The 71,540-nt window shown below is 41.1% G+C and overlaps 2 protein-coding genes and 1 pseudogene across 3 annotated transcripts; 1 reads left to right on the forward strand and 2 right to left on the reverse strand.

Annotated features, from left to right (window-relative positions):
• Positions 1-43,519: 43,519 nt before the first annotated feature.
• On the reverse strand, positions 43,520-45,056 carry LOC306792342 (volume-regulated anion channel subunit LRRC8A-like; annotated as a pseudogene). Its single transcript has 2 exons — positions 45,039-45,056; positions 43,520-44,975 (listed from the first exon to the last, which is right to left on the reverse strand). The product of its transcript is annotated as a volume-regulated anion channel subunit LRRC8A-like (transcript).
• An 8,341-nt stretch (positions 45,057-53,397) lies between these two features.
• LOC306792343 (volume-regulated anion channel subunit LRRC8A-like) lies at positions 53,398-54,955 on the reverse strand (the record flags this gene model as incomplete). Its single annotated transcript, XM_079289414.1, has 2 exons — positions 53,398-54,853; positions 54,941-54,955. The coding sequence occupies 2 exons, from the start codon at positions 54,953-54,955 to the stop codon at positions 53,405-53,407; spliced, it is 1,464 nt and encodes a 487-aa protein (XP_079145540.1). The 3' UTR covers positions 53,398-53,404.
• LOC306792344 (volume-regulated anion channel subunit LRRC8A-like) lies at positions 54,914-56,949 on the forward strand (the record flags this gene model as incomplete). The annotated part of the gene is made up of 2 exons (XM_079289415.1): positions 54,914-55,342; positions 56,674-56,949. Exons 1-2 carry the CDS (start codon positions 55,175-55,177, stop codon positions 56,947-56,949), a joined length of 444 nt encoding a protein of 147 aa, XP_079145541.1. The 5' UTR covers positions 54,914-55,174.
• Positions 56,950-71,540: the final 14,591 nt, after the last annotated feature.

A 71,540-nucleotide genomic window follows, 5' to 3' on the forward strand; every position in this document is an offset into this window, starting at 1 on the left:
AGTTCCTCACTTGCAGGATGAATTATTTCTAGTCTATCCATGGAGATTGTTTCAACCTCCTGAGAGATTTCCTTTTTTGCCAGATCACACTTAACACCTGTCATTTCAATGATCTTAATCATTAGATCCTTCATTTTCTCAACGATAAAGTCAATATGTTCAACCTTCCATACCATGCGTGGTGTGGCCGAACATTTGTTGAAAATATCTCCAAAGATGTCCATTTTAAACCCTGGATGGTCTGGAAAGTGTACATTTAACTGTGGCTTAAAAGATAATTCAGGTATTTCTTTCAGACCTAGAGAGGTCTTGTAATATTTGTAAACATGTTCAAACTCAGCTACATGACCCTCGAGATATTTAAAATACTCACTGAGCATTTCAAGTTCCTCACTTGCAGGATGAATTATTTCTAGTCTATCCATGGTTTCGTTCAAATCTTCAATGCAGTAAAGTTTTCACTGAAGGTATCTGCTCTGAGTGTAGAAAACTATTCTGGCTGTAGGGTAACTATTCAATGTCTAGATAAAGACATCAATCACGTGACACAACAAAGGCTTCTGTTTCGAACCGTTGTGCGTCATAGGGTTCTGTTTCGAACCGTTGTGACGTCAGAGGGTTCTGTTTCGAGCCGTTGTGACGTCACATGGGCTGCAAATTCCTGCTTCACGAGGCTTGACAGGATTCTTCTTCGTGGGTATTCTTCTTCTTCTTATTCTTCTTCTGCTTTTCATTTCCTGGTAGCTTGGATGCCGTGAGACACGATGCTGCCCCCTATAGTTCAGTGTTGTTGTACTGCAATCCCACTGATGTAAACATGTCAAAATGTTGTAAAAATTGAAAAGAAACTTCAGTCTTCAAAAGACTCACGAAGAAGAATCCTGTCAAGCCTCGTGAAGCGGGAATTTGCAGCCCACCATCATGGACTGGTAAACTATATTTGAAACATGAACCGTTAGCTTGGTATTTAGCCCGCTAGTGCTGCTACTTTGCTGTGGTGGCTATGAACGAAACCGTTCATAATCAATGCTGATGCTAATCAGGCTAAATGCTGATTTGTGTACTGTTGACATGTTTTAACCAGCGACAAACACGTGGTTCTCGGTCAGTTATTGGGGATAATATATATATGTATTATATGTTATTGATTAAACAAAGTTTAAATTAAATTATCGCCGTTGAATAAACTAATAACAAACAGCTGTTTCTTGTTGTTAGTACAGTTGGTATTACTGTCTCTATCAGTGAGTACTTTCAGCTGTTAATAGTTATGGTATGTCAGCTGTTAATAGTTATGTTATATATTAGTGACGTTACTTAAGTGCATTTACTGTTGTACAATTTTGAGGTACTTGTACTTCCATTTTCTGCTACTGTATGCTTCTAACGTTTCTCCACTACTCTTCAAAGGGAAATATCGTAGTTTTTTACAGATTATTCATTAAAAAATATAAATTAACAAATACATTATGATGTGTTATTATAGTTTAAGATACTCAGCAGTATTCTTTAAAAGTAGCTCCACCTTTAGCTGCAACATTAAAGTGATGAACACATTATTGCATTAAAATAACTACTTCTTTGGCGAGTCGAGTATCCCCAAATGATTTCAAGCAGGACATTTTCACTAAAACATATTGTTGTCAGAAGTATTTTGCACAGGATGTTCAGATTTGGGTTGTTTTGTCAAATAACACTTGTTAGATTGGATTAATAAACTCTTGTTTGTCTCCTAAACGTGTTCAGGACGTCACCGCTGGGTGATCTACACCACAGAGATGAACGGAAAGAACACCATGTAGCAGGTGGACGGCAGCATGGCTCTAGCTGATGTTACGAGCAGTTTGGTATAGAATCAGTACGACAATGACCATTTGGGCTAAAACGCGATCTACCTTAGACGTATTTGTAGTCGACTGTACTGTCTTGACAAGTGGATTAAACATTATTTAATAAACTACTGCTGCTTCCTCTCTTACTTGTGAGGGTTTTATTGTGAAAACAGATTCATGAAAAGCATGCAGACCTTAAAACAACATGTCTGTGATGTGAAGGGATTATTTTATTCTATTTATCGACACTTCTAGTAAAAAAAATCCCTTATAATAAAAACACAAATATATAGTTTCCTTCTTTAAAAAAGGCTCAGTTCCTTCAAAAAAAACTGGTCGATTTAGTTCTTGTCAAACACACTTCATGTTTTGTATTGATGAGCTTCATGCAGATCCAAACGTTAAAGTGCTTCAACATTGACTCTGAGATCCTGTAGCTGCCGACTCATACATGTAACCACAGGCGTCCTCAGTGTTAGCCAATTCATCAACAAACAAACCAAAATACTACATATACTAAACAATAACATAATTAAACTAAACAAATAACTGACAAAAAAAGCTATTGAGGTGTGTAATGTTTCTGTAGTGTAGTTATGCGCCAGATGAACAACGACTTGATGTACTGCAACAGGCTTTTTACATACAGCCAGAGAAAGTAAAGACAGGTGTTACTGCTGCTTCCAGGAGAGGCACACAGGCCAAGATGAGGGATTACAGGCAGAAATCCCATCACAGCAACGTGAGACATGATGAGACTGGCTGTCATGGCAACATTTGAGGAGGAGGAAGTTACACAGGCAGGACATGTGGGAATGCAGCTAAATCTCCTGTGCAGACGTCTTGTCCTCGGTAACGCTTGTACGGGGGACGTTCCTTTAATGTCCTCACCTGATGGTTGAAGACGATGCATTAGCTTCTGAGCACGAGAGCATTGTTTTTGCTTCGTGACATCAATGTATTGGTCTCATGTTCCCCACATTTTACTTTGGAGCCCCAGTGGCCTAATGGATAAGGCACTGGCCTAAGTCAGGGATTGTGGGTTCGAGTCCCATCTGGGGTGATTTGAAGCAGAGTGATGCAGGGAAAGTGTGCTGGACCCATGACGACCCTCCTCTGCTAACTGTGTTTTAACGTCTCTTTCACTGCATTCTGACTGACACAGTCTTGGACATTAAACCAACAACTGTAGTCACTCTGAATAGATAAAAGAAATGATCCACCCAAAGGCAATGATCTAAAATCAATGTGCGGCTTCTTGACAACATTGCTTCCTGACATCAATTCATGTACCCCATATTTTCATATTTTCAGCGCTTTTGCCTTGTTTGATCCTTGATGTCTGTTCTGTTCATTGTTTCTAAAGGCACTGCCCCCCACAACAGACTGTAGGTAGAGATACAGACACTAACGGGGTCAGTACACCCCCGTATGTACTGTCTATATTAATATGTAAACACTATAGAGAGTGAGACACATAGGGGGGGGTGTACTGTCTATATTAATATGTAAACACTACAGAGGGTGAGACACATTGGTGGATACTTTCTCTGTAGTGACTAGTGTCACTACAGACGCTTAAGCATGATGGGGAAATATATTAGTTCCTTGGCATCAACACAAAATAAAAGAAACCTTCAAAGGTCGAAAGTTTGATCAATTCAGTATTAAGGGACATTATAGGTGGCGCTCTTGCCCTGCAGGATTCCAACCGCAATTGATCCCCAAAGCCACCAGGTTAGATGCTCCTACCTGTGTGAGCACCATCAGGATGCTGAGCAGCAGCAGGCAGAGGGGCAGGTCATGGTGAGGTCGACCCAGGTCTGTCAGCACTGCACAGGAAATGGCCACCAAGCCCACCAGGATATCCGCCACTGACAATAATACCTACACAGAGTAAAACACACTTTTGGTCCTTTAGATATCTGCTCGTAGTTTTCCTCAAACCACAGGTTCGTATGTCATGATAAGACATTTTAGATGGGGTCGAAACAGGTTTCCTCACCAGGAAGTAATTGGTGACAGTGCGGAGTGTTTTGTTGCTGCTGACGGCCAGACAGACCAGGAAGTTGCCGATGATGGCCAGCTCTGCGATGACGAGCTCGTGGCGATGTAAAGCCCCCTCATGCGGGGTTGGTATCCGTACGGCATCTCTGCCGTACAGCTGCCCAGAGTCACGTTCAAGAGAGACAGAGACTCCAGTCATGGAAACCTGGAGATAAGGAAAGAAAAGGAAACAAAACTTGAAAAAATAAGCGTGTTAACTATTTGTAAAGAAAATCGAATGCAAGAAGAGTACAACTCTCCCACTTCCTTTATGTATTATTTGTTTCCATAGTGATTACACAGACTGAGGAGGAGAAGAAAACACATGAATGGAGAGAGGAACAGTGGTTGTTATTAAGCGCAGCATGTGGCCTTTGTGCTGACCAACTGACCGGTGAAATTTGTTCCTGGAAAGGGACAAAAACAATGACACACACACACACACTCGCAGACCCAAAGTGTTCACTATTTACACACACTGATAGGGATTCAAACCTGCTGCTCGTTGCCGTGCCCACATGTTAATAGATGGATTGTAAATGAACGGCAACAGTTTCAAATCAGCCATACGTAACTTATTAGAGACTTTACACAAATGATTGCTGTGCTTATGTTATGGTTATTATTGTTTTGTTTGAATCAGATTTTGCCTTCCATCACAGTAGAAGTACTTCGATTATTACATCTGATATCTTCTACTAGCACAGTAGAAGTTATCAGACGTTGCCTACTATCACAGTAGAAGGTATTCGATTATTACATCTGATAACTTCTACTAGCACAGTAGAAGTTATCAGACGTTGCCTACTATCACAGTAGAAGGTATTCGATTATTACATCTGATAACTTCTACTAGCACAGTAGAAGTTATCAGACGTTGCCTACTATCACAGTAGAAGGTATTCGATTATTACATCTGATAAGATAAGATAAGATACTTTATTGTCCCGAAGGAAATTTGTCTTGGAAACATACATACAGTGTACAGTGTCTGCTGTTAAAAAACAATACAATACAAATAACATATTGCATACATAACTTCTACGAGCACAGTAGAAGGTATTAGATTATTACATCTGATAACTTCTACTATCACAGTAGAAGTTATCAGACATTGCCTAGTATCACAGTAGAAGGTATTAGATTATTACATCTGATAACTTCTACTAGCACAGTAGAAGTTATCAGACATTGCCTAGTATCACAATAGAAGGTATTCGATTATTACATCTGATAACTTCTACTAGCACAGTAGAAGTTATTAGACGTTGGCTACTATCACAGTAGAAGGTATTCGATTATTACATCTGATAAGATAAGATAAGATACTTTATTGTCCCGAAGGTAATTTGTCTTGGAAACATACATACAGTGTACAGTGTCTGCTGTTAAAAAACAATACAATACAAATAACATATTGCATACATAACTTCTACGAGCACAGTAGAAGGTATTAGATTATTACATCTGATAACTTCTACTAGCACAGTAGAAGTTATCAGACATTGCCTAGTATCACAATAGAAGGTATTAGATTATTACATCTGATAACTTCTACTAGCACAGTAGAAGTTATCAGACATTGCCTAGTATCACAATAGAAGGTATTAGATTATTACATCTGATAACTTCTACTAGCACAGTAGAAGTTATCAGACATTGCCTAGTATCACAATAGAAGGTATTAGATTATTACATCTGATAACTTCTACTAGCACAGTAGAAGTTATCAGACATTGCCTAGTATCACAATAGAAGGTATTAGATTATTACATCTGATAACTTCTACTAGCACAGTAGAAGTTATCAGACATTGCCTAGTATCACAATAGAAGGTATTAGATTATTACATCTGATAACTTCTACTAGCACAGTAGAAGTTATCAGACATTGCCTAGTATCACAGTAGAAGGTATTAGATTATTACATCTGATAACTTCTACTCGCACAGTAGAAGTTATCAGATGGTGCCTAGTATCACAGTAGAAGGTATTAGATTATTACATCTGATAACTTCTACTAGCACAGTAGAAGTTATCAGACATTGCCTAGTATCACAGTAGAAGGTATTAGATTATTACATCTGATAACTTCTACTCGCACAGTAGAAGTTATCAGATGGTGCCTAGTATCACAGTAGAAGGTATTAGATTATTACATCTGATAACTTCTACTCGCACAGTAGAAGTTATCAGATGGTGCCTAGTATCACAGTAGAAGGTATTAGATTATTACATCTGATAACTTCTACTAGCACAGTAGAAGTTATCAGATGGTGCCTAGTATCACAATAGAAGGTATTAGATTATTACATCTATACATCTGATAACTTCTACTCGCACAGTAGAAGTTATCAGATGGTGCCTAGTATCACAGTAGAAGGTATTAGATTATTACATCTGATAACTTCTACTAGCACAGTAGAAGTTATCAGATGGTGCCTACTATCACAGTAGACATCACACAGACTCAAGCCTTCTAGCTGTGAGGTCTCACTTTGGACCTCTGAGGTGGCCCTGAGAGGACCGGAGCTCTTTATTGCGTTCATCCTGGATGAAAATACAACCACCAAGCGTCCCAATATCCTGGCTCTTCACTTCGAGCGATGCCTGGATTAATTACAGGCTCTTCACTTGGAGCCATGCCCGGACTAATTACAGGCTCTTCACTTGCAGCGATGCCTGGATTAATTACAGGCTCTTCACTTGCAGCGATGCCCGGATTAATTCCAGGCTCTTCACTTGGAGCGATAACGGAGAGGGCAGAGTTGACACATGGGGCTGCAACCTCTTTATGGATGAAGTCTTCCCGAACCTCTGAAAAGCTCTGTGTGTCATCCGGACTGGACTTCATCTGGTTCTCATTTCTTCCCCTGAGAGGGCTGGCAGCACATCTGTCCGTCTCCTCTGTCTGTGATGTGTCTGGTCTATCCATGGAGATTGTTTCCCGAACCTTCTTTCCACATCTGAATAAATTGCAGATGGTGTCCCATATTTTGGGTCGTGTCAGGTGATATTTGACAGAGGAGGCAATGTAGTTCCCAAGTTCTCGTTCCTCTAATTCCATGGACAACCGCACCTTTTTTGAACCTCCAAACTTCTTACACAGTTTCTTGAAAATGACCTTGTCCAGTTTTTCTAATGTTTTGAGATCAAAATCGTCATCCTGGACTTCGATCCACATTCTTTCAAACAGACGCATCGTGATGGCCCCAAACAGAGGCAGAGTGATGGGTTCTGCAGTGGTACAGTTGTGATTTGGTTTTTTGAAAATCCGCGAAACCAGCGCCATCACGAATGAATGAAATGACCTTTTCTTTAGTGCTTCCTGTGTTGTTGCACCTGGCCAAGGTTCAGCATATGTGTCCCAAAATGCTGAGCTAGTTGTTGAATCAGAACCTTCGTTCTTTAGTTCCTCCTGTGCTGTGGCACCTGGACAAGGTTTAGAAAGTGTGTCCTCATGTACTGAGCCAGCTATTGAAGGTTCGCTAGGGCTGACAGCACATCTGTTCATCCCCTCTGACTGTGATGTGTCTGGTCTATCCATGGAGATTGTTTCAACCTCCTGAGAGATTTCCTTTTTTGCCAGATCACACTTAACACCTGTCATTTCAATGATCTTAATCATTAGATCCTTCATTTTCTCAACGATAAAGTCAATATGTTCAACCTTCCATGCCATGGGTGGTGTGGGCAAATATTTGACGAAAATATCTCCAAAGACGTCCAGTTTAAACCCTGGACGGTCTGGAAAGTGTACATTGAACTGTGGCTTAAAAGAGAAGTCAGTTATTTCTTTCAGACCTAGAGCTCTCTTGCAATATTTGTAAACATGTTCAAACTCAGCTACATGACCCTCGAGATATTTAAAATAGTCACTGAGCATTTCAAGTTCCTCACTTGCAGGATGAATTATTTCTAGTCTATCCATGGAGATTGTTTCAACCTCCTGAGAGATTTCCTTTTTTGCCAGATCACACTCAACACCGTTCATTTCAATGATCTTAATCATTAGATCCTTCATTTTCTCAACGATAAAGTCAATATGTTCAACCTTCCATACCATGCGTGGTGTGGCCAAACATTTGTTGAAAATATCTCCAAAGATGTCCATTTTAAACCCTGGATGGTCTGGAAAGTGTACATTTAACTGTGGCTTAAAAGATAATTCAGTTATTTCTTTCAGACCTAGAGAGGTCTTGTAATATTTGTAAACATGTTCAAACTCAGCTACATGACCCTCGAGATATTTAAAATAGTCACTGAGCATTTCAAGTTCCTCACTTGCAGGATGAATTATTTCTAGTCTATCCATGGAGATTGTTTCAACCTCCTGAGAGATTTCCTTTTTTGCCAGATCACACTTAACACCTGTCATTTCAATGATCTTAATCATTAGATCCTTCATTTTCTCAACGATAAAGTCAATATGTTCAACCTTCCATACCATGCGTGGTGTGGCCGAACATTTGTTGAAAATATCTCCAAAGATGTCCATTTTAAACCCTGGATGGTCTGGAAAGTGTACATTTAACTGTGGCTTAAAAGATAATTCAGGTATTTCTTTCAGACCTAGAGAGGTCTTGTAATATTTGTAAACATGTTCAAACTCAGCTACATGACCCTCGAGATATTTAAAATACTCACTGAGCATTTCAAGTTCCTCACTTGCAGGATGAATTATTTCTAGTCTATCCATGGTTTCGTTCAAATCTTCAATGCAGTAAAGTTTTCACTGAAGGTATCTGCTCTGAGTGTAGAAAACTATTCTGGCTGTAGGGTAACTATTCAATGTCTAGATAAAGACATCAATCACGTGACACAACAAAGGCTTCTGTTTCGAACCGTTGTGCGTCATAGGGTTCTGTTTCGAACCGTTGTGACGTCAGAGGGTTCTGTTTCGAGCCGTTGTGACGTCACATGGGCTGCAAATTCCTGCTTCACGAGGCTTGACAGGATTCTTCTTCGTGGGTATTCTTCTTCTTCTTATTCTTCTTCTGCTTTTCATTTCCTGGTAGCTTGGATGCCGTGAGACACGATGCTGCCCCCTATAGTTCAGTGTTGTTGTACTGCAATCCCACTGATGTAAACATGTCAAAATGTTGTAAAAATTGAAAAGAAACTTCAGTCTTCAAAAGACTCACGAAGAAGAATCCTGTCAAGCCTCGTGAAGCGGGAATTTGCAGCCCACCATCATGGACTGGTAAACTATATTTGAAACATGAACCGTTAGCTTGGTATTTAGCCCGCTAGTGCTGCTACTTTGCTGTGGTGGCTATGAACGAAACCGTTCATAATCAATGCTGATGCTAATCAGGCTAAATGCTGATTTGTGTACTGTTGACATGTTTTAACCAGCGACAAACACGTGGTTCTCGGTCAGTTATTGGGGATAATATATATATGTATTATATGTTATTGATTAAACAAAGTTTAAATTAAATTATCGCCGTTGAATAAACTAATAACAAACAGCTGTTTCTTGTTGTTAGTACAGTTGGTATTACTGTCTCTATCAGTGAGTACTTTCAGCTGTTAATAGTTATGGTATGTCAGCTGTTAATAGTTATGTTATATATTAGTGACGTTACTTAAGTGCATTTACTGTTGTACAATTTTGAGGTACTTGTACTTCCATTTTCTGCTACTGTATGCTTCTAACGTTTCTCCACTACTCTTCAAAGGGAAATATCGTAGTTTTTTACAGATTATTCATTAAAAAATATAAATTAACAAATACATTATGATGTGTTATTATAGTTTAAGATACTCAGCAGTATTCTTTAAAAGTAGCTCCACCTTTAGCTGCAACATTAAAGTGATGAACACATTATTGCATTAAAATAACTACTTCTTTGGCGAGTCGAGTATCCCCAAATGATTTCAAGCAGGACATTTTCACTAAAACATATTGTTGTCAGAAGTATTTTGCACAGGATGTTCAGATTTGGGTTGTTTTGTCAAATAACACTTGTTAGATTGGATTAATAAACTCTTGTTTGTCTCCTAAACGTGTTCAGGACGTCACCGCTGGGTGATCTACACCACAGAGATGAACGGAAAGAACACCATGTAGCAGGTGGACGGCAGCATGGCTCTAGCTGATGTTACGAGCAGTTTGGTATAGAATCAGTACGACAATGACCATTTGGGCTAAAACGCGATCTACCTTAGACGTATTTGTAGTCGACTGTACTGTCTTGACAAGTGGATTAAACATTATTTAATAAACTACTGCTGCTTCCTCTCTTACTTGTGAGGGTTTTATTGTGAAAACAGATTCATGAAAAGCATGCAGACCTTAAAACAACATGTCTGTGATGTGAAGGGATTATTTTATTCTATTTATCGACACTTCTAGTAAAAAAAATCCCTTATAATAAAAACACAAATATATAGTTTCCTTCTTTAAAAAAGGCTCAGTTCCTTCAAAAAAAACTGGTCGATTTAGTTCTTGTCAAACACACTTCATGTTTTGTATTGATGAGCTTCATGCAGATCCAAACGTTAAAGTGCTTCAACATTGACTCTGAGATCCTGTAGCTGCCGACTCATACATGTAACCACAGGCGTCCTCAGTGTTAGCCAATTCATCAACAAACAAACCAAAATACTACATATACTAAACAACAACATAATTAAACTAAACAAATAACTGACAAAAAAAGCTATTGAGGTGTGTAATGTTTCTGTAGTGTAGTTATGCGCCAGATGAACAACGACTTGATGTACTGCAACAGGCTTTTTACATACAGCCAGAGAAAGTAAAGACAGGTGTTACTGCTGCTTCCAGGAGAGGCACACAGGCCAAGATGAGGGATTACAGGCAGAAATCCCATCACAGCAACGTGAGACATGATGAGACTGGCTGTCATGGCAACATTTGAGGAGGAGGAAGTTACACAGGCAGGACATGTGGGAATGCAGCTAAATCTCCTGTGCAGACGTCTTGTCCTCGGTAACGCTTGTACGGGGGACGTTCCTTTAATGTCCTCACCTGATGGTTGAAGACGATGCATTAGCTTCTGAGCACGAGAGCATTGTTTTTGCTTCGTGACATCAATGTATTGGTCTCATGTTCCCCACATTTTACTTTGGAGCCCCAGTGGCCTAATGGATAAGGCACTGGCCTAAGTCAGGGATTGTGGGTTCGAGTCCCATCTGGGGTGATTTGAAGCAGAGTGATGCAGGGAAAGTGTGCTGGACCCATGACGACCCTCCTCTGCTAACTGTGTTTTAACGTCTCTTTCACTGCATTCTGACTGACACAGTCTTGGACATTAAACCAACAACTGTAGTCACTCTGAATAGATAAAAGAAATGATCCACCCAAAGGCAATGATCTAAAATCAATGTGCGGCTTCTTGACAACATTGCTTCCTGACATCAATTCATGTACCCCATATTTTCATATTTTCAGCGCTTTTGCCTTGTTTGATCCTTGATGTCTGTTCTGTTCATTGTTTCTAAAGGCACTGCCCCCCACAACAGACTGTAGGTAGAGATACAGACACTAACGGGGTCAGTACACCCCCGTATGTACTGTCTATATTAATATGTAAACACTATAGAGAGTGAGACACATAGGGGGGGGGGTGTACTGTCTATATTAATATGTAAACACTACAGAGGGTGAGACACATTGGTGGATACTTTCTCTGTAGTGACTAGTGTCACTACAGACGCTTAAGCATGATGGGGAAATATATTAGTTCCTTGGCATCAACACAAAATAAAAGAAACCTTCAAAGGTCGAAAGTTTGATCAATTCAGTATTAAGGGACATTATAGGTGGCGCTCTTGCCCTGCAGGATTCCAACCGCAATTGATCCCCAAAGCCACCAGGTTAGATGCTCCTACCTGTGTGAGCACCATCAGGATGCTGAGCAGCAGCAGGCAGAGGGGCAGGTCATGGTGAGGTCGACCCAGGTCTGTCAGCACTGCGCAGGAAATGGCCACCAAGCCCACCAGGATATCCGCCACTGACAATAATACCTACACAGAGTAAAACACACTTTTGGTCCTTTAGATATCTGCTCGTAGTTTTCCTCAAACCACAGGTTCGTATGTCATGATAAGACATTTTAGATGGGGTCGAAACAGGTTTCCTCACCAGGAAGTAATTGGTGACAGTGCGGAGTGTTTTGTTGCTGCTGACGGCCAGACAGACCAGGAAGTTGCCGATGATGGCCAGCTCTGCGATGACGAGCTCGTGGCGATGTAAAGCCCCCTCATGCGGGGTTGGTATCCGTACGGCATCTCTGCCGTACAGCTGCCCAGAGTCACGTTCAAGAGAGACAGAGACTCCAGTCATGGAAACCTGGAGATAAGGAAAGAAAAGGAAACAAAACTTGAAAAAATAAGCGTGTTAACTATTTGTAAAGAAAATCGAATGCAAGAAGAGTACAACTCTCCCACTTCCTTTATGTATTATTTGTTTCCATAGTGATTACACAGACTGAGGAGGAGAAGAAAACACATGAATGGAGAGAGGAACAGTGGTTGTTATTAAGCGCAGCATGTGGCCTTTGTGCTGACCAACTGACCGGTGAAATTTGTTCCTGGAAAGGGACAAAAACAATGACACACACACACACACTCGCAGACCCAAAGTGTTCACTATTTACACACACTGATAGGGATTCAAACCTGCTGCTCGTTGCCGTGCCCACATGTTAATAGATGGATTGTAAATGAACGGCAACAGTTTCAAATCAGCCATACGTAACTTATTAGAGACTTTACACAAATGATTGCTGTGCTTATGTTATGGTTATTATTGTTTTGTTTGAATCAGATGTTGCCTTCCATCACAGTAGAAGTACTTCGATTATTACATCTGATATCTTCTACTAGCACAGTAGAAGTTATCAGACGTTGCCTACTATCACAGTAGAAGGTATTCGATTATTACATCTGATAACTTCTACTAGCACAGTAGAAGTTATCAGACGTTGCCTACTATCACAGTAGAAGGTATTCGATTATTACATCTGATAAGATAAGATAAGATACTTTATTGTCCCGAAGGAAATTTGTCTTGGAAACATACATACAGTGTACAGTGTCTGCTGTTAAAAAACAATACAATACAAATAACATATTGCATACATAACTTCTACGAGCACAGTAGAAGGTATTAGATTATTACATCTGATAACTTCTACTATCACAGTAGAAGTTATCAGACATTGCCTAGTATCACAGTAGAAGGTATTAGATTATTACATCTGATAACTTCTACTAGCACAGTAGAAGTTATCAGACATTGCCTAGTATCACAATAGAAGGTATTCGATTATTACATCTGATAACTTCTACTAGCACAGTAGAAGTTATTAGACGTTGGCTACTATCACAGTAGAAGGTATTCGATTATTACATCTGATAAGATAAGATAAGATACTTTATTGTCCCGAAGGTAATTTGTCTTGGAAACATACATACAGTGTACAGTGTCTGCTGTTAAAAAACAATACAATACAAATAACATATTGCATACATAACTTCTACGAGCACAGTAGAAGGTATTAGATTATTACATCTGATAACTTCTACTAGCACAGTAGAAGTTATCAGACATTGCCTAGTATCACAGTAGAAGGTATTAGATTATTACATCTGATAACTTCTACTAGCACAGTAGAAGTTATCAGACATTGCCTAGTATCACAATAGAAGGTATTAGATTATTACATCTGATAACTTCTACTAGCACAGTAGAAGTTATCAGACATTGCCTAGTATCACAATAGAAGGTATTAGATTATTACATCTGATAACTTCTACTAGCACAGTAGAAGTTATCAGATGGTGCCTACTATCACAGTAGACATCACACAGACTCAAGCCTTCTAGTTGTGAGGTCTCACTTTGGACCTCTGAGGTGGCCCTGAGAGGACCGGAGCTCTTTATTGCGTTCATCCTGAAGGAAAATACAACCACCAAGCGTCCCAATATCCTGGCTCTTCACTTCGAGCGATGCCCGGATTAATTACAGGCTCTTCACTTGCAGCGATGCCTGGATTAATTACAGGCTCTTCACTTGGAGCCATGCCCGGACTAATTACAGGCTCTTCACTTGCAGCGATGCCTGGATTAATTACAGGCTCTTCACTTGCAGCGATGCCCGGATTAATTACAGGCTCTTCACACATGGCAGAGTTGACACATGGGGCTGCAACCTCTTTATGGATGAAGTCTTCCCGAACCTCTGAAAAGCTCTGTGTGTCATCCGGACTGGACTTCATCTGGTTCTCATTTCTTCCCCTGAGAGGGCTGGCAGCACATCTGTCCGTCTCCTCTGTCTGTGATGTGTCTGGTCTATCCATGGAGATTGTTTCCCGAACCTTCTTTCCACATCTGAATAAATTGCAGATGGTGTCCCATATTTTGGGTCGTGTCAGGTGATATTTGACAGAGGAGGCAATGTAGTTCCCAAGTTCTCGTTCCTCTAATTCCATGGACAACCGCACCTTTTTTGAACCTCCAAACTTCTTACACAGTTTCTTGAAAATGACCTTGTCCAGTTTTTCTAATGTTTTGAGATCAAAATCGTCATCCTGGACTTCGATCCACATTCTTTCAAACAGACGCATCGTGATGGCCCCAAACAGAGGCAGAGTGATGGGTTCTGCAGTGGTACAGTTGTGATTTGGTTTTTTGAAAATCCGCGAAACCAGCGCCATCACGAATGAATGAAATGACCTTTTCTTTAGTGCTTCCTGTGTTGTTGCACCTGGCCAAGGTTCAGCATATGTGTCCCAAAATGCTGAGCTAGTTGTTGAATCAGAACCTTCGTTCTTTAGTTCCTCCTGTGCTGTGGCACCTGGACAAGGTTTAGAAAGTGTGTCCTCATGTACTGAGCCAGCTATTGAAGGTTCGCTAGGGCTGACAGCACATCTGTTCATCCCCTCTGACTGTGATGTGTCTGGTCTATCCATGGAGATTGTTTCAACCTCCTGAGAGATTTCCTTTTTTGCCAGATCACACTTAACACCTGTCATTTCAATGATCTTAATCATTAGATCCTTCATTTTCTCAACGATAAAGTCAATATGTTCAACCTTCCATGCCATGGGTGGTGTGGGCAAATATTTGACGAAAATACCTCCAAAGACGTCCAGTTTAAACATTGGATTGTCTGGAAAGTGTACATTGAACTGTGGCTTAAAAGAGAATTCAGTTATTTCTTTCAGACCTAGAAAGGTCTTGTAATATTTGTAAACATGTTCAAACTCAGCTACATGACCCTCGAGATATTTAAAATACTCACTGAGCATTTCAAGTTCCTCACTTGCACTTATTTCTAGTCTATCCATGGAGATTGTTTCAACCTCCTGAGAGATTTCCTTTTTTGCCAGATCACACTTAACACCTGTCATTTCAATGATCTTAATCATTAGATCCTTCATTTTCTCAACGATAAAGTCAATATGTTCAACCTTCCATGCCATGGGTGGTGTGGGCAAATATTTGACGAAAATATCTCCAAAGACGTCCAGTTTAAACCCTGGACGGTCTGGAAAGTGTACATTGAACTGTGGCTTAAAAGAGAAGTCAGTTATTTCTTTCAGACCTAGAGCTCTCTTGCAATATTTGTAAACATGTTCAAACTCAGCTACATGACCCTCGAGATATTTAAAATAGTCACTGAGCATTTCAAGTTCCTCACTTGCAGGATGAATTATTTCTAGTCTATCCATGGAGATTGTTTCAACCTCCTGAGAGATTTCCTTTTTTGCCAGATCACACTCAACACCGTTCATTTCAATGATCTTAATCATTAGATCCTTCATTTTCTCAACGATAAAGTCAATATGTTCAACCTTCCATACCATGCGTGGTGTGGCCAAACATTTGTTGAAAATATCTCCAAAGATGTCCATTTTAAACCCTGGATGGTCTGGAAAGTGTACATTTAACTGTGGCTTAAAAGATAATTCAGTTATTTCTTTCAGACCTAGAGAGGTCTTGTAATATTTGTAAACATGTTCAAACTCAGCTACATGACCCTCGAGATATTTAAAATAGTCACTGAGCATTTCAAGTTCCTCACTTGCAGGATGAATTATTTCTAGTCTATCCATGGAGATTGTTTCAACCTCCTGAGAGATTTCCTTTTTTGCCAGATCACACTTAACACCTGTCATTTCAATGATCTTAATCATTAGATCCTTCATTTTCTCAACGATAAAGTCAATATGTTCAACCTTCCATACCATGCGTGGTGTGGCCGAACATTTGTTGAAAATATCTCCAAAGATGTCCATTTTAAACCCTGGATGGTCTGGAAAGTGTACATTTAACTGTGGCTTAAAAGATAATTCAGGTATTTCTTTCAGACCTAGAGAGGTCTTGTAATATTTGTAAACATGTTCAAACTCAGCTACATGACCCTCGAGATATTTAAAATAGTCACTGAGCATTTCAAGTTCCTCACTTGCAGGATGAATTATTTCTAGTCTATCCATGATTTCGTTCAAATCTTCAATGCAGTAAAGTTTTCACTGAAGGTATCTGCTCTGAGTGTAGAAAACTATTCTGGCTGTAGGGTAACTATTCAATGTCTAGATAAAGACATCAATGACGTGACACAACAAAGGCTTCTGTTTCGAACCGTTGTGCGTCAGAGGGTTCTGTTTCGAGCCGTTGTGACGTCAGAGGGTTCTGTTTCGAGCCGTTGTGACGTCAGAGGGTTCTGTTTCGAGCCGTTGTTTCGTCACATGGGCTGCAAATTCCTGCTTCACGAGGATTGACAGGATTCTTCTTCGTGGGTATTCTTCTTCTTCTTCTTCTGCTTTTCATTTCCTGGTAGCTTGGATGCCGTGAGACACGATGCTGCCCCCTATAGTTCAGTGTTGTTGTACTGCAATCCCACTGATGTAAACATGTCAAAATGTTGTAAAAATTGAAAAGAAACTTCAGTCTTCAAAAGACTCACGAAGAAGAATCCTGTCAAGCCTCGTGAAGCGGGAATTTGCAGCCCACCATCATGGACTGGTAAACTATATTTGAAACATGAACCGTTAGCTTGGTATTTAGCCCGCTAGTGCTGCTACTTTGCTGTGGTGGCTATGAACGAAACCGTTCATAATCAATGCTGATGCTAATCAGGCTAAATGCTGATTTGTGTACTGTTGACATGTTTTAACCAGCGACAAACACGTGGTTCTCGGTCAGTTATTGGGGATAATATATATATGTATTATATGTTATTGATTAAACAAAGTTTAAATTAAATTATCGCCGTTGAATAAACTAATAACAAACAGCTGTTTCTTGTTGTTAGTACAGTTGGTATTACTGTCTCTATCAGTGAGTACTTTCAGCTGTTAATAGTTATGGTATGTCAGCTGTTAATAGTTATGTTATATATTAGTGACGTTACTTAAGTGCATTTACTGTTGTACAATTTTGAGGTACTTGTACTTCCATTTTCTGCTACTGTATGCTTCTAACGTTTCTCCACTACTCTTCAAAGGGAAATATCGTAGTTTTTTACAGATTATTCATTCAAAAATATAAATTAACAAATACATTATGATGTGTTATTATAGTTTAAGACACTCAGCAGTATTCTTTAAAAGTAGCTCCACCTTTAGCTGCAACATTAAAGTGATGAACACATTATTGCATTAAAATAACTACTTCTTTGGCGAGTCGAGTATCCCCAAATGATTTCAAGCAGGACATTTTCACTAAAACATATTGTTGTCAGAAGTATTTTGCACAGGATGTTCAGATTTGGGTTGTTTTGTCAAATAACACTTGTTAGATTGGATTAATAAACTCTTGTTTGTCTCCTAAACGTGTTCAGGACGTCACCGCTGGGTGATCTACACCACAGAGATGAACGGAAAGAACACCATGTAGCAGGTGGACGGCAGCATGGCTCTAGCTGATGTTACGAGCAGTTTGGTATAGAATCAGTACGACAATGACCATTTGGGCTAAAACGCGATCTACCTTAGACGTATTTGTAGTCGACTGTACTGTCTTGACAAGTGGATTAAACATTATTTAATAAACTACTGCTGCTTCCTCTCTTACTTGTGAGGGTTTTATTGTGAAAACAGATTCATGAAAAGCATGCAGACCTTAAAACAACATGTCTGTGATGTGAAGGGATTATTTTATTCTATTTATCGACACTTCTAGTAAAAAAAATCCCTTATAATAAAAACACAAATATATAGTTTCCTTCTTTAAAAAAGGCTCAGTTCCTTCAAAAAAAACTGGTCGATTTAGTTCTTGTCAAACACACTTCATGTTTTGTATTGATGAGCTTCATGCAGATCCAAACGTTAAAGTGCTTCAACATTGACTCTGAGATCCTGTAGCTGCCGACTCATACATGTAACCACAGGCGTCCTCAGTGTTAGCCAATTCATCAACAAACAAACCAAAATACTACATATACTAAACAACAACATAATTAAACTAAACAAATAACTGACAAAAAAAGCTATTGAGGTGTGTAATGTTTCTGTAGTGTAGTTATGCGCCAGATGAACAACGACTTGATGTACTGCAACAGGCTTTTTACATACAGCCAGAGAAAGTAAAGACAGGTGTTACTGCTGCTTCCAGGAGAGGCACACAGGCCAAGATGAGGGATTACAGGCAGAAATCCCATCACAGCAACGTGAGACATGATGAGACTGGCTGTCATGGCAACATTTGAGGAGGAGGAAGTTACACAGGCAGGACATGTGGGAATGCAGCTAAATCTCCTGTGCAGACGTCTTGTCCTCGGTAACGCTTGTACGGGGGACGTTCCTTTAATGTCCTCACCTGATGGTTGAAGACGATGCATTAGCTTCTGAGCACGAGAGCATTGTTTTTGCTTCGTGACATCAATGTATTGGTCTCATGTTCCCCACATTTTACTTTGGAGCCCCAGTGGCCTAATGGATAAGGCACTGGCCTAAGTCAGGGATTGTGAGTCCCATCTGGGGTGATTTGAAGCAGAGTGATGCAGGGAAAGTGTGCTGGACCCATGACGACCCTCCTCTGCTAACTGTGTTTTAACGTCTCTTTCACTGCATTCTGACTGACACAGTCTTGGACATTAAACCAACAACTGTAGTCACTCTGAATAGATAAAAGAAATGATCCACCCAAAGGCAATGATCTAAAATCAATGTGCGGCTTCTTGACAACATTGCTTCCTGACATCAATTCATGTACCCCATATTTTCATATTTTCATATTTTCAGCGCTTTTGCCTTGTTTGATCCTTGATGTCTGTTCTGTTCATTGTTTCTAAAGGCACTGCCCCCCACAACAGACTGTAGGTAGAGATACAGACACTAACGGGGTCAGTACACCCCCGTATGTACTGTCTATATTAATATGTAAACACTATAGAGAGTGAGACACATAGGGGGGGGGTGTACTGTCTATATTAATATGTAAACACTACAGAGGGTGAGACACATTGGTGGATACTTTCTCTGTAGTGACTAGTGTCACTACAGACGCTTAAGCATGATGGGGAAATATATTAGTTCCTTGGCATCAACACAAAATAAAAGAAACCTTCAAAGGTCGAAAGTTTGATCAATTCAGTATTAAGGGACATTATAGGTGGCGCTCTTGCCCTGCAGGATTCCAACCGCAATTGATCCCCAAAGCCACCAGGTTAGATGCTCCTACCTGTGTGAGCACCATCAGGATGCTGAGCAGCAGCAGGCAGAGGGGCAGGTCATGGTGAGGTCGACCCAGGTCTGTCAGCACTGCGCAGGAAATGGCCACCAAGCCCACCAGGATATCCGCCACTGACAATAATACCTACACAGAGTAAAACACACTTTTGGTCCTTTAGATATCTGCTCGTAGTTTTCCTCAAACCACAGGTTCGTATGTCATGATAAGACATTTTAGATGGGGTCGAAACAGGTTTCCTCACCAGGAAGTAATTGGTGACAGTGCGGAGTGTTTTGTTGCTGCTGACGGCCAGACAGACCAGGAAGTTGCCGATGATGGCCAGCTCTGCGATGACGAGCTCGTGGCGATGTAAAGCCCCCTCATGCGGGGTTGGTATCCGTACGGCATCTCTGCCGTACAGCTGCCCAGAGTCACGTTCATGACGGGAGAGAGACAGAGACTCCAGTCATGGAAAACCTGGAGATAAGGAAAGAAAAGGAAACAAAACTTGAAAAAATAAGCGTGTTAACTATTTGTAAAGAAAATCGAATGCAAGAAGAGTACAACTCTCCCACTTCCTTTATGTATTATTTGTTTCCATAGTGATTACACAGACTGAGGAGGAGAAGAAAACACATGAATGGAGAGAGGAACAGTGGTTGTTATTAAGCGCAGCATGTGGCCTTTGTGCTGACCAACTGACCGGTGAAATTTGTTCCTGGAAAGGGACAAAAACAATGACACACACACACACACTCGCAGACCCAAAGTGTTCACTATTTACACACACTGATAGGGATTCAAAACCTGCTGCTCGTTGCCGTGCCCACATGTTAATAGATGGATTGTAAATGAACGGCAACAGTTTCAAATCAGCGATACGTAACTTATTAGAGACTTTACACAAATGATTGCTGTGCTTATGTTATGGTTATTATTGTTTTGTTTGAATCAGATGTTGCCTTCCATCACAGTAGAAGTACTTCGATTATTACATCTGATATCTTCTACTAGCACAGTAGAAGTTATCAGACGTTGCCTACTATCACAGTAGAAGGTATTCGATTATTACATCTGATAACTTCTACTAGCACAGTAGAAGTTATCAGACATTGCCTACTATCACAGTAGAAGGTATTCGATTATTACATCTGATAACTTCTACTAGCACAGTAGAAGTTATCAGACATTGCCTAGTATCACAATAGAAGGTATTAGATTATTACATCTGATAACTTCTACTATCACAGTAGAAGTTATCAGACATTGCCTAGTATCACAGTAGAAGGTATTCGATTATTACATCTGATAAGATAAGATAAGATACTTTATTGTCCCGAAGGAAATTTGTCTTGGAAACATACATACAGTGTACAGTGTCTGCTGTTAAAAAACAATACAATACAAATAACATATTGCATACATAACTTCTACGAGCACAGTAGAAGGTATTAGATTATTACATCTGATAACTTCTACTAGCACAGTAGAAGTTATCAGACATTGCCTAGTATCACAGTAGAAGGTATTAGATTATTACATCTGGTAACTTCTACTATCACAGTAGAAGTTATCAGACATTGCCTAGTATCACAATAAAAGGTATTAGATTATTACATCTGATAACTTCTACTAGCACAGTAGAAGTTATCAGACATTGCCTAGTATCACAATAGAAGGTATTAGATTATTACATCTGATAACTTCTACTAGCACAGTAGAAGTTATCAGACATTGCCTAGTATCACAATAGAAGGTATTAGATTATTACATCTGATAACTTCTACTAGCACAGTAGAAGTTATCAGACATTGCCTAGTATCACAATAGAAGGTATTCGATTATTATATCTGATAACTTCTACTAGCACAGTAGAAGTTATCAGACATTGCCTACTATCACAGTAGAAGGTATTCGATGATTACATCTGATAAGATAAGATAAGATACTTTATTGTCCCGAAGGAAATTTGTCTTGGAAACATACATACAGTGTACAGTGTCTGCTGTTAAAAAACAATACAATACAAATAACATATTGCATACATAACTTCTACGAGCACAGTAGAAGGTATTAGATTATTACATCTGATAACTTCTACTAGCACAGTAGAAGTTATCAGACATTGCCTAGTATCACAATAGAAGGTATTAGATTATTACATCTGATAACTTCTACTAGCACAGTAGAAGTTATCAGACATTGCCTAGTATCACAATAGAAGGTATTAGATTATTACATCTGATATCTTCTACTAGCACAGTAGAAGTTATTAGACGTTGGCTACTATCACAGTAGAAGGTATTCGATTATTACATCTGATAAGATAAGATAAGATACTTTATTGTCCCGAAGGTAATTTGTCTTGGAAACATACATACAGTGTACAGTGTCTGCTGTTAAAAAACAATACAATACAAATAACATATTGCATACATAACTTCTACGAGCACAGTAGAAGGTATTAGATTATTACATCTGATAACTTCTACTAGCACAGTAGAAGTTATCAGACATTGCCTAGTATCACAGTAGAAGGTATTAGATTATTACATCTGATAACTTCTACTAGCACAGTAGAAGTTATCAGACATTGCCTAGTATCACAATAGAAGGTATTAGATTATTACATCTGATAACTTCTACTAGCACAGTAGAAGTTATCAGACATTGCCTAGTATCACAATAGAAGGTATTAGATTATTACATCTGATAACTTCTACTAGCACAGTAGAAGTTATCAGACATTGCCTAGTATCACAATAGAAGGTATTAGATTATTACATCTGATAACTTCTACTAGCACAGTAGAAGTTATCAGACATTGCCTAGTATCACAGTAGAAGGTATTAGATTATTACATCTGATAACTTCTACTCGCACAGTAGAAGTTATCAGATGGTGCCTAGTATCACAGTAGAAGGTATTAGATTATTACATCTGATAACTTCTACTAGCACAGTAGAAGTTATCAGATGGTGCCTAGTATCACAGTAGACATCACACAGACTCAAGCCTTCTAGCTGTGAGGTCTCACTTTGGACCTCTGAGGTGGCCCTGAGAGGACCGGAGCTCTTTATTGCGTTCATCCTGGATGAAAATACAACCACCAAGCGTCCCAATATCCTGGCTCTTCACTTCGAGCGATGCCCGGATTAATTACAGGCTCTTCACTTGGAGCGATGCCCGGATTTATTACAGGCTCTTCACTTGGAGCCATGCCCGGACTAATTACAGGCTCTTCACTTGCAGCGATGCCCGGATTAATTCCAGGCTCTTCACTTGCAGCGATGCCTGGATTAATTACAGGCTCTTCACTTGCAGCGATGCCCGGATTAATTACAGGCTCTTCACTTGGAGCGATAACGGAGAGGGCAGAGTTGACACATGGGGCTGCAACCTCTTTATGGATGAAGTCTTCCCGAACCTCTGAAAAGCTCTGTGTGTCATCCGGACTGGACTTCATCTGGTTCTCATTTCTTCCCCTGAGAGGGCTGGCAGCACATCTGTCCGTCTCCTCTGTCTGTGATGTGTCTGGTCTATCCATGGAGATTGTTTCCCGAACCTTCTTTCCACATCTGAATAAATTGCAGATGGTGTCCCATATTTTGGGTCGTGTCAGGTGATATTTGACAGAGGAGGCAATGTAGTTCCCAAGTTCTCGTTCCTCTAATTCCATGGACAACCGCACCTTTTTTGAACCTCCAAACTTCTTACACAGTTTCTTGAAAATGACCTTGTCCAGTTTTTCTAATGTTTTGAGATCAAAATCGTCATCCTGGACTTCGATCCACATTCTTTCAAACAGACGCATCGTGATGGCCCCAAACAGAGGCAGAGTGATGGGTTCTGCAGTGGTACAGTTGTGATTTGGTTTTTTGAAAATCCGCGAAACCAGCGCCATCACGAATGAATGAAATGACCTTTTCTTTCGTGCTTCCTGTGTTGTTGCACCTGGCCAAGGTTCAGCATATGTGTCCCAAAATGCTGAGCTAGTTGTTGAATCAGAACCTTCGTTCTTTAGTTCCTCCTGTGCTGTGGCACCTGGACAAGGTTTAGAAAGTGTGTCCTCATGTACTGAGCCAGCTATTGAAGGTTCGCTAGGGCTGACAGCACATCTGTTCATCCCCTCTGACTGTGATGTGTCTGGTCTATCCATGGAGATTGTTTCAACCTCCTGAGAGATTTCCTTTTTTGCCAGATCACACTTAACACCTGTCATTTCAATGATCTTAATCATTAGATCCTTCATTTTCTCAACGATAAAGTCAATATGTTCAACCTTCCATGCCATGGGTGGTGTGGGCAAATATTTGACGAAAATACCTCCAAAGACGTCCAGTTTAAACATTGGATTGTCTGGAAAGTGTACATTTAACTGTGGCTTAAAAGAGAATTCAGTTATTTCTTTCAGACCTAGAAAGGTCTTGTAATATTTGTAAACATGTTCAAACTCAGCTACATGACCCTCGAGATATTTAAAATACTCACTGAGCATTTCAAGTTCCTCACTTGCACTTATTTCTAGTCTATCCATGGAGATTGTTTCAACCTCCTGAGAGATTTCCTTTTTTGCCAGATCACACTTAACACCTGTCATTTCAATGATCTTAATCATTAGATCCTTCATTTTCTCAACGATAAAGTCAATATGTTCAACCTTCCATGCCATGGGTGGTGTGGGCAAATATTTGACGAAAATATCTCCAAAGACGTCCAGTTTAAACCCTGGACGGTCTGGAAAGTGTACATTGAACTGTGGCTTAAAAGAGAAGTCAGTTATTTCTTTCAGACCTAGAGCTCTCTTGCAATATTTGTAAACATGTTCAAACTCAGCTACATGACCCTCGAGATATTTAAAATAGTCACTGAGCATTTCAAGTTCCTCACTTGCAGGATGAATTATTTCTAGTCTATCCATGGAGATTGTTTCAACCTCCTGAGAGATTTCCTTTTTTGCCAGATCACACTCAACACCGTTCATTTCAATGATCTTAATCATTAGATCCTTCATTTTCTCAACGATAAAGTCAATATGTTCAACCTTCCATACCATGCGTGGTGTGGCCAAACATTTGTTGAAAATATCTCCAAAGATGTCCATTTTAAACCCTGGATGGTCTGGAAAGTGTACATTTAACTGTGGCTTAAAAGATAATTCAGTTATTTCTTTCAGACCTAGAGAGGTCTTGTAATATTTGTAAACATGTTCAAACTCAGCTACATGACCCTCGAGATATTTAAAATAGTCACTGAGCATTTCAAGTTCCTCACTTGCAGGATGAATTATTTCTAGTCTATCCATGGAGATTGTTTCAACCTCCTGAGAGATTTCCTTTTTTGCCAGATCACACTCAACACCGTTCATTTCAATGATCTTAATCATTAGATCCTTCATTTTCTCAACGATAAAGTCAATATGTTCAACCTTCCATACCATGCGTGGTGTGGCCAAACATTTGTTGAAAATATCTCCAAAGATGTCCATTTTAAACCCTGGATGGTCTGGAAAGTGTACATTTAACTGTGGCTTAAAAGATAATTCAGTTATTTCTTTCAGACCTAGAGAGGTCTTGTAATATTTGTAAACATGTTCAAACTCAGCTACATGACCCTCGAGATATTTAAAATAGTCACTGAGCATTTCAAGTTCCTCACTTGCAGGATGAATTATTTCTAGTCTATCCATGATTTCGTTCAAATCTTCAATGCAGTAAAGTTTTCACTGAAGGTATCTGCTCTGAGTGTAGAAAACTATTCTGGCTGTAGGGTAACTATTCAATGTCTAGATAAAGACATCAATCACGTGACACAACAAAGGCTTCTGTTTCGAACCGTTGTGCGTCAGAGGGTTCTGTTTCGAACCGTTGTGCGTCAGAGGGTTGTTTCGAGCCGTTGTGACGTCACATGGGCTGCAAATTCCTGCTTCACGAGGCTTGACAGGATTCTTCTTCGTGGGTATTCTTCTTCTTATTATTCTTCTTCTTCTTCTGCTTTTCATTTCCTGGTAGCTTGGATGCCGTGAGACACGATGCTGCCCCCTATAGTTCAGTGTTGTTGTACTGCAATCCCACTGATGTAAACATGTCAAAATGTTGTAAAAATTGTAAAGAAACTTCAGTCTTCAAAAGACTCACGAAGAAGAATCCTGTCAAGCCTCGTGAAACGGGAATTTGCAGCCCACCATCATGGACTGGTAAACTATATTTGAAACATGAACCGTTAGCTTGGTATTTAGCCCGCTAGTGCTGCTACTTTGCTGTGGTGGCTATGAACGAAACCGTTCATAATCAATGCTGATGCTAATCAGGCTAAATGCTGATTTGTGTACTGTTGACATGTTTTAACCAGCGACAAACACGTGGTTCTCGGTCAGTTATTGGGGATAATATATATATGTATTATATGTTATTGATTAAACAAAGTTTAAATTAAATTATCGCCGTTGAATAAACTAATAACAAACAGCTGTTTCTTGTTGTTAGTACAGTTGGTATTACTGTCTCTATCAGTGAGTACTTTCAGCTGTTAATAGTTATGGTATGTCAGCTGTTAATAGTTATGTTATATATTAGTGACGTTACTTAAGTGCATTTACTGTTGTACAATTTTGAGGTACTTGTACTTCCATTTTCTGCTACTGTATGCTTCTAACGTTTCTCCACTACCCTTCAAAGGGAAATATCGTAGTTTTTTACAGATTATTCATTCAAAAATATTAATTAACAAATAGATTATGATGTGTTATTATAGTGTAAGATACTCAGCAGTATTATTTAAAAGTAGCTCCACCTTTGCAACATTAAAGTGATGAACACATTATTGCATTAAAATAACTACTTCTTTGGCGAGTCGAGTATCCCCAAATGATTTCAAGCAGGACATTTTCACTAAAACATATTGTTGTCAGAAGTATTTTGCACAGGATGTTCAGATTTGGGTTGTTTTGTCAAATAACACTTGTTAGATTGGATTAATAAACTCTTGTTTGTCTCCTAAACGTGTTCAGGACGTCACCGCTGGGTGATCTACACCACAGAGATGAACGGAAAGAACACCATGTAGCAGGTGGACGGCAGCATGGCTCTAGCTGATGTTACGAGCAGTTTGGTATAGAATCAGTACGACAATGACCATTTTGGCTAAAACTCGATCTACCTTAGACGTATTTGTAGTCGACTGTACTGTCTTGACAAATGGATTAAACATTATTTAATAAACTACTGCTGCTTCCTCTCTTACTTGTGAGGGTTTTTATTGTGAAAACAGATTCATGAAAAGCATGCAGACCTTAAAACAACATGTCTGTGATGTGAAGGGATTATTTTATTCTACTTATCGACACTTCTAGTAAAAAAAATCCCTTATAATAAAAACACAAATATATAGTTTCCTTCTTTAAAAAAGGCTCAGTTCCTTCAAAAAAAAACTGGTCAATTTAGTTCTTATCAAACACACTTCATGTTTTGTATTGATGAGCTTCATGCAGATCCAAACGTTAAAGTGCTTCAACATTGACTCTGAGATCCTGTAGCTGCCGACTCATACATGTAACCACAGGCGTCCTCAGTGTTAGCCAATTCATCAACAAACAAACCAAAATACTACATATACTAAACAACAACATAATTAAACTAAACAAATAACTGACAAAAAAAGCTATTGAGGTGTGTAATGTTTCTGTAGTGTAGTTATGCGCCAGATGAACAACGACTTGATGTACTGCAACAGGCTTTTTACATACAGCCAGAGAAAGTAAAGACAGGTGTTACTGCTGCTTCCAGGAGAGGCACACAGGCCAAGATGAGGGATTACAGGCAGAAATCCCATCACAGCAACGTGAGACATGATGAGACTGGCTGTCATGGCAACATTTGAGGAGGAGGAAGTTACACAGGCAGGACATGTGGGAATGCAGCTAAATCTCCTGTGCAGACGTCTTGTCCTCGGTAACGCTTGTACGGGGGACGTTCCTTTAATGTCCTCACCTGATGGTTGAAGACGATGCATTAGCTTCTGAGCACGAGAGCATTGTTTTTGCTTCGTGACATCAATGTATTGGTCTCATGTTCCCCACATTTTACTTTGGAGCCCCAGTGGCCTAATGGATAAGGCACTGGCCTAAGTCAGGGATTGCGAGTCCCATCTGGGGTGATTTGAAGCAGAGTGATGCAGGGAAAGTGTGCTGGACCCATGACGACCCTCCTCTGCTAACTGTGTTTTAACGTCTCTTTCACTGCATTCTGACTGACACAGTCTTGGACATTAAACCAACAACTGTAGTCACTCTGAATAGATAAAAGAAATGATCCACCCAAAGGCAATGATCTAAAATCAATGTGCGGCTTCTTGACAACATTGCTTCCTGACATCAATTCATGTACCCCATATTTTCATATTTTCATATTTTCAGCGCTTTTGCCTTGTTTGATCCTTGATGTCTGTTCTGTTCATTGTTTCTAAAGGCACTGCCCCCCACAACAGACTGTAGGTAGAGATACAGACACTAACGGGGTCAGTACACCCCCGTATGTACTGTCTATATTAATATGTAAACACTATAGAGAGTGAGACACATAGGGGGGGGGTGTACTGTCTATATTAATATGTAAACACTACAGAGGGTGAGACACATTGGTGGATACTTTCTCTGTAGTGACTAGTGTCACTACAGACGCTTAAGCATGATGGGGAAATATATTAGTTCCTTGGCATCAACACAAAATAAAAGAAACCTTCAAAGGTCGAAAGTTTGATCAATTCAGTATTAAGGGACATTATAGGTGGCGCTCTTGCCCTGCAGGATTCCAACCGCAATTGATCCCCAAAGCCACCAGGTTAGATGCTCCTACCTGTGTGAGCACCATCAGGATGCTGAGCAGCAGCAGGCAGAGGGGCAGGTCATGGTGAGGTCGACCCAGGTCTGTCAGCACTGCGCAGGAAATGGCCACCAAGCCCACCAGGATATCCGCCACTGACAATAATACCTACACAGAGTAAAACACACTTTTGGTCCTTTAGATATCTGCTCGTAGTTTTCCTCAAACCACAGGTTCGTATGTCATGATAAGACATTTTAGATGGGGTCGAAACAGGTTTCCTCACCAGGAAGTAATTGGTGACAGTGCGGAGTGTTTTGTTGCTGCTGACGGCCAGACAGACCAGGAAGTTGCCGATGATGGCCAGCTCTGCGATGACGAGCTCGTGGCGATGTAAAGCCCCCTCATGCGGGGTTGGTATCCGTACGGCATCTCTGCCGTACAGCTGCCCAGAGTCACGTTCAAGAGAGACAGAGACTCCAGTCATGGAAAACCTGGAGATAAGGAAAGAAAAGGAAACAAAACTTGAAAAAATAAGCGTGTTAACTATTTGTAAAGAAAATCGAATGCAAGAAGAGTACAACTCTCCCACTTCCTTTATGTATTATTTGTTTCCATAGTGATTACACAGACTGAGGAGGAGAAGAAAACACATGAATGGAGAGAGGAACAGTGGTTGTTATTAAGCGCAGCATGTGGCCTTTGTGCTGACCAACTGACCGGTGAAATTTGTTCTTGGAAAGGGACAAAAACAATGACACACACACACACACTCGCAGACTGTTGTGGAATATTTCTGTGAATAGTCGGGAGAAGAGTGTTAAAGTGTTAACAAATCAATGTCAAATGAAACAGAGTCTGGATGAACGATCAAAGTTGTAATAGTCAATTTATTTGCTTGCAAGCAAAGAGAACACAGTCTCACAGACACATCACCGTCATCTGCGAGAGGTGCTCTAATGACACAGTCAAATGCATAGACATTTATACCCAAACAGCATGCTGGTATAATAAAAGATGTCAAGGCAGATGTTTTCCTTTGAAGCACAGTGTCCTGTCTTTACGATACCCTGAAGGCGCTTTATGGCCGGTTTACGAATCCCTTTGTTATCAGTTTGTCCCACAATATTTATGGAGACATCAGATGCTTCCTTTGATGTCACTGTAACCTGGTCAAAGAGTTAAGTCACAGTATTGCAGAGACGGAATAAACTGGTGAACCATCACCCATCATAAATACCTAAAGAGGGTCATGCTTTGAACACAAATAATGCACAGGAAAACAGATACCAAGATAACAGATCACAAGACCCCTGGATCCGAAATTTACGAGAATCATTTAGAAAACACAAGGTTTAGTGCCTGCTCTTCTAAAACTCACATTTCTTAACCCTAAAACAGTAGACTGACATATTTTCCCATCACATTCCACTCTTTGATTACATAGTAATCACACAATATAGTAAAAATATGTTATAAGGACATTTCAACAACAACAGAAGTATTACCCACAAGTATGATTTGAAAATACACCACTTGAGAGAACTGAAGAAAAACTGTTCTTGTGAGATAAAAGATCCCATGGATGTAGCAGGCAATATAATTCAATTAACACAAAGGTTAAAAATCAAAAACTGTCTTGAGTGCAACAGCCACCAGTTTGTATGGAGTTCACCCGAGCAACTGGTTTGTGTGAGCAGCTTTGCTTGCGTTGCCACCGTGAGGTTTCCACAAAACTGTCAGAGACACTGTTATCCCGCCACTCTCTTTGGTCCGCTCAGACAGATTGAATTATACAGAAATAAAATGAAAACAAAACGAGCAATAATGTGAATATAGTTATCATAAAAAGTTTTTCGTCCTTTAGAAGCCTGACCGGTCTTCTTTTCTTGTGTTTGCTGGCATAAACACGTGTCGAGAGGGGCTCTTCCAGCCGTCTTCCTTGCGTGGCATCCACGTCGAGTTGTAGACAGTTAACACAGAACACGCACGTGTCTGTCGGCTAACTGCCCGTCGTGATCCCGTCCGTGAATCACTGCATCTCCTCTGTCGATGGCACCATCGTCCGTCTCTCGTCCCTCGGTGGTGCCGGTTGGCTGACACTTGGTGTAGGTGCTCGCTCACCTGAAGCTTCTCCTGGATCTGGAATCTTTTTGCAATGTGACGCGTGAACCCAAGTTGCCATCTCAGCTACTTTGACAGCCGTCTGAGTGACGAGGAGGACCTGGAATGGACTTCCTTCTGAAGTCTTTCACCACCTCGAAATCACCAGGTTATGGAGAGGTCCTTCAGCTGGTCTCTGGAGGGCAGCTGCTACCTGTTGTCTTATGTTAGATAGAGCAAACGACAATTGTGCACAATATGTTTACATTTCAAATGTTCGCATAAGGCGGTTTGAGTGGTGCTCTCGGTGCTTCCGTGCCCACATGGGGAGGAAAACCAAAGCTTTTGTCCAAGGCAGACCTGTGTCAGCACAACATTTAGCTAACTTGGTCTTAAGTGTTTCATTTAATGCTTAACATTTAACATCCCCCCTTTTCACACATGGTCTAATCAATATCTGTATATCATCAACGGAACAAATGACTGTCAAATGTGAAGGGTGTCACTCATGGTGATGAATTATCCCCATATTCTGTCGTTCATCTAAGCCCAATGTAGCGTTTTTAGCCTCTTTCAGCTCATGGTTTTTGGTTTTATGGCCCAGCACTTCACTTTTTGGGAACTCAACACTCTCCGCATGTATTCCAGCAGCAACCGGGAGCAAAAAAGCAAAGCTCTAAACACCCAGTGTACAATTCTTTCCCAGCATCAGATGGTACATCGAAAAAATGTTAGCAACTAGCTATCGAACAGCATTCAGCTGCTAGAGAGCCCGATATTTCCCTCATGAGGAGACCAAAAAAGGAGCTAAAAGGAGTGACTGATTTTAATATTCATCAGCTGGAAAGACACACAACTCCAAATGAATGCTAATGTTAAATAAGGTGATGTGTCTGAGTGTGCATTGAAGCGTTAAAGACATCAAAGTGAGGATTTCTCCTTTGTCAGCAGAGATGATTGACGAGCTAATCAATATTCATGTGATATTAATGCCACGTTGGTGCATGATGTGAACTAATGTAAAGTTGTATACGTGAGAGGAAAAAAAAAACTGACTGTGACTCTACCTCACATATTTCAGGACTTGTGCAGATAATGTGAATGGAGCGCGTTCATTTATCAAACTGACGAAGTGAACTTGTTAACGGCTGGCCTGATATGTGAACAGCCTCCAGTTTGTAGCAGTATTTGTGCGCCAATCCATCCAGATTTTCATGTATTTAAATTTAAATTCTCTTTAATCTTCCCCCGCCATCTGTCCCTCTCTCCTTCTGTCACTCTACAAAAGAAACTTTAAAAAATGATTCTTGTTATTGAAACTTTCTCTTTTTAAACTCTGTCGTCTTACCGTGCCAGCCCATGGAGTAGGGGAACGAGATTTCAAACAGATTGTCATACTTTGTCAGCAGTTGCTTCATAATGTCAGCCAGACCTGATAGACAGACAGAAAACAGGAGGACAGTGGGAAGGGAAAGGGGATATGTGTTAGTGAGTAAGGGAGTGATCAAATTAGGGATTCAAATTTGAAGGAAGTTCCTCAATTGATCACCTGCATCAACTCATAATTGATTAATTGATTAATCTAAGTTTATATGTCTTAATAACCAATTTTGACTCCAGGAAATCTTCATTTACAACGGACACGTGCCGTTTACGGCTCAACCCAAATCAATTTGGTATTTCTGAATCAGGCACATTCACAATACCGAATACATTGAGTATTTGAATTATCAGTTAAATAAACACACTGTTCAAAACAATCTATCAACATTCTCATTTTCAACAAATGGCCAAACTACATTCTGAATACACCAGATTAAACATAATGATTCTGCACAATTTCCAGGGTTTATTGCAGCACTTAACAAGCAGAACACTTGTACTTATACATACTTATACATAGACTATATTTAAGACAATAAGAACATTTATGGACAAATTGCCGAAAGCAGTAATGGGGTTTGATGTAAAGCTGTATTTAAATGTCCAACAAGACACCTTGCACAGTGCTATACAGTGTCACATAAAAAACAGCTGAAAATACTCTGCTAACTTATGTCCCACACTGTTCAGACCACTTTGAACATACACTCTTCATTGAATTGTTGTTGGTGATTGATTGATTCAATAATCATTAACATCCCTGCATCAGTCGCTCGTCTCAACAAATCCACCTGTTGTTTAAAATGGCTGCAGGCACTACTGACGGTTAGTCTGTGCTGATTCCTCCCCGTGTTCAGTGTGAAACATTGGTAAGACACCTATCCCACCGATCCATCTCATCTAGCTTCGGCTTCACACCTCCACTACATAGAAGCTCAATCAGCTAAACAGACCCTCAGCTGTCACCAGAAGTCTTCCAAGTGAGCCAGCTGCTGATTCACAGATGCAGTGGTGTTTGTCCTTGAGAGGGACCGGTACGTAATCTCACAAGATCTCAACAACCTTAAGAGAATTAGTTATCATGCAACAACAACAACAGCATCTGCTTGAGTCATCTAAATACCATCAAGACAGGGAGAGAGGGACGTGAACGACGATAAACAACTAATTTACTTGATGATTAGCAAAGCATTGCTATAAACTATATAGAGGGAGGGTTGACAGGCAACAAATACATGCAACCACCGTAATCTACTACTATAGTGTTAGCTATGGAGGCATGCTTGAAATTGAGACATCATCCATTCATAACTAGCATCCAATAATTCAAACATTGGCCCATACTGTAAGAAGGTTTGGGTGTAGTTGATTTTAAGTTTCATATTTTATTGAGTTGATTTGAACTCCATGATCTGAAAATTGTTTGAATGTGCTGTGAATGCACATGGAAGATCATGACACACACACACACACACACACACACACACACACACACACACACACACACATATAGGAGGCCCTTTGGTCAGGAACCAAACCTGCAGGTTCCCCGTTGAACTAATCTTGATTACCTCAGCGCTCCCTCAGTCACTCACTGTCGGCGTCCTCACACTCACCCTCCCTCTCCTCTGCGGTGAGATCGTTGATCCTGAGGACATGCCGTCGTGGTAACAACAGCGTTTGGTAGGGCCACGTTGCCCAATATGGAACCACCGCCAGCCAATCAGAAGTCTCCACCACCACACGCTCCTGAGAGACACAATCAAAAGTGCTTTTGAGTATATTTCAAACAGTAAGTAAGTATTGTTGAGTTAAATGCTGTTTCTAAACTTATTCGGAATTTTGAAAACCTACTGGAGCCGGTGAACCTGACCTGGAAGATCAGTGTGTACAATCTGAGCATCTTTAATGAACATCATTGAGCCCTCCTCTTCAGTGAATCAAAGTTCTTAAGAAACAGTTAGAGCCATCTTAGCAGTCAATTTATCAAACCTAGTACTCCACATTAGAGAGGACTGCCGGTCTCAGAACCATCTGCTACTACTTGACTTGCTGTCTCAGCTTTTCTCCTTTCATGATGTTGCTTTCTTTTTCTTGAATCCCTCTCTCTTCATGTCTGCTCTTTTTCTGACAGTCTTTCAGGTAATTACTGTAAACGATTTCAAAGCTGAATATTGATGAAACGACCATACTTTACCAACATTTACTCCCATTAGCTATAATGAACACACACATACATGTACAGAGGCAGTAAACACACAAACTTGTTCAGACCGCTTTGGCTTATTAAGTCCCCTCACAACATGTATTCAGACCAGAATGACATGAATAGAAACAGGGAATACGAAGTACTAAAAACAACTGTGTAAAGGTTGACTGAGCACGCTCTTACTTTACGACAAACTGAGTTCAAAATGGTTATAAAACAGGTCAGTGGCTGTTCGCAGCATGACGCCTTATTACCATAAACTGTTTAAATGCAGAATGTGTCAGAAGCTGAGATTTAACAAGCTGATGAGTGGGCACAGACACGACCCGGCCTTGGTCTTACAATTCATCAGAAATAGATTAGCTCAGAGTCTGTGTCTCTGTGTGTGTGTGTGTGTGTGTGTGTGAGGGCTAAACAGCAGCAGTAAGAATCTCGTGAAAGTCAGCTTCATACTAATCCCAAAATCACCATGCAAATCTTTCTCTCTCTCTCTTTCTGTTGCTTTACTTTATATTGGATTTCCAGTAACTGCATGTGTTCCCCAACACAACTCCCTGTATGCCTCAGTCTGAGTACGAACTGAGATGGAAAGGCTGCTGTGTAGAGGCCTCGGAGCATAACAATCTGCAGCAGGGTGGATCGACTGTCGAGAGTTCCTCAAGCTGTATTGATTTGAGTTACTTTTTGGCCACTTGGGGGCAGAAGAACCCCGCAACAAACTGAAAAACACACGTCAGTCTGTCAGGAATCACCTTATACAATTGTTTATGCAAACAACAGCCTGTCTACACAGACAGCAGATGGAAAGCCAACTCCTGAGAGAATAAAGTGGTTCTTTAGCTGCTACATGCTCACACCGGCTAGTTGGCAACTTTGTGTGTTTGCTTTATTCATTTGCTGAAAAGAGCTGCCTGCTGCTACTGATAGCAGAGTGGTGAGACTGACCTGTACAGTAAATGTGCCATGAACCCAAAGCAACGAGCTCAATGAGTCTTATTAATTGCCATGGTGTACCATTGCCAATTCATAAGAGACAAGCCCGAGATAGGATGTTTAGCTTATCACTTCACATTAATGTAGCGAATTCATTTCAATATGTTCCATAACACGTAGAGGAGTAGAGTACTCATCAATCAATCAAGTTAGCTAGCTAGCTAGCTAGCTAGCCGTAGTGCTAAATAGCTGGTGGGTCTTTTGTAGTGTGCTGGGTCTGAGCAAACTGTATGACCGACATGTCCATAGATTTAAAAATGTTCCACACTCTCACAGTAGTTGAGTCCTGGGATCACAACTCAACCTTGTGGCACACAGAGGGCTCTGTGTGAATGTTGCATGTGTACTTTGGGTTTCCTCTCGGGCATTCCAGTCTTCCAGGAATAAGGTTAAGGTAAAAAAAAAAAAAGCATCAGCACCCTCAACTCTGTGCAAAAATAATAAAAGTATCTATTAGGACTCCTGCCATCGCCCTTCACCATGTCTCTAGTCTCAGAAATGGAGTTGTTCTAAAAATCCACATATTTCCACATGCTTTGTGTTGTAGTTTTGATGTCAAGTGACCAATACAACATTCGATGTTATTTGGGTTCACGTACCATGTCTACCATGTGTTTTAGAATATTGTGTACTTTCTCAATACGTCACGATAACAAAAGACTCCTTTTTTCTGGCTTCACTGCAGCTAAGACGAGGGTATCGTTAGATGGAAACCTGCACAGAGTTTATATGTATATTATTATATTAAATAGTTTGTGTTCTCTTTTCACAATCTCATTATTTCAGAAATATTTTATATTTACTTTTGTTGATTTTCTCACTTTCTCACAGCGTTTCCTCACACTGCCTTTCTACAGTATTTCAGTCAAAACTATTTATGCTGTTCTGTGTGAATAGTATGAAAACTAATTACAATGCAAAAAAAATATTGTTATCAGGAACCAGACACCAAAGCAAAGAGAGAGTGTTTGGGCATCCTAGGCCATAAATCTCCCGGAGGTTTGAACAAACTTGTCCAGGTATTAGTGCATAATTAAGGCATCTACTGGGAACGCTGTGGTGTTTAAGACTAAGAGTAATCTAACTGAATCCTAATGAACTTTACTTGCCGTATAGGATGCTACTTAGTGCCTGCTGCAATAACACTTTGACTGTAGCTTCCTTTTCAACAAATATTTTGAAAGTAAGAAAATGAGGAGGGGATAAAAATCGGGAAATTGTATTAGCGGTGTGTGTATCTCTAAAGTGCTTAGCGACACCATTATGAACATCATTTTATGTTGTTATTCAACATATTGACTTTACATATACTTCCATCGAACATATATATATATTAAAAGTGCTTCAAGTTAATATTCAAAGACAAAATTTGATTTCAGCTTTGATTAAGTAAACATCCTGGTGTGGGGAAGTCAAGTCACTTCTTTGACACAACCACCAGAGGGTGTCATAAATAATTTGACAACACCTCTCAGAGTCAGACTTTTTCTTCCAATCTCAAAGACATGTCTGGGGAGGCATCCTGCAGTATTGCACAAAGAAATATGCACAAACAGTTGTCATCGCTTCATCGTCTGCCAATGTTTAGAGAGAAAGGGAGAAGTAGAGCAGGTTATGCATAGCAAAACCACCTTCACCAACTGGCTGAGGGCAGTGCTGCTGCAGGAGGGCGCAGCTGAGTTGAATGGCAATCAGCACAAATAACAAATTTGGTGAACTGGTGTTGACTGAAGGGTGTGTTGCTTAATCTTGCTCTGAACGGTGGGCTTAGCTTGTGTAAGTGGAACTGCAGTCAGTCTGAAACTAGGAGGCCTCCCAGTGCTGACACACCGCCTCTGTGGTGAGTCCACATACAGTTGTGTCTGTTGTATTCCTCTGTTACTGACTTGGTTTGCACATCACTTATGTTCCACAATCCAGAGACTTAAAACATTTATAAAAAATCATTGTTTTTTCTTGTATTCTGATGTAGAATATTACATTGTAAACATTGCACAAAATGTACTTCGGATGTATATAGTTATGTGCATGTCATTGTAGAAAATGCATTGTGATTATTAACAGTTGAGGATTTGCAAATACAAGTAGTTAAAAGGCCACTGTAAAGTCAACACTACGCCACTAAACACAGTCAAATATTTAAGATATATTATGAATCTTTACAGAAGAGCAATTTATGGAATTGCAATATAACCATTCATCTGGTGTAACTCGGCACTGCCAGTGGTGGAATGTAACAAAGTACATTTACTTTGTACTGTACAATTCTGACATGCTCTTAACTTGAGTATTCCCATTGTATGCCACTTTATACTAGAACTAAATATGTTGTACTTTTTACTCCATTACATTTATTTGACACTTATAGTTACTAGTTACTAATGAAATAAAAAACATATGATATGCTTACAATGCAGTACCATACTGCTAATCTAGTATCTCAAATTGTAAAAAATGAAAAGAAAACACTGGAAACAATCAGAATCAGATTCAGCTTTATTGGCCATGTATGCATATGCGTAAGGACATTAAAGACAACAAAGTAGAACAGAGAAACTAAGCATAAACCTTTAACATTTAACTACTATGTACAATATAAATATAAATATCGAAGAATATGAACATAAACAACAACGACAATGGATTTGGGAATGGACAGTGGATTATGATATAATATCACTAATTGGGCTATAAACACATCATTTGTACGTAATATTAAAACAATCATACGAAATATGTCAAATTCTGATTTCTTAAAATTAACCAACTTTGCCATACTACTGCCGTGCTTTTATTTTGATGGCGGCTCTGTATTAGTACTTCCGCCAGTCTCGTGCAATAGCAGTTGTCTTCGTGACAGCGGACGGCACCGCTCTGGTTTATACCGTCGTGTGGTTTTTCTCCTCCGTCACTGTTGTACGGGGCGCCAGCCCGGTGTCCGACCGGCTACAGCTGCTGAGAAACGTTTGAGAAATGTGTCACCCGTGTGCGGCGGAGCAGAGAGACACCGTCTTTACCAAGGTCTGTCTCTCTCTCTCTTAATTTCCCTTATTTGTTTGACTGGCTTTAATAGCCATGCGGGTCACGGTGGTTTCTCTGCCGCAGCGTGCTCACAGGGTATCGGTATGAGGTCGCTTTCCGGGGTAGACAGCATATTATTTAATCTTAAATCCCCCCCCCAAAATAGCTAATGAGCCATTATCGCTCAACGTTTGTAGGCCAGAAAGGCAACGCAACGGTTATTAATTCTGCTGTATTGTGGCCGACAGCACAAACAATGTTGCTAGGATACTAGGATAGTTAACAATGGTTTAAATGCAAACATTAATAAATACATTGTGATATATGTCTCAGTAAAGCGCTGTTGTTTGATCTAATCTTTCCTCCCCGTGTTTCATTATGACACCAATATTGCAGGTATACTATAAGATATAGTTTATCTGTAATATGAATGTAAGATCTTAAATATAGCTGGTGTCATTTGTAGTAATATAAATTTGGATGGCAATATTACAGTCCTTTCTTGTAAGGTTGCAAATCAAATATATTCACATTATTTTAATGATGTCATCAACACGTGCCTTTACACAGTTGTGTGTGACACAGAAGCAGTGTTGTAGTGAAAAATAAAGTAGCTAGAACCAGTTAAACCTGGTCAAGACTGACAACAAAGCCCTGCCTGCTGCAACACCAGGTTTTGGGCAGATGGGTGAGATCAGGAGTGTTTCTTTTGATTTCAAGGAACAGGAAATATATCTTGTTTTGGAAGGATGTGTGGGGTCTGTGATTGCCAAGAACACGATCCTGGATTTCTTTTTATTTACAGTAAACATTTAACATCCACACCTCAAAAAGATGCACCCAATCAAAATGCAGCCAAACAGGCAGACTAATAAAAACCAGTAACCTCTCAAATATATATATTTGTGGAAAGGTTATTAATGCTGAAGAGAGCAAAATCTTATGCTATATACTAGTATTTAATGTACAATAATATAAAACCGCAAATCCTCTCATTGGAGAAGCAAGAATTAGGAAATGTTTGGCATTTTTGCTTAAAAACTGACTTAAATGCTTGGCTCAAAATTGCTTCTGATTCAGTTTTTTGTTTATAGAGTAATCACTGCGAGTCCTTTTATTAATTATCAGATGGTCTGAGGCTCGTGTGAAGCATCGACTGCACTGGGATGTGGACGGCTTCAACAACTGGAAGAACTGGTGAAAGAATCCCCAAATGTGCCACACCCTTTTTAGATTGACACTCATCCATGCACCATCAGCACAGCGAAGAAGCCAGTAAACGTGTGTGAGATATACCGAACACAAAAAGTGCATATCATCTAATGTAATAAAACATCAAGCCAGTAATTGGGGAACGCTGGCTTCCATCAATATTTCCATCCAGCCATCCATTTATTTTCTAAACCACTTATTTTCTTAAGGGGGCTGGAAGCTATCCCAGAATGCCTTGTGTGAGTTGATGGGTATACAATAAACAGGTTGGCAGTCCAACATAAGGTTCACACACAGCAATTCGTCTGTCCGAAAGATCACCGTTCTGATAACGCTAACAAGCTCAAAAAGACAACCCCAACATGGCGCTGTTACGTGGATATAACGCTCACCATCCTACTTAAAGGTGTTTGTACGCTAACGTTTGCTAATTAGCGCTAAACATAAAGTCCAATTGAGGTGGACGGGAGCTGCAGATATTTGTACAAATTAGTTTTTTGACCCGATGATGGCGTTGGATGAAGAGTAAGGGGATCACCGAAGTCTGTCTTTTGTCTCTAATTCCTAAATTCAGTTTGCTGTGGTTTCAGGTTTACTTCATTTCATTTTCAGAGAGAGATATCTTTGTCAGGATTTTCTTTCTCTACTTGTCTTTGACCGTAGCTTGAGTTGAGAGACTCTAGTGTTCTTGAGGGAAGTCATATCCGGCCCTGTGATATTTTGGCTCTCTTGTCGGCCAGGTTCACCTGCAGCTCCATCAGACCGTGTGTCAGTGCCTCATGGACAAAGACATGCCTGTACACAATAGAAGGTCTGTTCAGGGAACAGATTCAGGAGAAATGCACCGGGGGTATGGCTACAAACAGGAATCCAGTTTTAATCACAAATAATTACATCATATTCTCCTGGACATCAGAAAGCTTTAGTTACACAAAGTAGAAGTCCTTTGTTTTGGGGAGATGGGCAGTGTGAATGCAGAGACGAGATAAGATGACTGTTCTGTGTAAAGATATTGTGAAAGAAATCTGTGATGTTCTTTCAAACTAAAGATACCAGTCTGTCGCACTGTTTACTGGAACTGGATGCTAGGATAACGTCCTTCAACAAACATGCCACATGCATCTTCTGTTCTTACAGTTTACTTACTTACCAGTGCCGTCATGTGAGAGGCCATTATCTACAGTTTGAACTTGTTGCTGCAAGTTTCAAGCCGTAGCATATTTAATGTACTGTTCTGGTCTGGGATGTGTAATTAATCTGTTTGTCATACAGTGTGGAAATTACATTGATGTCAAATGTTGTTTTTTAATACCTTGCAAATGGTATTACTGTGTACTGTAATGTCTGAGTGCAAGTACAGAAGCAGCAGCGTCACAGAGGAGGCCCTCAGCGACTGTACTGCCATTCTGGTTTGAACCGGATAAAACAAGACCTTTTATTTTTTATGACCACTTGACCAGCTATCCTCTTTCATCCTCGTCCCGAAAGTAAGGGCTGAGTTGAGCGGACAGGGAGATACAATAGGACACAGAAGTGATGAGACTATTGGTTTTTTTTTTTTTTTTTTTTTTTAATCTTTTTTATTGAAAGACACGAGACAATATTAAGACAATACATAGACATAACAACAAGAGGATGACAAGAACAGTGGGATAAAAGCCAGCAAATATCATATAGTCAGTGTGTGTGTATGTGTGTATGTGTGCGTGTGTGTGTGTGTGTGTGTGAGAGAATGTCCTTGAGCCTTTTGAGATGGAGGAAAAAAAAAAAAAAAAATATATATATATATATATATATATATATATATATATATATATATATATATATATATATAATAGTAATTAAAAAAACCAAACCAGAGTGAGAGTTTTTGTAGAGTGGCCAGTTTAATTCTTGGTGTTTTTATTTTTCCAGTAGAATTGAGTAATGATTGAGTCAAGCGACTTGAACCAGGAGTGGGTGGGTTGAGATGGTATTGTGAATAGGTAATTTATTTTAGGAAGTATTGTCATTTTAACTGTAGCTGTTCTGCGTATTCCCAAATACGTGATGGCACCTGTGCAGAAAGGGATAGGTGGTGTATGGGCTGCCCCATCCCAACTGTTACTATCTAATGGAAGGATGGATGATTTACTCCAGTTAATGGAGTAGTCTGAGATATTAGAGAATGCTTCCATGACTTTAATAGTTTCCTGTAGTGATGAGTAGGGGTTTTGTAGGAAGAGCAATATATCATCTGCATAGAGACTGATCTTGTGATGGGTGTTGAGTGTTTGAATTCCTTTTTATGTAGATGTTCTGACGAATAGCTGCAGCTAACGGTTCAATGAAAATGTTGAAAAGTGAGGGAGAGAGTGGGCATCCTTGCCTAGTCCCCCTGTGCAGTGTGAAGCTTTGTGAGGTTTGTCCATTAGTGATGACAGTGGCTGACGGTGAAGTACATAGAATTTAACCCAGTTAATCAATGATTCCCCAAAGCCAAATCTTTGTAATGTGCTTGTGAGAAATGTCCAGTTTACTCTGTCGAAGGCTTTTTCTGCATCCAAGGAGGCTATGATGGTACCAGTTTGTTGTAATGATGAGTAATTGATTAAATTAAACAGTCTGCGTGCGTTAGTGGATGAATGTCTACCTTTGATAAAGCCGGTTTGATCTGGATGAATTATGGATGGAGTGACTTTGTCTAATCTGTGAGTTAATGTGAGTAATGTAAGTAGCTGTGGTTTGACAGTGCTTAAGTGTAAATGGACGCCCGGGAGAGTCTTCTGGTTTTGGGGTTTCTTTGCTACGTGGTCAACAGCCCGCTTGGTTTTACTTCCTATTTGCTGAGAGAGTTGTTGTTCAGTATCCCGACCAGATGTTTAAGTGTGATTTCATGCCGACTTCTTAAAGATTAAATTCCAAACCGTCGTCCTTTAAAGAAGACACTGCTCCATATCCATCGTGCCGTGAACATGTTTGTGCAGACACATTGCTGCACATCAGGAGATGTATATTATGAAATATGTGTGAACATGCATGCTGTCTCAGGCTCTGCAGTGCTTTTTACATCCAGCTGGCTCTGCAGTCTGTGAACCGCAGTGTGATCTCGCTACATGCAGCGCGCCCACCCAGGATAACCCCGGTGCACATTAGACTCCTCAGCAGATACGATGACTGCCGCTCTTTGTGTGCTACATGTCTGGTGTCCTCCACACTTGGCCTTAAACTCGCTGAATGGACTCCATGTGTGATGATGATAACTGTTTTGGAGTTGAGTCCCTACTTGTGTGTCGGATTTATTAATTTGCCTGATTCTTTATTTCACTGCAGCGAGCAGAAGGGGGATGTCTTTCCTCTTCTTAACATGTTGTTCATTTGTTTAGCGGTAGCTACGCTGTACTACACACTTTAATTTGTTTAGATCTTTTAGGAAATGTAGTCCGTTGCTTTATACATAAAGAAGCTTGGGGATACACAAGGGTGTTTGCTTTCAATAAGTCCAACATCACAAAAGTAATCCGCTACTATTTTGATAATCCATTAATAGTTTCAGCATCATCATTTTTCAAGCAAAAACTTCAATCTTTTGCCAGTTTCAGCTTCTCAAATGTGACGATTTGCTGTTTATCTCATTTCGTATAAATAATCATTAGTAGCATCTCAAGTTGCGGGACTAAACGTACATCTTTAAATTGCTGGTTTCATGTGACCAACAGTCGAAAAACCTAAAGATATTCAGTTTATTAGCAAATAAAATATTCACATTTGTAGAGCCACATAGCAGGTTGTATCATTGTTGAGTGACATTTTGATATGCTAACATTTACCCCCCCCCCCCCCCCCCCAATACATTCAGGTTTCCGAAACATTGTATTATGATTTAAACTTGATATGTCCCCCACTAATTCCCTGTTTTCTGTCTTGTCAGATAAACCATCATGATTCCCATCACAGAGCTCCGGTACTTTGCTGACACGCAGCCAGCGTACCGCATCCTGAAGCCATGGTGGGACGTTTTCACCGACTACATCTCCATCGTCATGCTGATGATCGCGGTGTTCGGCGGCACGCTGCAGGTCACGCAGGACAAGATGATCTGCCTGCCTTGCAAGTGGGTGGTCAACAGGTCCTGCGAGACCATGCCGGTCCCGAATGTGAGCGGCGCCGACGCGCCGGAACCCAAGGGGATTCAGTACGACCTCGACCAGCACCAGTACAACTATGTCGACGCCGTCTGCTACGAGAACAAACTGCACTGGTTTGCCAAATATTTCCCCTATCTGGTGCTACTCCACACCCTTATCTTCTTGGCCTGCAGTAACTTCTGGTTCAAGTTGGAGTGCGGAATGCGTTCGAGGTCGCAGCGAACGAGCTCGAGCTCCGTCAGGTTGACCATCTTCTTCAGGCTGTTGAGCACCATCAGCTTGGTGCCCTCGTTGTTGATGGAGAGCTTCTGGAGGTGCACACCCACATCCGTCACCACCTGTGGCAACTTGGTCAGGTTGCTTTTCAGACGGAGCACCTTGAGCCTCTTGAGCTCCCGGAGCCCGTCGATGACGATGTAGCGGTTATTCTCGGCGCTCAGGTTCCCGGTCAGGTGCAGCTCGCTGAGGTTCTTCAGGCTGTAGATCCACAGCGGGATCTTCTTGATGTCCGTGAACTTGACGTGGAGAGACTTCAGGTTCTCTCTCAGGAAAGCGAGAGCTGGCGCCTCAATTTTAGCCGGCGTGTGGTAGAGCCACATCTCCCTCAGGTTGCAGAGCTGGGCGATGATCGGCGGGATGGTCACGTCGGGGATGAGCTCCAGCTTGAGCACTTCCAGCTCGACCAGGTCAAACACCGTGTCCGGGATCCCGCTGAGCAAGAACAGATGCAGCTCCAGCTTTTCCTGCGAGTTCTTGGTGATGCGCTGCCTCAGCTTCCCCAGCGTCCACTCGTTGTTCAGGTTCAGCTGCCGCAGCTTGTTCTCGCTCACCTCGGACAGGAACACAGCGAAGCGCTTGGAGTACAGAGGGTCGTACTGATCGATCATGTGGAGCATGAAGGCAAAGTCGTTCTTCAGGTCGGGGATGTCGCTGTAGCTGCTTTCCTCACGGATCGATTCGAAGGAGTATCGTTTGAGGGAATGGCTGACCATCCAACAAAGAGTGTACATGCAGATGAGACCGTAAACCACCACCAGGCTGATGTAGAAACACGCCAAAATCTTGAAAAGAGTTGCTAACGGGTGAGCACAATAGAACGTGCTGTACCCTGTAAGTTTCTGAATGTTCACCGTGCACACCACACTGAACCTGATGTAGCGTACATAGTAGGCTGTGTAGCTGATTATCAGTATGAAATTGATTACTTTGATGATGGTCTGACGTATGTAAAGACGGTACACGATGTCACCCTCCTCTACGTGGATCCTGAACTTCTTCACCTTCTCAAAAAGAGCCATGGCCTGCTCCCCTTCCTTTTTATCCAAAACCCCAGTTTCTGAGCGATCGATTATTCCTTGTTCAATCCTGGACTTTGTTCACTGGAGCATGGGCACGCTAGCCTCAACGTCCTCGCTCACACACGAGGCCTTCTTGTCTGTCGAGCCGTTCATCTTCCCCAAAGGCTTGGGGTCGCTCTCCTCCACCACCATCTCAGACAAAGCCCTGGTTGTCCACGGGGAGTCAAAGCACTTGAGGAGGATGGAGACAAAGTGCTCCAGTTTAGAGCTTGTGCGGGTGAACTTAATAATAATAATAATAATAATCCTTTATTTTATATAGCGCTTTTCTAAGTACTCAAAGACGCTTTTACAAGGATCCATGCACACCATTCGCCCAGTCATACCGGTGATGGTAAGCTACGTCTGTAGCCACAGCTGCCCTGGGGCATTCCGCACTCCATCTACAGTTTGACAACCTGGAGGAGATCGACCTGAAGGACAACAACCTGAAGACGATCGAGGAGATCATCAGCTTCCAGCACCTGCACCGGCTCGTGTGCCTGAAGCTGTGGTACAACCAGATCGCCTACATCCCCATTCAGATCGGAACGCTCACCAACATGGAGAGGCTGTATCTGAACCGCAACAAGATAGAGAAAATCCCCAGTCAGCTGTTCTTCTGCCGCAAGCTGCGCTTCTTGGACCTGAGTCACAACAACCTGACCAGCATCCACGCCGACGTGGGCTTCCTCCAGAACCTGCAGTACTTCGCTGTGACGGCAAACCGGGTGAGAGGAAAACAAATCCATTAAATCTGAACCCTCATTCTCATTTCCTTTGTTCTTAGAGAGGTCATCCATCTCCGCCAATCTATTCTACAGTCATGTGTGAATAACATTCGCTCAAAGGCCAGATAAGGGATTTAGAAAGGTCAACGCTTTTGACTACTGGGATCTTCACAGGTTGGGAGTTTTGGCTTTAACTGTAGCCACATGACTGAGGCTTTAATCTTCTTTTATTCTTTCAGTCAGCTTGGACATATTTATTGTACAACACATATTATTTAACTTAACGTCACGTGGGACCACATGATTCTTTGAGCATGGTGAACTCCTGTCCCCCGAATCTAGTTTCTCTCTGATGGAGCTACTGTTTGACCCGTCGACTTCCTCAGAAGCTACCGATTGCTTTTCAAGTAAATCCTCACAAACGGGCTTTATTTAGGATGTTCTTTATTTCTGCCGCAAAGATAATGAACCTAAATGTTTTGAGGGGTGTACCAGATCTTGCCATTACTGTCATGGCTAGGTTAGTCAGTTTGGATTCAGGAGCATTTCAGTCTTTACAAAACGTTTATTTGATTCCCGATGTAGCAGTTTCATTCTGCTCACTGTGAGAAACTCCTGAAACCGCTGTTTTTCACCCCGGCTGATGTGTTTGAGGAGGGGATAAAAATCGGGAAATTGTATTAGCGGTGTGTGTATCTCTAAAGTGCTTAGCGACACCATTATGAACATCATTTTATGTTGTTATTCAACATATTGACTTTACATATACTTCCATCGAACATATATATATATTAAAAGTGCTTCAAGTTAATATTCAAAGACAAAATTTGATTTCAGCTTTGATTAAGTAAACATCCTGGTGTGGGGAAGTCAAGTCACTTCTTTGACACAACCACCAGAGGGTGTCATAAATAATTTGACAACACCTCTCAGAGTCAGACTTTTTCTTCCAATCTCAAAGACATGTCTGGGGAGGCATCCTGCAGTATTGCACAAAGAAATATGCACAAACAGTTGTCATCGCTTCATCGTCTGCCAATGTTTAGAGAGAAAGGGAGAAGTAGAGCAGGTTATGCATAGCAAAACCACCTTCACCAACTGGCTGAGGGCAGTGCTGCTGCAGGAGGGCGCAGCTGAGTTGAATGGCAATCAGCACAAATAACAAATTTGGTGAACTGGTGTTGACTGAAGGGTGTGTTGCTTAATCTTGCTCTGAACGGTGGGCTTAGCTTGTGTAAGTGGAACTGCAGTCAGTCTGAAACTAGGAGGCCTCCCAGTGCTGACACACCGCCTCTGTGGTGAGTCCACATACAGTTGTGTCTGTTGTATTCCTCTGTTACTGACTTGGTTTGCACATCACTTATGTTCCACAATCCAGAGACTTAAAACATTTATAAAAAAATCATTGTTTTTTCTTGTATTCTGATGTAGAATATTACATTGTAAACATTGCACAAAATGTACTTCGGATGTATATAGTTATGTGCATGTCATTGTAGAAAATGCATTGTGATTATTAACAGTTGAGGATTTGCAAATACAAGTAGTTAAAAGGCCACTGTAAAGTCAACACTACGCCACTAAACACAGTCAAATATTTAAGATATATTATGAATCTTTACAGAAGAGCAATTTATGGAATTGCAATATAACCATTCATCTGGTGTAACTCGGCACTGCCAGTGGTGGAATGTAACAAAGTACATTTACTTTGTACTGTACAATTCTGACATGCTCTTAACTTGAGTATTCCCATTGTATGCCACTTTATACTAGAACTAAATATGTTGTACTTTTTACTCCATTACATTTATTTGACACTTATAGTTACTAGTTACTAATGAAATAAAAAACATATGATATGCTTACAATGCAGTACCATACTGCTAATCTAGTATCTCAAATTGTAAAAAATGAAAAGAAAACACTGGAAACAATCAGAATCAGATTCAGCTTTATTGGCCATGTATGCATATGCGTAAGGACATTAAAGACAACAAAGTAGAACAGAGAAACTAAGCATAAACCTTTAACATTTAACTACTATGTACAATATAAATATAAATATCGAAGAATATGAACATAAACAACAACGACAATGGATTTGGGAATGGACAGTGGATTATGATATAATATCACTAATTGGGCTATAAACACATCATTTGTACGTAATATTAAAACAATCATACGAAATATGTCAAATTCTGATTTCTTAAAATTAACCAACTTTGCCATACTACTGCCGTGCTTTTATTTTGATGGCGGCTCTGTATTAGTACTTCCGCCAGTCTCGTGCAATAGCAGTTGTCTTCGTGACAGCGGACGGCACCGCTCTGGTTTATACCGTCGTGTGGTTTTTCTCCTCCGTCACTGTTGTACGGGGCGCCAGCCCGGTGTCCGACCGGCTACAGCTGCTGAGAAACGTTTGAGAAATGTGTCACCCGTGTGCGGCGGAGCAGAGAGACACCGTCTTTACCAAGGTCTGTCTCTCTCTCTCTTAATTTCCCTTATTTGTTTGACTGGCTTTAATAGCCATGCGGGTCACGGTGGTTTCTCTGCCGCAGCGTGCTCACAGGGTATCGGTATGAGGTCGCTTTCCGGGGTAGACAGCATATTATTTAATCTTAAATCCCCCCCCCAAAATAGCTAATGAGCCATTATCGCTCAACGTTTGTAGGCCAGAAAGGCAACGCAACGGTTATTAATTCTGCTGTATTGTGGCCGACAGCACAAACAATGTTGCTAGGATACTAGGATAGTTAACAATGGTTTAAATGCAAACATTAATAAATACATTGTGATATATGTCTCAGTAAAGCGCTGTTGTTTGATCTAATCTTTCCTCCCCGTGTTTCATTATGACACCAATATTGCAGGTATACTATAAGATATAGTTTATCTGTAATATGAATGTAAGATCTTAAATATAGCTGGTGTCATTTGTAGTAATATAAATTTGGATGGCAATATTACAGTCCTTTCTTGTAAGGTTGCAAATCAAATATATTCACATTATTTTAATGATGTCATCAACACGTGCCTTTACACAGTTGTGTGTGACACAGAAGCAGTGTTGTAGTGAAAAATAAAGTAGCTAGAACCAGTTAAACCTGGTCAAGACTGACAACAAAGCCCTGCCTGCTGCAACACCAGGTTTTGGGCAGATGGGTGAGATCAGGAGTGTTTCTTTTGATTTCAAGGAACAGGAAATATATCTTGTTTTGGAAGGATGTGTGGGGTCTGTGATTGCCAAGAACACGATCCTGGATTTCTTTTTATTTACAGTAAACATTTAACATCCACACCTCAAAAAGATGCACCCAATCAAAATGCAGCCAAACAGGCAGACTAATAAAAACCAGTAACCTCTCAAATATATATATTTGTGGAAAGGTTATTAATGCTGAAGAGAGCAAAATCTTATGCTATATACTAGTATTTAATGTACAATAATATAAAACCGCAAATCCTCTCATTGGAGAAGCAAGAATTAGGAAATGTTTGGCATTTTTGCTTAAAAACTGACTTAAATGCTTGGCTCAAAATTGCTTCTGATTCAGTTTTTTGTTTATAGAGTAATCACTGCGAGTCCTTTTATTAATTATCAGATGGTCTGAGGCTCGTGTGAAGCATCGACTGCACTGGGATGTGGACGGCTTCAACAACTGGAAGAACTGGTGAAAGAATCCCCAAATGTGCCACACCCTTTTTAGATTGACACTCATCCATGCACCATCAGCACAGCGAAGAAGCCAGTAAACGTGTGTGAGATATACCGAACACAAAAAGTGCATATCATCTAATGTAATAAAACATCAAGCCAGTAATTGGGGAACGCTGGCTTCCATCAATATTTCCATCCAGCCATCCATTTATTTTCTAAACCACTTATTTTCTTAAGGGGGCTGGAAGCTATCCCAGAATGCCTTGTGTGAGTTGATGGGTATACAATAAACAGGTTGGCAGTCCAACATAAGGTTCACACACAGCAATTCGTCTGTCCGAAAGATCACCGTTCTGATAACGCTAACAAGCTCAAAAAGACAACCCCAACATGGCGCTGTTACGTGGATATAACGCTCACCATCCTACTTAAAGGTGTTTGTACGCTAACGTTTGCTAATTAGCGCTAAACATAAAGTCCAATTGAGGTGGACGGGAGCTGCAGATATTTGTACAAATTAGTTTTTTGACCCGATGATGGCGTTGGATGAAGAGTAAGGGGATCACCGAAGTCTGTCTTTTGTCTCTAATTCCTAAATTCAGTTTGCTGTGGTTTCAGGTTTACTTCATTTCATTTTCAGAGAGAGATATCTTTGTCAGGATTTTCTTTCTCTACTTGTCTTTGACCGTAGCTTGAGTTGAGAGACTCTAGTGTTCTTGAGGGAAGTCATATCCGGCCCTGTGATATTTTGGCTCTCTTGTCGGCCAGGTTCACCTGCAGCTCCATCAGACCGTGTGTCAGTGCCTCATGGACAAAGACATGCCTGTACACAATAGAAGGTCTGTTCAGGGAACAGATTCAGGAGAAATGCACCGGGGGTATGGCTACAAACAGGAATCCAGTTTTAATCACAAATAATTACATCATATTCTCCTGGACATCAGAAAGCTTTAGTTACACAAAGTAGAAGTCCTTTGTTTTGGGGAGATGGGCAGTGTGAATGCAGAGACGAGATAAGATGACTGTTCTGTGTAAAGATATTGTGAAAGAAATCTGTGATGTTCTTTCAAACTAAAGATACCAGTCTGTCGCACTGTTTACTGGAACTGGATGCTAGGATAACGTCCTTCAACAAACATGCCACATGCATCTTCTGTTCTTACAGTTTACTTACTTACCAGTGCCGTCATGTGAGAGGCCATTATCTACAGTTTGAACTTGTTGCTGCAAGTTTCAAGCCGTAGCATATTTAATGTACTGTTCTGGTCTGGGATGTGTAATTAATCTGTTTGTCATACAGTGTGGAAATTACATTGATGTCAAATGTTGTTTTTTAATACCTTGCAAATGGTATTACTGTGTACTGTAATGTCTGAGTGCAAGTACAGAAGCAGCAGCGTCACAGAGGAGGCCCTCAGCGACTGTACTGCCATTCTGGTTTGAACCGGATAAAACAAGACCTTTTATTTTTTATGACCACTTGACCAGCTATCCTCTTTCATCCTCGTCCCGAAAGTAAGGGCTGAGTTGAGCGGACAGGGAGATACAATAGGACACAGAAGTGATGAGACTATTGGTTTGTTTTTTTGTTTTTTTTTTAATCTTTTTTATTGAAAGACACGAGACAATATTAAGACAATACATAGACATAACAACAAGAGGATGACAAGAACAGTGGGATAAAAGCCAGCAAATATCATATAGTCAGTGTGTGTGTATGTGTGTATGTGTGCGTGTGTGTGTGTGTGTGTGTGAGAGAATGTCCTTGAGCCTTTTGAGATGGAGGAAAAAAAAAAATATATATATATATATATATATATATATATATATATATATATATATATATATAATAATAGTAATTAAAAAAACCAAACCAGAGTGAGAGTTTTTGTAGAGTGGCCAGTTTAATTCTTGGTGTTTTTATTTTTCCAGTAGAATTGAGTAATGATTGAGTCAAGCGACTTGAACCAGGAGTGGGTGGGTTGAGATGGTATTGTGAATAGGTAATTTATTTGAGGAAGTATTGTCATTTTAACTGTAGCTGTTCTGCGTATTCCCAAATACGTGATGGCACCTGTGCAGAAAGGGATAGGTGGTGTATGGGCTGCCCCATCCCAACTGTTACTATCTAATGGAAGGATGGATGATTTACTCCAGTTAATGGAGTAGTCTGAGATATTAGAGAATGCTTCCATGACTTTAATAGTTTCCTGTAGTGATGAGTAGGGGTTTTGTAGGAAGCGCAATATATCATCTGCATAGAGACTGATCTTGTGATGGGTGTTGAGTGTTTGAATTCCTTTTTATGTAGATGTTCTGACGAATAGCTGCAGCTAACGGTTCAATGAAAATGTTGAAAAGTGAGGGAGAGAGTGGGCATCCTTGCCTAGTCCCCCTGTGCAGTGTGAAGCTTTGTGAGGTTTGTCCATTAGTGATGACAGTGGCTGACGGTGAAGTACATAGAATTTAACCCAGTTAATCAATGATTCCCCAAAGCCAAATCTTTGTAATGTGCTTGTGAGAAATGTCCAGTTTACTCTGTCGAAGGCTTTTTCTGCATCCAAGGAGGCTATGATGGTACCAGTTTGTTGTAATGATGAGTAATTGATTAAATTAAACAGTCTGCGTGCGTTAGTGGATGAATGTCTACCTTTGATAAAGCCGGTTTGATCTGGATGAATTATGGATGGAGTGACTTTGTCTAATCTGTGAGTTAATGTGAGTAATGTAAGTAGCTGTGGTTTGACAGTGCTTAAGTGTAAATGGACGCCCGGGAGAGTCTTCTGGTTTTGGGGTTTCTTTGCTACGTGGTCAACAGCCCGCTTGGTTTTACTTCCTATTTGCTGAGAGAGTTGTTGTTCAGTATCCCGACCAGATGTTTAAGTGTGATTTCATGCCGACTTCTTAAAGATTAAATTCCAAACCGTCGTCCTTTAAAGAAGACACTGCTCCATATCCATCGTGCCGTGAACATGTTTGTGCAGACACATTGCTGCACATCAGGAGATGTATATTATGAAATATGTGTGAACATGCATGCTGTCTCAGGCTCTGCAGTGCTTTTTACATCCAGCTGGCTCTGCAGTCTGTGAACCGCAGTGTGATCTCGCTACATGCAGCGCGCCCACCCAGGATAACCCCGGTGCACATTAGACTCCTCAGCAGATACGATGACTGCCGCTCTTTGTGTGCTACATGTCTGGTGTCCTCCACACTTGGCCTTAAACTCGCTGAATGGACTCCATGTGTGATGATGATAACTGTTTTGGAGTTGAGTCCCTACTTGTGTGTCGGATTTATTAATTTGCCTGATTCTTTATTTCACTGCAGCGAGCAGAAGGGGGATGTCTTTCCTCTTCTTAACATGTTGTTCATTTGTTTAGCGGTAGCTACGCTGTACTACACACTTTAATTTGTTTAGATCTTTTAGGAAATGTAGTCCGTTGCTTTATACATAAAGAAGCTTGGGGATACACAAGGGTGTTTGCTTTCAATAAGTCCAACATCACAAAAGTAATCCGCTACTATTTTGATAATCCATTAATAGTTTCAGCATCATCATTTTTCAAGCAAAAACTTCAATCTTTTGCCAGTTTCAGCTTCTCAAATGTGACGATTTGCTGTTTATCTCATTTCGTATAAATAATCATTAGTAGCATCTCAAGTTGCGGGACTAAACGTACATCTTTAAATTGCTGGTTTCATGTGACCAACAGTCGAAAAACCTAAAGATATTCAGTTTATTAGCAAATAAAATATTCACATTTGTAGAGCCACATAGCAGGTTGTATCATTGTTGAGTGACATTTTGATATGCTAACATTTACCCCCCCCCCCCCCCCCCCCAATACATTCAGGTTTCCGAAACATTGTATTATGATTTAAACTTGATATGTCCCCCACTAATTCCCTGTTTTCTGTCTTGTCAGATAAACCATCATGATTCCCATCACAGAGCTCCGGTACTTTGCTGACACGCAGCCAGCGTACCGCATCCTGAAGCCATGGTGGGACGTTTTCACCGACTACATCTCCATCGTCATGCTGATGATCGCGGTGTTCGGCGGCACGCTGCAGGTCACGCAGGACAAGATGATCTGCCTGCCTTGCAAGTGGGTGGTCAACAGGTCCTGCGAGACCATGCCGGTCCCGAATGTGAGCGGCGCCGACGCGCCGGAACCCAAGGGGATTCAGTACGACCTCGACCAGCACCAGTACAACTATGTCGACGCCGTCTGCTACGAGAACAAACTGCACTGGTTTGCCAAATATTTCCCCTATCTGGTGCTACTCCACACCCTTATCTTCTTGGCCTGCAGTAACTTCTGGTTCAAGTTGGAGTGCGGAATGCGTTCGAGGTCGCAGCGAACGAGCTCGAGCTCCGTCAGGTTGACCATCTTCTTCAGGCTGTTGAGCACCATCAGCTTGGTGCCCTCGTTGTTGATGGAGAGCTTCTGGAGGTGCACACCCACATCCGTCACCACCTGTGGCAACTTGGTCAGGTTGCTTTTCAGACGGAGCACCTTGAGCCTCTTGAGCTCCCGGAGCCCGTCGATGACGATGTAGCGGTTATTCTCGGCGCTCAGGTTCCCGGTCAGGTGCAGCTCGCTGAGGTTCTTCAGGCTGTAGATCCACAGCGGGATCTTCTTGATGTCCGTGAACTTGACGTGGAGAGACTTCAGGTTCTCTCTCAGGAAAGCGAGAGCTGGCGCCTCAATTTTAGCCGGCGTGTGGTAGAGCCACATCTCCCTCAGGTTGCAGAGCTGGGCGATGATCGGCGGGATGGTCACGTCGGGGATGAGCTCCAGCTTGAGCACTTCCAGCTCGACCAGGTCAAACACCGTGTCCGGGATCCCGCTGAGCAAGAACAGATGCAGCTCCAGCTTTTCCTGCGAGTTCTTGGTGATGCGCTGCCTCAGCTTCCCCAGCGTCCACTCGTTGTTCAGGTTCAGCTGCCGCAGCTTGTTCTCGCTCACCTCGGACAGGAACACAGCGAAGCGCTTGGAGTACAGAGGGTCGTACTGATCGATCATGTGGAGCATGAAGGCAAAGTCGTTCTTCAGGTCGGGGATGTCGCTGTAGCTGCTTTCCTCACGGATCGATTCGAAGGAGTATCGTTTGAGGGAATGGCTGACCATCCAACAAAGAGTGTACATGCAGATGAGACCGTAAACCACCACCAGGCTGATGTAGAAACACGCCAAAATCTTGAAAAGAGTTGCTAACGGGTGAGCACAATAGAACGTGCTGTACCCTGTAAGTTTCTGAATGTTCACCGTGCACACCACACTGAACCTGATGTAGCGTACATAGTAGGCTGTGTAGCTGATTATCAGTATGAAATTGATTACTTTGATGATGGTCTGACGTATGTAAAGACGGTACACGATGTCACCCTCCTCTACGTGGATCCTGAACTTCTTCACCTTCTCAAAAAGAGCCATGGCCTGCTCCCCTTCCTTTTTATCCAAAACCCCAGTTTCTGAGCGATCGATTATTCCTTGTTCAATCCTGGACTTTGTTCGCTGGAGCATGGGCACGCTAGCCTCAACGTCCTCGCTCACACACGAGGCCTTCTTGTCTGTCGAGCCGTTCATCTTCCCCAAAGGCTTGGGGTCGCTCTCCTCCACCACCATCTCAGACAAAGCCCTGGTTGTCCACGGGGAGTCAAAGCACTTGAGGAGGATGGAGACAAAGTGCTCCAGTTTAGAGCTTGTGCGGGGGAACTTAATAATAATAATAATAATAATCCTTTATTTTATATAGCGCTTTTCTAAGTACTCAAAGACGCTTTTACAAGGATCCATGCACACCATTCGCCCAGTCATACCGGTGATGGTAAGCTACGTCTGTAGCCACAGCTGCCCTGGGGCATTCCGCACTCCATCTACAGTTTGCACAACCTGGAGGAGATCGACCTGAAGGACAACAACCTGAAGACGATCGAGGAGATCATCAGCTTCCAGCACCTGCACCGGCTCGTGTGCCTGAAGCTGTGGTACAACCAGATCGCCTACATCCCCATTCAGATCGGAACGCTCACCAACATGGAGAGGCTGTATCTGAACCGCAACAAGATAGAGAAAATCCCCAGTCAGCTGTTCTTCTGCCGCAAGCTGCGCTTCTTGGACCTGAGTCACAACAACCTGACCAGCATCCACGCCGACGTGGGCTTCCTCCAGAACCTGCAGTACTTCGCTGTGACGGCAAACCGGGTGAGAGGAAAACAAATCCATTAAATCTGAACCCTCATTCTCATTTCCTTTGTTCTTAGAGAGGTCATCCATCTCCGCCAATCTATTCTACAGTCATGTGTGTATAACATTCGCTCAAAGGCCAGATAAGGGATTTACAAAGGTCAACGCTTTTGACTACTGGGATCTTCACAGGTTGGGAGTTTTGGCTTTAACTGTAGCCACATGACTGAGGCTTTAATCTTCTTTTATTCTTTCAGTCAGCTTGGACATATTTATTGTACAACACATTATTTAACTTAACGTCACGTGGGACCACATGATTCTTTGAGCATGGCGAACTCCTGTCCCCCGAATCTAGTTTCTCTCTGATGGAGCTACTGTTTGACCCGTCGACTTCCTCAGAAGCTAACGATTGCTTTTCAAGTAAATCCTCACAAACGGGCTTTATTTAGGATGTTCTTTATTTCTGCCGCAAAGATAATGAACCTAAATGTTTTGAGGGGTGTACCAGATCTTGCCATTACTGTCATGGCTAGGTTAGTCAGTTTGGATTCAGGAGCATTTCAGTCTTTACAAAACGTTTATTTGATTCCCGATGTAGCAGTTTCATTCTGCTCACTGTGAGAAACTCCTGAAACCGCTGTTTTTCACCCCGGCTGATGTGTTTTCAGTAAAGGCTACTATTACTGCCATTTTACTGTGTTCGCCTGTGTGGTTTTACACTGATAACCGGTTCCAGCGGGTTTGTATGCCGCCAGAAATAGCTTCATTAAATGGGACCCCGCTGGTGGTCTCTGAGCCTTCTCGTGCCTAAATCCGACATTATCAATTCAAATGAGTTATGTAATATTGTGACTATTTTGGACATCAATGAATAGAGATTAAACATTTAGTTTTGAGACAAACAAGGAGTTATAAATGTATAAACGTCTGTCCATGGGACATAAGTACACAAAGGCTTCAAGGGACATTTTAGATTATTCGTTTGAAGCCTTGTCAAACCATTTTTTCTGCGTTTTCGTTTTCCGGAATCTAAATTTAGTTTTGAGGCTTCCCACCTAAAGTCTGGCTGTGAAGCGTTGAGTGTCCAAATCTTGTTTTGTTTTGTTGCCTGACAATGCATATGGATGAAAAAAACAACCTTTCTGTTCACCGTTAACTTCCACCCTTCATTATTCTGTCTCTCGTCTTTCTTTCTGTTCACCGTTAACTTCCACCCTTCATTATTCTGTCTCTCGTCTTTCTTTCTGTTCACCGTTAACTTCCACCCTTCTTTATTCTGTCTCTCGTCTTTCTTTCTGTTCATCGTTAACTTCCACCCTTCTTTATTCTGTCTCTCTCCACTTAAGATCGAGACTTTGCCCCCGGAGCTCTTCGAGTGCAAGAAGCTGCGCACTCTGAATCTGGGAAACAACTGCCTGCAGACGCTGCCGTCGCGCTTCGGGGAACTCACCGGCTTGACCCAGCTGGAGCTGAGGGGGAACCGCCTCGAGTGTCTCACGGTGGAGCTCGGCGAGTGTCGTCTGTTGAAGAGGAGCAGTCTGGTGGTGGAGGAGGACCTGTTCAACACGCTGCCGCCAGAAGTCAAAGAGCAGCTGTGGAGGGCCGACAAGGACGTTAAATGACTGGTATACCACAGAGCACTATTTAGATGACATATACATGAGATAAAAACACCTGTGCATTCAAGTGTCACGTGATGTTTTTGTTTTTCAATGTAATTTAGCTTTGACCTCTCAAAATGACAAGGAGATATATTTAAAAAGCAGCGGATGAAGCGTGTGAAGTCTCTATATTGAAACTATGCGCTCTTCAGACTGAGGCACAAACGTTAAATCTGCAAAGGGATTAAAATGCTAATAAAACAGGCGAGATGCAATTCCTGTTTTAAGCCTCATGAAATATGCATGCTTCTGTATGAGCCATATGCAGAGGAAATGGCACACTGACATGCCGCAGAGAGGAACAGGGATCATTTTATGCTCCGTTGGCAATTGGTATGTAAAGACTGTGATTTCAACCCCTGACACAAATGGCCGATCTTTATCTCACTGCAGGAAAAAGATAATTCATGATCTGCCATAGACACATTTGGAAAAACCTATGTTTATCAGAGAAGTGACTTTTTCACAGTATAAGGAAACCACACATTCAAGACTTAGTCAAGATACTAATTTTTAAATGCGGCCCTCTTCTGTGGTCTAGTGTCAGTCAGACGGGTGAAATATGGTCGGCTTTGGCCTCTTTTGTACCTCCAGGGTATGATTTTAGTGCATTAGCGGGATAACTGCTGACGTCAAATGCAATATTGCTAAAAACAATGCTGGAAAAAGTGAGTGCTTCGGGCATTTCCTCTGATTACATCAACTTAATGAAAAACACAACACAAACTGCCTGAGCAACACAGTCATACAATCAGAGACTGAGGCGTTTGCTTTGTTTTACAATCACAACACTGACATCTTTCCTTCTTGGGCTTAGCTCTTGGAGGTTTGTGTTCTGAGGAATTCAAGAGTTCAATCCCTGACACCGAACCCCGCGATATTACAGATTGTTCTCCAGCTCTTTCACCTCAATAAGACATGAGGAAATGTCAAGCTCAGCGACGATGGGCTACATTCCAAAGTTGGTATGCGCACGATGCCGTGCTTAAACCGAGCGAACATTTTACGCACAGATCCAGGATTCAGCAACATTGTCTTACTCTGCACCTTACACTTTTAACTATAATTAGGCACCCGTGAGCAATGTTCCCTCTAATTTTTCATGTGTCTGGGCATACACACAAGCTCTCTGAGCACACTGAGGACCACTGTGAGCAACATCAGATGTGCACGCTGTGGCCACACACCAGTATCACACCTGTTCAAAACCTTGGATCATAGCAAGTTACATGGCTTATTAAAATAATCAAATTACAGCAGCAATTTTCACTAGTTTACTTTTAATATAAGTGATTTGACAAACTTTAAAGGAAAAAGACAAAAATCTTGTTGTTCATGAGATGTGTAGTATGTTTTATGTGAGAGTCCTGCTTGGCCATGGGAAGAGTCTTGCTTTGGCCTGTGTGAGGGTCCTGTTCTGGAAGAAATTATACATATACACCTTTCAGACATAACATTTTGTTCACATTAAAACATTCACATTTTGCACAATGACGTGTGCTGTAGCTTGTGATACAGTGTAAATTCCTGTAACTCTGTCTGTAAAATATGTAATTACTCAGTTTTTTATTATCATTTCTACTACCCATAAATTATCTAGTAGTAACATAATTTAATGATTAATATCCATAAGTAAAAAATCTTAATAAATGTCACTAGAATATGCACAAATCTGACTTAAATTTTACCTTATTTTTCACGTCTGTCCTTCTCACTTCTCCAATGGTTGTACACTTTGTCCAGGTTGATGGCTTCGTCTGCTTCTTGCTTTGACTTTATGTCGCTGCCCGTTCGTTTCGCCATGATAAGGGGTTAGCATTTGCGTCTCGTAACTCCGCCGCACTGTTGTTAGCTAGCTAACCTGCACGGCGCGAATGGGCAGGGCAATAGTGTCAATGCTATGATTGGCTGCGTAGCGTAAGTGAACCGAATCGTATCATTGGCTGGACACCTGTCACTCACTGAGTTACGTTGCAAAATAGTACAGAAAACAAAATTATTATTATTATTATTATTGGTTTAATTGATTAGATAAGATTAGGACTAATATTAGATATTAATTAATACGTTTATGTTGAATTTTATTTTATGCGCTGCATAGATTTTCTTGTGCGCTGAGAATGTGCGAGCAGTGCGCGATTGCTCAAGCGCGCAGCTTAGAGGGAACATTGCCCGTGAGCATTATCCCATATTAGCCACATTAAAAACCAGCCAATATCACCTGTATATGGCAATATAATCACATTCACACAAGGTTTGACTTAATGCGGCGGTATCTGAAGCTGAAAGACCTCTTCAGGTGATTGCATGCCGGTGGGCTATTTAGTAAGATTGCCAGACTGGACTGTGACACAATTAAAGTATTGTGCTGTGTTTTCTCTGAGTTTTGTATTCAACAAGACTGAGCGTGTGGAGCCATGCTAGCAGGCACAGCAGGGGTTTTGAGCTCAATTGAACATTAGCATCCTAATGTACCGACAATGACATGGCTGAATTAAAGCAGGTATTGTTGACAAGGTTCGACCAATGTAAGCCTGTTAGTGAGCTAAGATTGGTTAACTCTTAACACAATGTAAACCTGAGGCTGATTGTTTCAGGAAGTATTTGTTCATAAAGTATTGGACAAATTAGAATGTTGACCTGCTGGTGGCGCGAGAGGAAAAGTCACAAACTTCTGCAAAAAGCTGGCAATGACAGAATAGTGGACAGAATGACAGTAACTTTACTGACAGTGGTTTGTTTTTTTTAAATCTGTGCATCATGTTGCCCTCATGACGGAACTGACAGAATGTTCACACAAGGTTAGCAGCAGAAGCTGCGGAGGGGGCGGGACCAACGAATCCTGGAAGTCCCTGGAGCCAAAAACGCTGCATTCTAGAAAAGCCTGCAGTGTTGTAGTGACACTCACTGGGATCAGCTTGACAGGTCAACGAGCCAACAAAGCAGCTTACAGGCCTTCAAATGGAAACTAGAATCTGTACACGATACAGGTGACCAACACACTGTACAGCCTGTTTGAAATGTATTAATTGTCTTATTAATTGTTTCTTAGATGCACTATTATTCAGGATACTGAGTGGAAACTATTCACTATTTACACTACAGAAAAAAAGAAGCTTTTTGGATTTGTGTAAGAGGTTGTATTGATTGTTTAAAACCAACAGCTACACCCTTACATGTACTCCTTCTCCATTGCCCTCTCCTCCCTCCTGTTTACGCCCTTCATTTTAAATTGAAGAAATAGTGCTGTTGTGGGAATTATATTGAGTGCTGCTCTCACCCTCGACCCTTGTATTGCGTTGCCCATTTTCTTCTAGTTTTTCGAGGATTTGCAGCTCAACTGGCAACCAGTATATGTCATCATTGAAGAAGAAGAGCCCCGCCACCCTTTTCTTTTTTTTGGATGATTCACCGCAAGGAGAAGAATATTCTGAACATTTCACCGACATTGATAGGTTTTTGTATTTGCTCACCACACCCATCTGTCCCATCACCCTCAAAGTAGAATGGGAATCAGAGGTTTAATGAAAGAAATTGTGCAATTGATCCGCCTTTTATACTAATAGGAATACAGATCACAGTCAATTACGGGTCTTCTCATCTTGTTGTTTTAGAGGAAGGCAGAGAGGGGAAGATGGAGTGAAGGAGACGGGGGTGTTTGGCGGGTCTGCTGAGAGATTTACCACCCAATCTATGTATTCTTGGCTTCTATTGATCCCCCCACAGCTTTACAATCAGTGGGTCGATGTCATCCAAAGCATACTGAAATCCAGCCAGCAACACCATTAGTAGGCAGGTCTTAACGTAAGTACTGTAAGGCCTCCTTACCGATCACCAGACACCCGTATGTCTGTCTTTACATGGCCTCACCGTGAAATTAAAAACCTCGAAAGGTTCAATAGGTTCATGTGAAAATACAATACGCTCTGTTGTTATGAAAGAGTATCCAAGCTTTTTTCAAAACTGCGACAGGTAAGGGGAAAAAAAAGTTCCAATTTGTAGACTAGAGACGAAAGGAAAGAGTCGGCTTGTATATTTCTGTACAGCAATTACAATCAACACGAGCAACCACAGGCTTAAGTTGTTGAAATGAAGGGAGAAATCCTGCGGAGACAGCAACTTGTATAACAATACAAATAAAGATGCAATTATAGCATTTTATCGAAGCAAATGTCATAACAACCCACTCAGCTGCTAATTGATGTTGTTTTTCATTGCAAAGCTTCCATAACAGCGGCCATGAATTCAATAATAATGTGTACGCAGCAAAAGAGAGAGTAATAGTAATGTTTATCTTTACTTCAGTGGAGTCGTGCTCAAATCTGATGCAGTAGACATCGCATTTGTAAAAAAAAAAACATTTTTTCTCTCTATAATTCATTTATGTGTGACAGCAGCTCTCACATCTAGATACACGGACTCTGATCTGGACTTTTGATAGTGATCGTAATTACTTTGCACACAAAACAATAAATGATTCAATCCTTTACGATAATAGTTAATGTATTCGTATTTTACCTCAGGAGAGATTTGATGTCCCGGGATAGATATTACATGATGTTTAGTGCAAAACTTTAGTGCAAAGCTTTAAGATCCACTGAAAACTCTAATTTGATGTCTCTGGACTTCAACGGTTCAACAGGTGTCAAAGCACCTTTTTATTTCTGCTGAAATTATCAGTGGAATTCTTTAAAAATGTTGCAGGGTCAGTGGCGCCCCCTTAGTGTCAACTACAAAGTCTACAGACGTGCTCACCATCACAATGCCAACACGCTGATGTTTAGCATGTATACTGTTTTTCAGAGCACAAAGAAAATAGAATTATTGAATTATTTGGTGTGGAGAACATCAACAGTTTATTCACACAACAAGGTGTTTCCTGGGATTCTCTCACATTGCACCCGGAGGTGTGATAACATCGTAGAAGGCCCAGTAAACACTGCTACTCACGCAGTGATTTACCCTCACGATGAGTATGTTTAACTGCTTAAAGTGCCCCCAAATGTCCTCCTCTTGTTTTACACTTATCCAGTGTGCAGCATGTACAAGTACACGTTGTATTTTCTTTTTCTTCCATGACTTGTTACGTGACTACGGGGTCATTAGATATTAAGGCGAGTTCACCCTGACCACAGTACCATTTCTTGCCATCGTGCTATTGTTGACTCTCGGACTACCTGTTTCTACCAATGCTACATTTGCATATTCCTTACTCCCCTAATCCTTTAATCCCACATCATCCTTTCATGGTAAGAAGATGTATTTTAGCTCTTTTCAAGCACGGAGCATGCATTTCCCAACTGAAAACATAATGCTGCACTTTACAAAATCTCAGTTCTGTATGTCCTACAAACCTATAGCTCTCCAGTCTGTTATTGTCCCAGCCTTCCAGAGTCCAGAATTATACAACAGATAGAGCGAGAGGCCCAAATAGCACAGCGGTAGAAGACTAGTGTGAAGGGATTAATCAGAAAAGGACAGTTTAATAATCTCTGAACACCGAAACCAGGCTGCTGCCACCTTTTCTTCTTGGCATTTTGTAACTGCTCTTGCAGCAAAAGAAAAAAATGTAGAACTAACAGCGCAGGACGTGAAGCAAAGGAAAACACTCTGAGCAGGAAGGGGATGATGAACATCCTTGTGCTCATGAAACTTCTAGAGGCCTCTTTTTGACAGTGGGACAAGTGGCTTTTGCTCAGCAACATAAATAGATGTACTAATAGTTGTTTTTTACTTCACTCTCATTTTTTTTAGTTGTCCGAACAAGACGGAGAGGAATAGATTCACTGGACTTTCAGATTAGGAGCCAAATCCAGTCCTGCGTACAGGTTACTCCTTCCTGTGACTGTATGTGGCCTTACTTACAGTAGCATGCCACACACATGTGCTCCACCCCTAGCATCGCTAAAGCTAATCCAAACGGAGCATTTCATTTGCATTTGCACTCGTTATAGACGCAAGAGGACCTCACATAGCAGACGTGAGGCAAAAATATCTTTACTCTGCTCCTCAGTGCAGCTTAGCTCATGCTTGAGAGCTGATGTGGCTTTACCACTGATGTCTTTTCATCCTCCATCTTTTCCCAGTTATAAATAGGATGACTGTTGAGGAAAGCTGCTGCTTTCTACTCTGCGGGAGGTTTCAGGGATGTCACCCATTCAAAGTGCCGTGGTTGATGGGAGGGGTGAGAGGAGGGTTATGAGAAGACAGCATCCGGCACATGTGTGTGTAAGGGTGGCTGGCGGTTGGGGTAAAGGTATGTGTGCAGGCAGAGATACCGTATGTAGCCCTAAGGGCTCGTCAGCTGCATCACACCGTTGTGCTTTTGAAATCGTACAGCTTAGTGAGGTTTAAGAGTGCAAATAAAACAAGGATGGCATCACAACAAATCCTCATCAGTTACACATCTGGCATAATGTGTGTTTGTGTATTTGAAGATGACATGTAAGTAGTTTGTTCAAATCTTTTGTGCACAAACTAAATATAATTTGTTAAAGGTAATGATTGGATAAAAAAGAAAAAAATCAAAACGCTAGCGATGGCACACACACAGTCATTAATCTGCTGTGCGTCTAGTCTTCAGTTTGCTTCAGCAGTTTTTCATTGAAGGTTGCATTCAGAGAATTGAACATATTTCACAGTTGAGTTTCAAAACATCAAGAGTGAGCTGAGAGGAATATTGGAATCCAGGTGTGCTATAGCTAAATCATCTTTAAATTGATTTATAACAGCCATATGCAGTAGACACTGCAAATATACTGACAGGCCGAGCAACAAAAAAACCCTCATTGTAACTTTATTAAGTTTTGGACGATGGTTTCTGTCTTTGGGAGCGGGTTGTGGTCATGCATGGTTACTCTGCAGATCCTCCGCACATCCTCTGAAAGACAACCTTACTCGTCCAATTTAATGATGTGGAGGAGGACAGCTTCCTCTACAGAGGTGGTAGTCTTGCATTGACAGACCTATTCCCTCACAGCGTTTTGAGAGAAAGGTCACAGAGAAGAATAGGTTGTCATTAGCTAACATGAGGGGGCAATGTCTGTGGACTGATCATCGCGGGCACATAGTTCCTAAAGTAATTGAAGATCATTGTTGAAGACGTATGTCCACTACATGGTAGGGTAGATTTTATGTTGTTGTAGAGACAGGGAATAAAAATAGCAGCGTTCAGATAGCACTGTAAGGGACAGCAGAAAGATGCAAAATGCAGAATGAGTACATTGGGGCTGTGGGAGGCCTGTAGTGTATCCACATCCTGCAAAACAGGTTATGGGGTAGTGGTGGGCCTTTTACTGAGCCCGTTGATGAGGCCGTAGGATCTGAATAAATCGGGTTTCCTCCCACGAGCATGGACGCCTGGTCTATACAATGCCATGCGGGGTCTTAATAATGCGGCATTTACATTGTTTTACTGTAGTAATGCTGTTGCCGCCAACTAAAAACTACATTATTTATACTTCTTACTTCCAACAGCAAATACTTTTTGAGGGACACATAATGACTTTTAAGCGCTCAAAGCACGCGTCGTTCTTGGTTAAATAATGAAAAACTCCACCGTTAAATGAAGGACAAAACAGAATGTTTTTACATTTGAAATATTTAATCGAAACCTTGATCTTTATCTAACTTTCCCCAACAAGCCTTTGTTGCAGAACCCTAATCACATGCAGCACTCAGGATGCAAACCTCTGGTCTCTGGTGCCAAAACATATCACCACTAGCCTTTCATTCACATATTTTTACACGCATTTTGAAGTATCGCATTAGAAAAGCTGTATGGAAACGCCAAAATTCAATAAAACTTCCGCAAAACTTCCTGAAGATTAATTATCAACAGCTGTCTCAGATTAAATGTTACTGTAGATTTCTGCATGTGATTGAGAATCGGCTGGATTCTCTGTGAAGCTGGACCAACGTTATTTCATGTCCTCGTATTTCTGGACACACATACACGTTCCATCTTCTTATGATCTCTGCTCTAATGGGCTAACTTAATGCATTTGTTGCATATATTCCAACTGTGTATTTTCATGTCAATTAGCCGATAAATAATACTGTATTTTCACAGAAAAGTCTTTCACTGAAGTAGGGCGGACAGATGCACACATGCATGCTTACAGGCTAGCTTATAGGCTAACAAACCCTCCAGTGTCGGTAGCTGCTGAGCTCCAATCCACCTGGGCATGCAATCAATTTGCCTCCTTTTTTGCTGACAAAATTCAGAAAATTAGACAAGCAGTCAGTGCCTCCACACCAACCACAGGATATGTGTTGTCCCGATCTCTGAATAACATCCATTTAAATATCATGACACAATTTCATTCAATCGACCGTAGAAGCCTGGAAGACATTATACAACATCTGAAGTCATCCTCTTGCTGCTTGGATAGTCTACCAACACACTTTTTCAAAAATATTTCAAACTGCATGACCACTGATCTCTTACAAATTGTAAACGCATCCCTTCTCTCAGGTGTCTTCCCACAAGCCCTAAAAACTGCAGTTATTAAACCGCTCCTAAAGAAGGCTAGTTTAGACTCCGCAACGATGAAAAATGATAGGCCAATATCAAACCTCCCATTTTTAAGTAAAATAATTGAAAAAGCGGTTTTTCAACAGCTGACCAACTTCTTGGCCGTAAATAACTGCTTTGATGTTTTCCAGTCAGGCTTTCGACAGCACCACAGCACTGAAACTGCTCTTGTTAAGGTTTTCAACGACATCCACTTAAACATAGACAATGGCAGAAGTTCAGTCTTAGTGTTACTGGATCTCAGTGCTGCATTCGACACGGTCGACCATGCCATACTCCTAGAAAGACTAAACATCTGGGTGGGACTCTCTGGCACAGCACTTAACTGGTTTGAATCCTACTTGAGGGGCCGAGAATACTTTGTGTCTGTAGCTGATTACACATCAGAGCTGACTAAAATGACATGTGGTGTTCCCCAAGGTTCAACACTGGGGCCTCTTCTGTTCAACATCTACATGCTTCCACTAGCTCAGATTATGGAAAGCAACAAAGTGTGTTTTCATAATTATGCAGACGACACACAAATCTACATAACTATGTCACCAGGGGACTATAATCCCATACAAGGGCTGGGTAACTGCATTGAACAAACCAACAACTGGATGTGCCAGAATTTTCTTCAATTAAACAAAGATAAAACAGAAGTAATTGTTTTTGGTACCAATGACGAACAATTTAAAATCACCGCTCAGCTTTAATCACTGATGTTAAAACCCACAAACCAAGCCAGAAATATCGGTGTAGTTGTGGATTCAGACCTCAACCTGAACAGCCATATCAAGACAATTACAAAATCAGCCTACTATCACCTGAAGAATATATCAAGGATTAGAGGACTTATGTCTCAACCGGATTTGGAAAAACTTGTCCATGCATTTATCTTCAGCAGACTGGACTACTGTAACGGTATGTTTACAGGTCTCTGTAAAAAGTCTGTCAGAACTGTTGTGGAATATTTCTGTGAATAGTCGGGAGAAGAGTGTTAAAGTGTTAACAAATCAATGTCAAATGAAACAGAGTCTGGATGAACGATCAAAGTTGTAATAGTCAATTTATTTGCTTGCAAGCAAAGAGAACACAGTCTCACAGATACATCAGCGTCATCTGCAAGAGGTGCTCTGACAACATAGTCAGATACATGGACATTTATACTGCTTCCTTTGATTGGGTCACTGTGACCTAATCAAAGAGTTCAGATACAAGAAATACAGATTCTGAATAAGCCTGTTTTACCATCACATATACATACAGAGGGTCATGCTCTTCAGCTGATGCTGATCAGGAAGTACCGTAATCTAGACCTGTGTGTCGCCGTCTTTGAAGACAGAAACAATGCACAGGAAAACAGATAACAAGATAACAGATAACAAAACACCTGGATGCAAAACTGATAGAATCATCTACTCAAATAGGTTTTGTGCCTGCACTTTTAAAGACTTACATTCTTCAATCCTAAAGCATAAGACGATGACATATTTTCCCATAACATTCCACTCTTTGATTACATAGTAATCACACAATATAGTAAAAATATGTTATAAGGACATTTCAACAACAGAAGTATTACCCAAAAGTATGATTTGAAAATACATCACTTGAAATATCTGAAGAAAAAAAAACGGTTATTGTGAGATAAAAGATCCCATGAATGTAGCAGGCAATATAATTCAATAAACACAAAGGTTAAAAATCAAAAACTGTCTTGAGTGCAACAGCCACCAGTTTGTATGGAGTTCACCCGAGCAACTGGTTTGTGTGAGCAGCTTTGCTTGCGTTGCCACCGTGAGGTTTCCACAAAACTGTCAGAGACACTGTTATACCGCCACTCTCTTTGGTCCGCTCAGACAGATTGAATAATACAGAAATAAAATGAAAAGAAAACGAGCAATAATGTGAATATAGTTATAATAAAAAGTTTTTCGTCCTTTAGAAGCCTGACCGCTGTCCTTTTCTTGTGTTTGTTGGCATAAACACGTGTCGAGAGGGGCTCTTCCAGCCGTCTTTCTTGCGTGGCATCCACGTCGAGTTGTAGACAGTTAACACAGAACACGCACGTGTCTGTCGGCTAACTGCCCGTCGTGATCCCGTCCGTGAATCACTGCATCTCAGTTGTCGATGGCACCATCGTCCGTCTCTCGTCCCTCGGTGGTGCCGGTTGGCTGACACTTGGTGTAGGTGCTCGCTCACCTGAAGCTTCTCCTGGGTCTGGAACCTTTTTGCAGTGTGACGCATGAACCCAGGTTGCCATCTCAGCTACTTTGACAGCCGTCTGAGTGACGAGGAGGACCTGGAATGGACTTCCTTCTGAAGTCTTTCACCACCTCGAAATCACCAGCTTATGGAGAGGTCCTTCAGCTGGTCTCTGGAGGGCAGCTGCTACCTGTTGTCTTATGTTAGATAGAGCAAACGACAATTGTGCACAATATGTTTACATTTTAAATGTTCGCATAAGGCGGTTTGAGGGAAATGGTGCTCTCGGTGCTTCCGTGCCCACATGGGGAGGAAAACCAAAAGCTTTTGCCCAAGACAGACCTGTGTCAGCACAACATTTAGCTAACTTGGTCTTAAGTGTTTCATTTAATGCTTAACATTTAACATCCCCCCTTTTGACACATGGTATAACCCATGAGTCAACTCAGCGTAGTGAGAGAAATAATGTTTAGGCAAACAAGTTTTACCGTCAGATTTTAGAAAACTGTCTGTGTTTCCATAATGCGCCAAAATCATATCTGGAGCCAGTGTGAATAGTCACAGTGTTACCCTCTGCGAGTTTGCAGGCTTCCATGAGTACGATAAGCTCTGCTGTAACCTAATTTAGTATAACAGTGGAAGAGACCACATAGCAATCTATCTAAGCTAAGCCATACATAATTACATAACAATCGAATATCAGAAGTGAGAAATATTTCCGTAGACACACCGAACCTAAAACAAAAACAAAAAAAATCGCCTTCACAACATCAGCTTCAGCATTTCCTGTTGAAATGGGATCAAAAGCGTTAGTGGGAGTGTCGGTGAGGTCAGGTCTCTGTATGCAGACCTGTTGAACAGAAACTACATAGTTAATCAGCCTTCCATCTGCTGGAGGAGGAAAAAGTGTTAGGATTAAGGGTAATACATTGTTTCAAAGTAGTGTTAGGCAAATCTATTGTATCAATTTGCTCTAACCTGCAAAAAACAGCATAAGGAAACATGTCGCAATATCACGTGCAACAGCATGCAGACAGAGGAGGTCTGGTGCTGTGAGGTCTAACCTAGTCGAGTAACCAGGCCTTTGTCTTCCCCCCTGTTCCTAAGTCTAAACTAATGTCATGTAACCGTCTCTCAGGTCAACGTATTGTATGAACAGTGTGTCAAGTTCAGATAGTCCAAGTGTCGGAGCTGATAGTAATGCGTCCTCTATGTCATTAAAAACAGCAGTCAAGTAATCAGTCTGGGTCAGTTCGTCTTGCGCATAAAGATATTACCATGAATCATGGAAGAGAGGAGTACCTCTCTTTCTGACTAGTTTGGGATCCACTTTCTATAATATGACGTCATTCCTAAGAAGCTCATCATTCGTTTCTTAGTTTATAGTTTAGGCACAGTTTGAATTGCCTGTAATATTTTGGGAGGGAGGGTTTTTGTCCTCTGCTGTGATCACATGTCCCAGATATGAAACTTTATCGAGAGCAAATTGCAATTTGGACGGTTAGCCTCGAGACCATTTACAGCCAAAACCTAAATAGGACAACTGTAATTCTAAATTATTCTAATTTACATGCTTCTTCTTTGGCCTGCAAATCATGATATCATCAACATATTGTAACAAGGCTGAACCATTTGGTAAGTGTAAATCAACCAGATTGTTTCACAAGGCTTTGTTAAATACACCAGGGCTTTTGGGTGGCAAAAGTCTTTCCCCACTGGGGATTAATAAAGTTGTCCTAATCTAATCTAATCTTTCTGAATAACCCTAAGGACACCTGGGTCCAGGTAGAGACTCTTCCTTTATGAGAAAGCAAAATAAAAATTGACTGTCCTTGTGCACAGGTACAGAAAAAATAAAATAATCAAATAAAATATGCATTGGCCAAGTCGACGATGAAATAAGTCTGGAGGGATGAGTGACATAATGGTGTGTGGGTTAGAAATTGGAGATGCTCGCGGCTGCACCAAACCTGCTTACAAATGTGAGCCAAATCGTCACTCAATTGATTCCCTCAGATCATGAATTTGCTTTACCGGTAAATTTTAGTGTGCACACTGGTGAATCATCACACTCCATTATTAATACAGCCTTCAATAAAAACTCAAAAACAGGTGTAATACTTTCAATAGCCTCTCATTTGAGACAGCTCAGCCATGTTGACAGATGTGTGTGTGTATTTTATCAAACATAAGTTGAATTACTCTTTTTACTGATACAATTGATTTGTGTAAGTCACCTTTGTTACTGTACATTACCAGGATCCTCTATATTGCTGAAGTCAGTGAATTGAGTCTGACTTGCTGCCAGTCAGACATGTCCTTCACACCAGTCCTGGGCTTGTACCATGTGGAAACATGTGGAAACATGTGGAATCCTCCCCCTTTACAAACTCAGATTGTGTGGGACACAGAGAAACAGACAGCAGCAGTACTTTTTTGTCCAACAAACTCTTATTATACCATTATATTATTTCCACTTCTCTAAATCATACTTCCTCTAACCTTGCATCTCGTTCACGTAACCCATGTGCTGTGCAGTGAAGTGAATCAGCCTGCATGTGACAGTCTAAAAATGTTCTCTTTTTTTTTTTTTTTCTTAACAGTTAACGTGACTTGCTGTGACTTTCTAAATCCTTCAATCTCATTCGAATACATATGTGGGTGTGAGTGGTGTTTGTCTAGTTTCTAATGTGTGTATTAAATGTACAAATTTGTCATCTAAAGAATCTAAAGTTAACTCACCCTCTGTGTTGTATTTGTGTGCGCGTCGTTGGTCCAGCTCTGGTCTCACTCCGGTCCCTGCTGCACCCCCCTGATGGCTGATTGTCGAGCCCTCCCACCACTCCTTGTTCATGGAGCGTGAGCATCTGTTCCTCAATGTTCAAGCTGCCACATGTATGGCACACAAAGTCTTCAGTTGGTGTGTGTCAAAGTCTCAAAGCCTCTTTCAGCTTCCTCTCATGCCCTGATACATTATCAGCTGGGCATGCTTGCATCTGTGCTGACGAAACTTCTCTGTTGTCCGTTGTTGAACTGATCCTCATGTTCAGCATGCTGCATGTCACACAACTCTCTTGTGTGATGTTCTCCAGGCTTATGGATGGCGGAAAGCCTTCTTACAAAGTTCAGTCAGGGCTGTCACCGCATGTTGATACGCTACGGCCAGTTTTCACCATTGTCGTATGCACTCACTGCAGGTTTGAATGCCGCAGACATTTTCTGCAGTTGTGAGCATTGACATGGTACCTGTAGATTTTGACGAGCCTCGTTCGTCTTCTTCATCCTCGACGTGTTGAGTGGTGGGTGTCGTTCAAGTTGTTTGTGGCTGGGGAGCATACAGCAGGAAGCGGAATCCCCAGACCAGGACCAAGGACTAAAAATGAACAAAACAAACAAAACAAAACAGCTGCCGAAAGTTCAGCAGTAAATGTTAGACAACGTTGTCTCATGTAGAGATACAATTCTTAGATCTCTGTGTTTCTGTGTGTGCGTGCCTCTGTGTGTGTGCGTGTGTGTGTGTGTGACCCCTCTTTCAGCTGCTGCAAGCGAGCATGGTGTGTGTGTGTGTGTGTGTGTGTGTGTGTGTGTGTGTCTCACCCCTGCATTCCTCTCTCTCTCTGCTCATATGCCTCTCTGTCTATTTTAAACAGTTACACATATTTTCGTTTCCTCTTGGACATCAACTTATTTGTATCTGCTTCGCCTCTTTCTCTGCTCCAAGCACGTTTTGAGTTTATCAAATTTGAATCGTAGGCTAAAACTGCCTCTTTCAGGGAATCCCAATTTTGTTCATTCTTCCAATTATTTGGCAGTCTGATTGTCCTTG

Source organism: Melanostigma gelatinosum, assembly GCF_949748355.1.
Source record: "Melanostigma gelatinosum genome assembly, chromosome: 18".
Taxonomy (NCBI): domain Eukaryota; kingdom Metazoa; phylum Chordata; class Actinopteri; order Perciformes; family Zoarcidae; genus Melanostigma; species Melanostigma gelatinosum.